The 71,200-nt window shown below is 43.3% G+C and overlaps 6 protein-coding genes across 13 annotated transcripts in view; 4 read left to right on the top strand and 2 right to left on the bottom strand.

Moving 5' to 3' along the window:
• The window catches only part of LOC133892519 (calcium-dependent protein kinase 19), a 5,289-nt gene extending 2,817 nt beyond the window's left edge, over positions 1–2,472 (top strand). Inside the window, exons 3-9 of the mRNA XM_062333357.1 lie at positions 728–871; positions 973–1,125; positions 1,208–1,323; positions 1,392–1,559; positions 1,652–1,779; positions 1,995–2,094; positions 2,180–2,472. Coding sequence (XP_062189341.1) covers positions 728–871; positions 973–1,125; positions 1,208–1,323; positions 1,392–1,559; positions 1,652–1,779; positions 1,995–2,094; positions 2,180–2,254 — 884 coding nt within the window. The 3' untranslated portion in view covers positions 2,255–2,472. The remainder of the gene's footprint in view (positions 1–727; positions 872–972; positions 1,126–1,207; positions 1,324–1,391; positions 1,560–1,651; positions 1,780–1,994; positions 2,095–2,179) is intronic.
• Positions 2,473–2,600: 128 nt separating this feature from the next.
• On the bottom strand, positions 2,601–11,280 carry LOC133892518 (tRNA wybutosine-synthesizing protein 2/3/4). 2 transcript variants are annotated; one of them, XM_062333355.1, is made up of 11 exons: positions 10,759–11,280; positions 10,026–10,216; positions 8,808–9,133; positions 7,917–8,330; positions 6,602–7,756; positions 6,396–6,525; positions 4,744–4,979; positions 4,527–4,662; positions 4,371–4,447; positions 3,069–3,175; positions 2,601–2,956 (listed from the first exon to the last, which is right to left on the bottom strand). In XM_062333355.1, exons 1-11 carry the CDS (start codon positions 11,180–11,182, stop codon positions 2,856–2,858), a joined length of 3,297 nt encoding a protein of 1,098 aa, XP_062189339.1. In that variant the 5' UTR covers positions 11,183–11,280; the 3' UTR covers positions 2,601–2,855. The 2 variants fall into 2 exon arrangements, with proteins under 2 accessions (XP_062189339.1, XP_062189340.1); XM_062333356.1 differs by having other exon boundaries at positions 8,808–9,094.
• Positions 11,281–12,939: 1,659 nt separating this feature from the next.
• On the bottom strand, positions 12,940–13,968 carry LOC133892117 (pentatricopeptide repeat-containing protein At1g05670, mitochondrial-like). Its single transcript, XM_062332853.1, has one exon. The coding sequence runs from the start codon at positions 13,966–13,968 to the stop codon at positions 12,940–12,942; it is 1,029 nt and encodes a 342-aa protein (XP_062188837.1).
• A 9,902-nt stretch (positions 13,969–23,870) lies between these two features.
• Positions 23,871–25,442, top strand: LOC133892578 (ATP synthase subunit gamma, chloroplastic). Its single transcript, XM_062333434.1, has one exon. It carries the CDS (start codon positions 24,048–24,050, stop codon positions 25,131–25,133), a length of 1,086 nt encoding a protein of 361 aa, XP_062189418.1. The 5' UTR covers positions 23,871–24,047; the 3' UTR covers positions 25,134–25,442.
• A 7,018-nt stretch (positions 25,443–32,460) lies between these two features.
• On the top strand, positions 32,461–38,900 carry LOC133892429 (protein FAR1-RELATED SEQUENCE 9-like). Of its 7 annotated transcripts, none has more exons than XM_062333189.1 (6): positions 32,461–32,840; positions 34,233–36,360; positions 36,432–36,562; positions 36,641–36,724; positions 37,759–37,835; positions 38,117–38,900. In XM_062333189.1, the coding sequence occupies exons 2-5, from the start codon at positions 34,293–34,295 to the stop codon at positions 37,822–37,824; spliced, it is 2,349 nt and encodes a 782-aa protein (XP_062189173.1). In that variant the 5' UTR covers positions 32,461–32,840; positions 34,233–34,292; the 3' UTR covers positions 37,825–37,835; positions 38,117–38,900. The 7 variants fall into 7 exon arrangements, with proteins under 7 accessions (XP_062189173.1, XP_062189178.1, XP_062189172.1 ...); XM_062333194.1 differs by having other exon boundaries at positions 32,462–32,840; positions 34,230–36,360; positions 37,762–37,835; XM_062333188.1 differs by having other exon boundaries at positions 32,462–32,840; positions 34,230–36,360.
• A 7,544-nt stretch (positions 38,901–46,444) lies between these two features.
• On the top strand, positions 46,445–50,658 carry LOC133892116 (probable protein S-acyltransferase 7). Its single transcript, XM_062332852.1, has 6 exons — positions 46,445–46,539; positions 48,636–48,774; positions 48,954–49,124; positions 49,232–49,495; positions 49,621–49,854; positions 50,425–50,658. The coding sequence occupies exons 1-6, from the start codon at positions 46,445–46,447 to the stop codon at positions 50,656–50,658; spliced, it is 1,137 nt and encodes a 378-aa protein (XP_062188836.1).
• Positions 50,659–71,200: the final 20,542 nt, after the last annotated feature.

Here is a 71,200-nt window from a genome sequence, read left to right as displayed (position 1 = left end):
TGGGAAACCACTAATGAAAGCTCAACGAACGTAAACAGTAGCACCAGCACTGTAACACCAGTGGTACTGTATCAATTCGCGCTGCTGTATCAACTCGCGTACTGTAGCAACAGGTTAGAGATAAGATTAGATGTTAGGGATCAGATTAGATTAGTTAGTTTAAATTGTTAGGGTCGGCTCCTATAAAAAAGAGGGAATATCCATTGTAATCAAGCAAGAGAAACCAATCTAGTTCCCGATCCCCTTCTTTTAAGTCTCCCCTAATATTCTGTCTCCCTAATATATGATCTAATCCTTCCCTTAGTAGCCAACATCGCCCGGCTATCCTCATGGCAGATGATTATCCTAACACAACAACTTTTATTTCTGACTGTTTTGAGAAGCTCAGTCGCTATTGATCATTTCATTGCCCTCTTAGTGGCAATACTTTTACTTGGGGAGATATATAAATATTGTTGTTGCTGATGGTAGCAATTGTAGAATGTATGACAGTTGCTTGTTGTTGGTTTTGGTGGTGGGGATGTTGACTATTCTTCTGTTTTATTTTCCTTGTACATTTTCATTGGTCATCTCCAGTATTTAAATTTTTTAATGTTTCTTAATCAAAGATAACTTGGTGTAAAAAAAACTCTAGTAAATTTTTTGGCGATTGACACCACAAGACCCTGAATTTTCAACTTTTGGATCTCTCATTATCTCTATACTAACTGCCTTTCAAACATATCAGGAAAAATGTACAAGGACATTGTTGGAAGTGCTTATTATGTTGCTCCTGAAGTCCTTAGGCGGAGCTATGGAAAAGAGATAGATGTTTGGAGTGCAGGTGTTGTCTTGTACATTCTTCTCAGTGGAGTGCCTCCATTTTGGGCTGGTACATTTACCTCTAAGAACCATTTTTACTTTGAATTCATGTACACTAATAGGCAGCAATGTTGTCTTATTTTGTTATTTATCCTCTGTTTTGCTGTGTAGAAACTGAAAAGGGAATATTTGATGCTATTCTGCATGAGGAGATTGACTTTGAAAGTCAGCCGTGGCCATCAATTTCTGAGAGTGCCAAAGACCTGGTTAGAAAGATGTTGACACGAGATCCAAAGAAAAGACTTACTTCAGCTCAAGTTCTTCGTAAGCTTCTTAGCAGTGCATTACTTCCAAATTTTAGCGACATTGGAAAAACTAATGTTTTGTGCATTAAATGCTTGATCAGAACATCCATGGCTCAGAGAAGGTGGAGACGCATCTGACAAGCCTATTGACAGTGCTGTTCTTTCTAGGATGAAGCAGTTCAGAGCAATGAATAAGCTGAAAAAGATGGCTCTGAAGGTTATTATCTTCATAGTGATGCTTCACTAGCTGATTTTTCTTCTCAGTATTAACAAATGTATATGCAGGTTATCGCTTCAAACCTTAATGAGGAAGAGATCAAGGGCCTGAAGCAAATGTTCATGAACATGGACACAGACAACAGTGGCACGATCACATACGAAGAACTCAAAGCAGGATTAGCGAAACTTGGATCAAAGCTGTCAGAAGCTGAAGTAAAACAGTTGATGGAAGCTGTATGTGACTATGTTCTAATCTAGAACTATGTTACAGTCTTTTAAAAAATCATGATCTTATTTTACATGCTTACCTTTTGACCATGTTCCAGGCTGATGTTGATGGGAATGGATCCATTGACTATGTTGAGTTCATCACTGCCACAATGCACAGACACAAGCTCGAAAGAGATGAGCATTTGTTTAAGGCATTCCAGTACTTTGATAAAGATAACAGCGGGTGAGCATTTTAAATTGGCACTTCTCAAAGGCTAACGTGATCTTCCATCAAACCCTGCTTATACTATCAATTATGTATCAGTATCAAAGGTTCACATTTATTAACACCGCTGATTTCTCAATAGTCTTGTACCACATTTTAGAAGAAATTATGGTTGTAAACCTGTGCGGAAACCAGTCATCATTGACATAGAGGGTTACCTTGATTTTATGCAGCTTCATCACGAGAGATGAACTAGAATCTGCTTTGATCGAGCATGAAATGGGCGACACGAGCACAATAAAGGAGATCATATCAGAAGTTGACACGGACAATGTAAGCTTTAAACACGCTATCGTTTTGCACCTGCACTATGTTTATTTCTCCACACTTCTTGATGCTGGTCATTTGCCTATCACAGGATGGGAGGATCAACTACGAGGAATTCTGCGCTATGATGAGAGGAGGGATGCAGCAGCCAATGAGGCTCAAGTAGCCTGTTCCCTTTGTAGAAATGGCGTACCATTAGTAACTGTACCAATGAGGCTCAAGTTATTTTCTTTTTTTCAAGGTTGCTATTTCGTTGTTGAGAGATGATTGTGTATATCTGGTTTTGCTCGTGTTTGTTTTCTAGTATTTTGAACGTCCGTCCTTTCTTTTGTAAGCTTGTTTAAGCAAGTACATCCAATAAAAAGCGCATTTTTGCCCCTCAAATTCCGCTGTTAAATTATTCGCTTTCAGTTGTTTGGCCGCATGAATTTCACCAAAATCAACGCAATACCTGGCGCTGTGCAGTGCCATCAGTCATCAGCCACTGCAAAATCTAGTAGTACAAATGTTCGGAGACCACGAAAAGTATCTTATAAGAAATAGGATACATAAAAACATTCGGTCCAAGAATACAACTTCGCTGTTGCTATGCAATTCTGAATTGGAGTTCAGAACCTGAGCATGCTTTTAAAGGTTACAACAGAACCATACTCCCTGATGACTAAGAGAGTGAAGGAACGCTTGGGCTAAAACACATCCGAACAAAAAACTGTTGTATCATTGCATCCCAGGTAGTACACAGGCATTTTCTGAAGGCGTTTGGTTCGTTACATTGGTCGGCATCTAACATCAACTACAAGGTGTCGAATATGTGGTCCGTACCATTTGACACGTTCAACATGCTCCACCGTGACGTTCCAAGATAGTCCTGGCACACAAATGACAAGAAATGGCATATGTAAGAATAGAATTTTAACGCTTGGAGAACAATATAGCAAATGCTTGGCAACAGATCAAAACATAAACGTCACAATTTTTACCACGAGCTTTGGCAATATTACTGATAGATTCAACAACATTGTCCAACCAGCGTGTCTCATCCGAGTTATTGACATTCCCATGTATATGCAATATGCCTCCATCAACCCTACATATAGTAACAGAATAGAATCTGGACATGAGATGTTCGTTGTGCATCCAGCAAATTGACAAAACAACCTAGTGAATTGTCCAGTCTTCTTTTGTTTTGGTTGTGTTTTTTTTGGCAACATTCCAATACCACATCGAAAAGTATAGACAAATTATTTCCTAGTGAGGCCACTTATTCCAATATCTCAGTGTAAACAAGAGTCAAGTACACTTCTCATTTGTGCTATATTGCCTTGCAAAAAAAATAACATCAGCTCAGCATGTTCCATGTCCGGCACAGTGAAAGCACTGCCATGCAGGCATTTTCAGTTTGCCAAAAAAAAACCAAACAGAGATGCTACTGATTATTCTTGTTACTTGTTAGCATGTAAAACTTAGCTTGTATGCATGTTTTTGGGATATGTCAGACAAGTACCTCTAAGTCGAGTTTGCTTAGAACCAGAATTGCAAAAGAACATTTTTCCTCACGTTACCAGTCATCGGCAGGATTATGGTAACCCAAGGGAACCAAGCAGTTTATAAAATCTTACAAGAATAAGCTGGCTAATGATAATTAGGATTCTGGCAAGAATTGTCTTAGTTAATATTTTGCTGGGAAACTGTTGTGGGCCCCTTTGCTGCAAAGGTTGTAGGGATAAAGGTTGTAGGGATACTGAACTGGCAGGTGTGGGCTCCATGGCAAGTAGGTGCCAAGGTTGGTGATTAGAAAAGAGTAGCAGGGGTAGAAGAGAGAAACTAGAGGGGTTTGAGAATAACAATTATTAGAAGGAGACTTCTTTTTGCTTAAAAGAGTAGCAGGGGTATGATGCTATCTTTTATAAGGACTATCTTGATTCATATGGACTCAATAATCCCTAGCCTGGTAGGCTGGTACAAACTAACCAATCCTAAAAGATTTGCACAATGCACACCACTTTCCAAAAGATAAAGGCACATCCAACTTCCCAAACTGACTCCCGAACACAACCAGACTCCTTAATAAAATGAACTAAAACAATACTAACTCTTCTTGATTCTTGAACGTTGCTGCCACTTGTGTCACAACAAAAACAATAACCTCAGCTGGTCCCACTAAAGGAGGCCAAGGCATGCTACCTAGGCCTCTACATATAAAATCTTGTTGCAATACTACAAGAAACCTAGAATGGAATAAGCATAACTGAAACAACTCAGGTGGTGTGTGGAGGGATCACCTCAAAGCTGTAACAGCAGTGGCCCAGCTACATTCACTTGAGGGTAACAATCCAAGACAAACTCGATCAGCAACACCCTAATTCAGGAAGAAAAATGATAAGAGGACATCCTACTGAAAGTATTAGCTCAAAAGATGAAATTTGTCCAGTACATACTTTGGGTGCTGTCACACGGTTATCTCCTTCGAGTACAATACATCGATCTTCTACATGGTTGTCACTGACATTGCGGCAAAGAGCCTCCAGAGCATGTGGATTCCATTCACATGCATAAACTAACTTGGCATTAGCCCTGCAAGTGCAAGAGATTAAGAACAGGATTTTTTTGTAAAATCAAACATCATTTGACCAAGGCCTGTCGCAGTGAACATACTTCACAAGAAATGGAAGAACAAAGTATCCAATTCCAGCAAACAAGTCCACCACCACCTCATCTCTACAGTTAAGCTGTCCCATGCGAAGCTTCTCCGAACGATTACCAGAAGAAAACATGCATTTTGTTGCATCAAGCGAATAACAGATGCCATTTTCATGATGGGTAACCCATCCATTATCGCCCACAAGAAGTTCCAGTGTACTATCTCTTGTACCATTTGCCATGATTTTACCCTGCCAAAAGAAGGGAGACTGAATGAATCATCTTGAAAGGGGCATCCCCAACTGTAACACCCAGGGAACCACACTAACCCGGGATGCTACAAAGCTACACCTGCAAGCAATCAGATCACAAGAAAATCCAGCAGCACCTCCCCCAGAAAAGAGGGACTACGCGGAAGCACACAACATATCATATACAAGGAGATAATAAAGCAACATAAAAGACAACACACTGACAACTTTTATCAACTTAACTTTGAATTCTCAAACCTCACTCAAGCCAACCACGATCTAGCATCATTAAAGTATAGTCCTCAACGATTGAGAGAAAGAAACAATTTAAATCCTCTAACTTTCTACATCAAAACTTGTGTAATGGTGTCATGCTGCTCTACCCTTTCCAAGCATGCTCAAAGACGACTTGGGAAAGAGAATACGGGGGAGAGATAAAATCTTAGCAAGCAAATTGTTTAACAAGTTAAATAAACTACGGTTGATTAAACATCAATTTAAACACTCATGGTACAAAGATAAAGTATCCACAATTAATTCTCGTCAACCACACTATAACATCATTCATATCCAAAACCTCAACTGCTAAACCAGCATCCACAAATATACCAGCATCCACAAATATACATTTGTGGATGCTGGTTTAATATTTGAGGTTTTGGATATGAATTATACTATAGCATGATTAACGAGAATTAAGTGTGGATACTTTATCTTTGTACCATTAGTGTTTAAATTGATATTTAATCAATCGTAGTTTATTTAACTTGTTAAACAGTTTGCTCGCTAAGATTTTATCTCACCCTTGTATTCTGTTTCTCAGATCGTCCTTGAGCATGCTTGGAAAGGGTAGAGCAGCACGGCACCATTATACAAGTTTTCATAAGTTTTGATGTAGAAAGTTAGAGAATTTAAATTGTTTCTTTCTCTCAATCGTTGAGGACTATAATGATGCTAGATCGTGGTTGGCTTTTGTGAGGTTTGAGAATTCAAAGCTAAGTTGATAAAGGATGTTATTGTGTTATCTTTTATGCTGTTTTATTATCTCCTTATATATTGTATGTTATATGCTTCCATGTAGTCCCTCTTTTCTTGGGAGGTGCTGGCGGATTTTCTTATGATCCGGCTGGTCGTAGGCGTAGCTTCGTAGCATCCTGGGGTAGTGTGGTTCCCAAGGTGTTACACCAAGATAAGAAAATGCTTTGTAGGGTAATCAAATGCATGCCACAAATCACAAATTATTAGAGAAGCACTACCTAAGGTTGAGATGCAATTAGGCATGGGACAGACCGTATGCACACACAAGGTACTGACTTTAAGCGTAGCAGCAGCACAACTAACATTATCATTCAGTTACACAAAAAAAATTGGTGTCTTTGGAACAACACAGAAACCGAGAGTCCAGCCAGTACTTACTTGGCGTGCAAGACGTTGTGCACCAAGTGACCTGGCAACTAGTGGCCAAAGTTCCTTGCTAACTGATTCCCACAATGGATCCTTAAAACATGTCTTTGGAAGTATGATGATATTGCCAAGGGTCTCCCACCTACAAATCAGAATGGAACTAAGCAAGCAACCATACTCGTAATAACGATGGATTTTTTTCATCAGAGAAAACGAACCTAGTTGGAAGCTGCTCCAGCAACTGAGGGGGCATTCCTTTTCTTTCCAGTAGAGAAGACACCAGTTCTTTCATGATGTTTTGAGGAGACTTTAAAGGTTTGTGGCTGACAGCTAGTTCATCTTTCAAAAAAGAACCATGGCAAGATGACAAAACTTCCAATGCCTTCTGAGGAGATAGGTTATCTCCGACAAGCTTCTTTTCAGTAAGAAATGCCAATGGTTCTCCAAAGGCACATGAATCATCATGTGTCATCTTGAGATGCTCATCAGCATTTAGGACATGGAAAGCTTCGCTAACAGGAAAAAGAACATGGCTGTTATCATGGCTCACTCGAACTTTTCTGGAAAGATCCAACCATCCAAACTTTTTAAGAATGTCCTTTGCTAATTTGGCATACTTCTTTTCCAGCTGAAGAACCACAGGACCAGAATCAGTAAAGTCACCAGAAGGAGCATCACCTTTTGACTTCATATCATGATCAAAGATGCCATTTTGTTCATCTCTTGGCAAATCAACAGTAGATATTGCATCACAACTTTGTGTAACCATGTCATCCTTCTTGTCATCATGTTTAAAAATTGACTCCACTGAATGCAGATCAATTGTTATCGGTTGATTGAATTTGGTCCCAAATGCATAGCATGATGCACCACCACCTATGATAACAAGATCATCTCCAATGATAACCGATGAGCTACGGACACAGAGGCATTGGCGTAACAATGGAATAGAGACACAAAACCAAACTCGATGCTTTAAGTTCAGAAATGCAACTTCTTGATTGTATTCAGTAATAGGGCAACCACCAAGGATCCCAAGATAATTATTGTAGATGAACATGCAATGTGAAAACCTAGGTGACGGAGTTTCCCCATTTGTGCTTTCCTTGTTCCATGCAAGTGTTGTTGTATCAAAACTATAGAAGTCTTTCAGTGCTCGTTGACCATCATGACCTCCATACATGAATAGCTTCGAACCATAAGACACAAGAGAATGTGAATGTCGAGCACATGGCCATTCACCAGAACCATTAAGCACACTCCATTGCATACTTTTTGTGTCCAATATATTCATACAAAAATATATACCTTCATTACTGAGTCCACCAAAGACGTATATTTTTGAAGCTGCTGCAGCGGCAGCATGTCGGTGCCTGCATGCATAAACACAGAACTTCCATGAAAAGAATAGAGACATACACACTAATGTAGCTATTTAATATTTACCACTAGTGTTTTTAATGTTGAGTTAGCAAGAGCAAATTATGTAAAGGAAATGGAGGACAGAGATAAGGAACTTCATCTAAACAGTACCTTGGACGGAAGAAACTTCCACTGCACTCCAGTCTTGACCATGTATTCTCAGTGCTTTGCAAAACCCAGACATCACCAAGGGTTTCTGAAGGACCACCTCTACCTCCAATAACGTAAATGCTATTACCAACTGCAGTAACTGTATGACCCATCCGTGGTGAAGGAGACTCTTTAAAGTTCAATTCTGTCAACAAACCAGATTTGTGATCAAGCAGAAGAGAATAATTTCTTCTTGCATGCCTTCCTGGTCCTCCAAAACCACCAAAAGTTAGGACCTGTTGCTCTACTCCAACAGTAAACGCACAAGCGGATTGGCCCCATAAGAAGAGCTTCTCAATTGATTCACCACTAACATTCAATGCAGCAGTAAAAAGATGACAATTTTTAGTTTCTGACAATTCCTCCTGTATTAATCTACAGAAAAGATAAACAAGGTTCAATCAAAAGCTCAGAGATACTGAATCATGAGTCAGAAAACTAAAGCATAATTAACAAAAATTACGGAATAACAGAAATGAGTTGGTGCCTATCTGTTCATTAAATAGTGCAGAAAAATCATGGTTTAGTAGCACAACACCATCGCTAACCTTCACCTTCTACAAGTCAAAATGAGCATGTGTAGCAAAACCTGGTGGAACTCGATTTCTTTCTCTTAGTTCAGCTCATGTTAAACAAGATAATACTGAAAACATAACATATATAAACAACATACAGAACAAAGTCAGTGGGTCCAACACACAAACCTAGCATGTACCGTAATGCACTTTTTTGAAGGAAACAAGTTATGTCAAACATCCATTTCAGGACCCAACAGACCAATAAATTTACATGTCAATCTATGAAATAGGAAAAATAAGTACAATATAAGAGAAAAGAGATAAGAGAACATGCCGTTTAGCATTACCAAAACCATGCTTGACACCCTTGCTGCATGTAGAGTCTTGATTTTCATAATATAGCGCTTCTATTGAATGCTCACCAAATTCACTATCACCTTTATCATCAGCATCACAATTATGGCTGCCATTTCTCCTTTTTGTAACCAAGTATTCATCATTTTTCTTGGCACTTTTATCTAATGGCATCTGAACTTCAGGACCCAAGGAAGTCCCATGACCAACAGACTGACCGTCACTTCCGTTAAAATGGTTTAACAACCCTGATGAACCTGCCAAACCCTGGCAGTTCGATAGGAACCAACATTTTAAAAGAAAAATCTGAGGAAGTAATAACATCAGAACAATTTAGGCCGCTATGGTACAAAATCAACTAAATTGTAATCTAAGGTAAAACAAAGAAGGTAGTCTTGATGCGTGGCTAAAATGTTTGCTTATTAACCAACCGCACAGCTAAGATGGCTTTCTAAAATTTTCATTGACCATTGATTTTTATAAACATAGCATAAAAAATACACAATAGTGTGGAGTATTTATGTATTTTAAGAAGTAAACTTTTACAACTGGTTTTCTCTGATCAAATCACCAGAGGCCAGAGTCCCACCACAAGGAACCAGCTCTAGAACTACAACCAGTCATAACACCCTGTAGCAGAAACTACAAAAGCTCCAACAGCAGGAGGGACCCACTGGCACAAACAAAGCAAAATTGTTTAGCCCAAAACTAGTGCCTGCTCAGGAACTACAACCAATCAAAAAACATGAAGCAAAAACTATTTTGAATTTTAATGAAGAACAGATTGGGCATATAGAAATATGGATAGACTTGTCTCAAAACACATTTCGGATACCTTTATTAGGGTCTACAAATATACTGTAAAAAGGGCTGGGATCAGAGTTGAATTTTGGGGACTGTGCAAATGTCCAGGATGACATTTTTTGGGTGAAGGGTGGGATTTGAATAAAGTTAGAAATTTCTACAAAACACATATCATGGATAATGGAGGAGAAATGACTTATTTGGCAATTATTTGTAAATTGAGAAGTAACTTTTGCCATCTGCTTGAAAAACTTACTCAGCTCATTAACAAACATATGTTATCATGCACACTCTAACAAACAAGTGAGCAACAATGACAGGACTTGCAGAATCGGAGGGAGAAACATTGTGTGTGTTAGCAACCAAAGTTGATGATCACAAAATAGCTCAGTACCTTAGTCTGCAAAAGATCTCGGAAACCATCCATTCGCTTTTTGTTTGCCTCCATTTTACCATTGGCAATTCTAACAAGGTATCGGACATACTCAGGAGAAACAACAAGTTCACCAGTCTGCCCCAGCGGCACTTCCATACGAATGGAGCATCTTATTGCTACCATTGCACGTTTCTGTAAACCCGTGATACCTAAAAATGGAATCAATCATTTTATCCAACTAATTTGATCTGAAATTCCTAAAAATAGGAATAATCACACCAAACCAAGTGAAAACATCATACAAATATGACACAACATGCACACCACAATTCATCTTTCATGGTGGACGAATCTTAGCGTTGGTAGTTACATTACTATTTCAGGTAAAAGCTATCACTCCCATAAGCATTCATCACTGCCAAAAACTATATTTTTCTATAGCCTGATTTGTGGAAACCTGAGCAAAATGAAGCCTAACCAATCCCAAAAGGATTCACAAATAACTCCACGTTGCAATGGATTGAAGTCATGTTGCGTAACACTGGCTATATATCCCAGGATACACCGCTAAACTGCTTGAGGAAAATCAAATCTTTAGCCAACATTTCAACAAATCACCCCGTAAGACTCCACTAAACCAAGCTATTTAAAAGGATATAAACTTAAGTAACATACGCACAGGGCAGAAGAAGACAGGCGAGCTTCAACTCTCCTGAAACGGTTAAAGCCCCAGATGCCCAAGCCCACTCACCTGATTCCCGAAAACCCGCGCTGACCGCGGCGGCCACGAGCGCCGCCGCAGAAGCAGCATCCCTGCACTCAACCGCCACGATCATCGGCTCGAACCTGAACACAAGTTCGTCCCCCGCCCCTTCCGACCCGCTCCCGCCAAACAGTAGCTCCACCACGGCATCCGGGTCGGCGGGGTCGTGCGACACGTACACCCACCCACCGCCCCGGGCTTTCTTCTTCGGCTTGGGACCCTGGCCCTCCTGCGGCTGCGCGAGGACGGAGACGCGACCGGAGCACGAGGAGGTGGTGAAGAGGTCCGGGTGGGAGTTGAGGGCGTCGAGGAGCGGGGCGATGGGGGCGTCCACGCCGCCCTTCGGGGACTTGTCCGGCGCCGGCGAGGAGAGCGCGGCCAGCGCCGTCGCCTTACGGCGAGCGAAGTCCATGGGTCGAAGGTGAGGGGGGGTTGCCTCTCGCAAGATACTAGTGCTAGGGTTTGGGTTGGGCTCTTCCGAGGTTTAGCCGTTTAGGGAGGCTGCGAGTTTTTCTTTTCTTTTAGAGGATTGAAATGAATTTTGGGCCTTTCATATTGTCTACAATAATAAGGGTAACTCCAACACGCTCCCAAAAAGTCACTACCAAAAACTTCATATAAAAAGTCTTTCTAATAATATTTTCTCTTAATATAGCTGCACTCTCAAATAAACTCATCAAATCTGACTCCATATATCTCAACGACTATATTTTTAAACGACTATAATTCAAACCACAATATTTTTAATAACTATTTTTAAACATAAAGTAATTAAGACATCTACCAAATTAAAGACAGATATTCTAACATTATCTTCAATTGTAACCCTGCTTTATATTCGCCCCTCAATCCGGGAAAGATAGCCAGCAAACTTATTTACATTTTCTTGAATATGAGACCAACGATGTATTAGGGAACTTTGATTGCGATCTAAATTAAAGTCTTTGTTGGAGTGGAAGTAATCATAAATTTACTTCCAATATGTAGACCATGATTGATCGTTGCCTTAAACAGCATCCATACTAATATTCAGTCATAACGATACCAATAATTCATCTTCCTTTTTACTAAAATTCTTAGATCTTTTCTGATTTGGTCTCACAACGGGAGTCGCTTCTTTAAATAGTGATTGTTACTGTTTAGATGGGCTAACCATTTCATGTCTTCATTCTAATCTAAGTAAATGGTTGTCACTAAGCAACAAATTAACATAGAACTCGTCCATTATTCATATGCAATATATTTAGTAAATTGCAGCATATGCATCGGTTCATTAAATTGCATTATCCAAAACTATACATTGCACATAACAAATAAATTGCAGTAGTCATAAGATTACAACAGCTAAGCAAACAATACCCCATGTACAGTTAATGTTGGCAAAACTAAGGCAACATTTCATGGACTATAGGAGAAGTGCACTGAATTATGTCGTTCCAAACTCAAATATGCAGTTGCCAATGCATCATAATTACGTAAGTGGAAAGTTGACATACGGCCTTCAATCACCACAAATAGCCTGCTATTTTACTAGTGGAAAAATTAGTATTCATGTGTTTTGATGTAATATGGTTTGTAAAGGACTACAAGATCAAGCAATTTGCAGTAACTATCATCATCACAGTCTATTTGTAACAATAAAAACAAAAAAGGTACCTTATCCGGTCTCCCAGCTCCCACCGTAGCCTTCTTCCTCAACAAAGAGAGCAAACAATATCAGATGCCTCCAGCGGGATCCCCTCGGCCACCTCCACAGAGCCGCGACCATGTGCGGCACCACCGAACGCCCGCCTCCACAAAGCCATCGCTAGCCGCCGAATTTGTCACACCGTCAAGGCCCCTCACCGGTGCTCCGATCTCACCCTCGTCTGCCCGCCACAGGGTCGCAGCCTGCCGCCCTCGCCCGGCAAGTGCCGCAACCGCCCGCTGCCAAACGATGCCCTCGTGACGCACCACCACTCGCTGAGCTGCGGGGGGCGTGCAAAGCAGCCGCCCCATCGGGGAGCGCTCCGCTGTGGGTGCGCGAAGCGCAGGACAAGCGTGGGATTGAGGATTTCGCCGACCGAGAGTCTGATTAGGGTTCACTACATATTGCGAGCTGGGAGGTGTTTTTTGGTGTAATTATTTTTTAAGAACGTTTTTTAGTTTCTGTTGGAGGAGCTTTTTGGCTCATATACCTGAGTTTTTTTGCATCTCATCAAACCATCTTCTTGCAGCCGCCAAATCCCCTTTACTGCAAAAACCGCTCAAGACCGTCGTGTACACCACCTCATCCAATATCACCTTACGCTGGACCATATCCTCCACAACCCTTAAAGCATCTGAAGCCCGCCCTTTCTTGCATAAAAATGCAACAACACTTGTATACACTGTCGCATTCGGCTCCACCCCTCTTGCCACCATTTCATCCAACAACTTCACTGCATTTTCCAGCTCACCAAGAGCACAGTCACCATGGACAAGAATCCCATACGTGACAACATCAAAGGGCGACACCATTTCATCAAATAGTTGGCGTGCATCCTTCATGCGGCCAGCACTGCACAACGCTCTTAGGAGTATATTGTAGGAGTAAACGTTCTTGTCCGAGAATTCTTGAAACAACTCGATGGCTTCATCAAGCGGGAGGCGGGAAAACACGGCGTTGCAGGTCTCCAGGGAGGGGGTGATGCTGTATTGGCGTAGGCGGCGGAAGAGGGGCGCCGAGGGGAGGCACTGGAGGAGGAGGTCGAAGGAGGCGGAATTGGAGGAGAATGCCTTGTAGGTGGAGATGAAGTGCTCGACGAAATGCCGGTGAGGGGACGGGAAGCGGACGGCGCGCACGAGGATGGTGCGCGCGACGCCGTCATCGCGGACTGCGAGGTGGGCCGCGACGCCGTCATCGCGGACTGCGAGGTGGGCCGCGACGGCGAAGCACCGAAGGAGGTGAGTGTGCGGGTGTTGCTGGGGCCAGGAGGGGACGACGAGGAGGAGCGGGAGGAGGAGGCGGGTGATGTGCGGATGGGAGGCCAAGAGAGGGAGAGCAAGGAGGAGGTGGAGGGGTCGGAGGAGGGGTAGGAAGGGGAGCGACGGGACGGCGGTAGGGTCCAGCGAGGCTAGCACGGCGGAAGAGAGGCGGCGCGCGAGGGCGTCGTCATCCGGTGAGTTAGGCCGAGGCGGGTAGTAATCCGGGAACAGGCGGGGAGCGGCAGTGGCCATGAGTTCCTCAGAGGAAGCCAGCGGCGCGCGGCGGTGGACGCAACGGCATGGGGGCAAGGAGGAGGTGGAGTGGCTACAGCTGCCGACGCCCTCGTGACGGAGGGCTCGCGCGCAGGCTAAAGAGGGGGAGCACTTCGTTGCGGCTGCGGCAGCTCGGTGGAGGAGCATACGATGGCTGCGGGTGCAACTAGAGATTCAATGGAGAATTAGACCTTCCTTAACCGAGTCCCTTCATGAACCAGAATCACTTCGCAAAAGAATTTTCACTCTTTTTAACATTCTAACGATTCCTCTTTACAGTTTTTACTACGAAGGATTTCTAAAGTCATTTTTTAGATATGATTCTCGCTCTTTTTCTTCCATAAATCCTTTAAAAGAGAAGCTGTTAAAGATGAGAGAAAATAAGAAAATGAGAATAAGGAGGAAAATAAAAAAGAGAATAAAATGAATGAAATATGATTGTGGATGATCTTGCTTGTTAGGAATGGTTCCCATCCCTATCCCCAAATAATTAAAATTTTCCGTTTACGTCCCCATCCTCACTCCTGCTCGTTGGAACCATTTTCTTCTTATCCCCATCTCCGCATGAGGAATGAAGAACTAACGAGAAACAGTCTCCGCTAACAATTGAAAAGTCAACTGTCCACATGGGCCTCTCCCGCGTCCGCCAGCCCACCTAGCCGTTGGGTCGCAACGCCCCGACCTAGGCCACCCTGCCGAGCTCCCTAGTGCACACCCACCTAGATCAAGGTAGCATACTGGCCTGACCCACACACGCTAGGCCACACGCCTGGCTCCTGCTTGGGCTGGCCGCGCACGCTTGGGCCTCTATCGCGCGAGTTGTGCTGCTGCCTAGTGGACCACGAAGCACCAGGTCGAAACGTGTCCCACGAGGAAACATGAACGAGAAATATTTCCTCGTACCCGTCCCTGATAGACCCGGCAGGGAATGCTTCTCCACTAGATGGGAATATGATTTCTACCACTTGTATTTCCGTAAGGGATAAAATATCTTTATCGTCGTTTCTTAATACAGAAATTCCCTACGAGGAATCAAGGATCGGATCACAATTGATATCCTAAATGCAACGACCCTCAGATGAATGCTTAAATAGAGAATAAATGAATCTAGAGCCTTGATAGAGTCCTAATTTTCAATGAGACCAACTGTTTATAGATGCCTAAATAGTTTAACAAAATAAGAGGTCATTTAAGCATATATGAGCCACAACGTGCACGAACATACTCCAACATTTCTTTTATTCTGGACTGGAAGCGTCGGCAGCTTGGTCAAGAATCGATTCCGTTGGCAAGCGCCCTGTTCACACGTGCTAACCTCCACCGTGTCTCAGCTAGCAACTGCTCTGAAGTGCCTAGCCAGTAGAAGGGTTCTACAGGCCCTAAGCGAAGGATACAAGAAAGCTGCTCAACCGTTAGATCGGGATCGTGTGGCTGGTGATAGAGCTCAAACGAAGAGTTGACAAAAACTTTGGTGCAGCCTACTCCCACCGATTGTTTTTAGTGATGTACCAACTTAATTTAGTAATGTTCAGTAGTTTGTGGTCTACAGTGTAAGTTAGTATTTCTCTAGAGTTGCTAACAATTTTTTGCTATCGTTGCCTTGAAGAAATCTTTCTCAATGCGGAAATAATTGAAGTGCGATAAGATCATTTCATCTCTTCTTAATTTCAGAGGCTTCGTTTAATCAATTACGAGCACATCTCCTATGCAAATTACTTCTATTATATATTTCTTGGCATTTTCTAACATACAAAAGAGCGATAAATTTCAAATTACGAACGACATTTGGTTGTGCGACACAAGTATTCGACTGTTGCATCTTCATGGGAGAAAGGAAGTTCAGGTGATCCATACCAACGTACCCATAACACATTTATTTCACATACAGAGAAAAAAATATCGAAAAACAACATACAAAACAGCACAGCTCGGGAACATTTACAGTAGCTGCGTCTACAAACCGGAAGAAACAGTTTTTTTTTCTTATTCCCATTATATTTTTGGACCCAACCAGATTTTTACAAATTTGCATTCGTGCTTATAAGTAAAGTTTGCTGCTGCTGCTGTTTCACCATGTTCCTCAGCACATAGTGAAGGATCCCACCATGTCAAAGCCAGCTCCACCTACAAATCCAACGTCTTTGTTATTTCGTTACGCAATTAAAGTTCAAAACAATACAATTTGATTATCCTTAAGCTTGCAGGTTATTTGAAAAGGCATTATTTCATCCCATATATATCATAGAATGAACTAAAATCTAAGTAGCATGCATGCTTGAAATCATGGAAAAACGCCTCTCGCCAACCCCTCACACACACACACGCATACACTCAGTTGCAGTGCACCATCACGGAATTTCCCTGGCAGTTTAAATCCAACTACACTGGGCAAGACCATGCTCATTGGCTGCGGTTCAGCAAAAAATTGCGTCAGGTAAAAGTAAAATAAATACTGGCATGCAAGTATAAATATCTCAATGTGTATGAATATCTCTGTTATCACCTGACCAAGCATTGTTGCCTCTGCTTCAATTCCCCCAGCACCCCATCCGGCAACTCCCATTCCATCTATCTGGAAATGGAAATGAACACATAAATCAAAGCCAAGTTTTGTACTATAACTTGTAATGCATGCATGATGTATCCTTGGGAATCATTAGACTGTCTATATGCACCACGTGATTGATCAGCCAAAAGAACTTACCTATCCTAGGATAATTGAGAGCAGGCAAGCTGTAGTACTTCCCATACTCTCCGCCGCCGGGATTGGGTAGGCTTGTCAAGACATGCCCGAAGCAGTTATTCGCACCATCTGCCATCAGAACACTTTTTTTTTTTAACGAAATCGGCAGCTGCCCGTTGTAGCTGCCGTCAGAACACGTACATTAACTAAATTTTAGGAGTGGTAATAAAAACACAAGTAACATAAATGAAGAATTTGAATCAACAGCGATTCAGAAATTAAATGGCACTAGGAAGTTGGAAATTACTTAATCACCAAACTCGACAGATCTAAATAACTAGTAAGTTCAAAACCTTCCTATCTATCCCAAACAAAAACCGGACACACACACCAGCTGCCTTCTTTTCAGCTTTGCTAATTTCCATTCACCTGAAAATTAACCCTCAATCACCTAGCAATGCAACCACATATCTTAAAATTGCAACAGTACTACATGAGTTGGTAGATGCCGATCTAAAAGTGATAGCACTGCCTACCAGAAACACTACAGAAATCTCGAAAAAGAGGAGAGGTGGTGGAGGCTGAGACAAAGAGGTGCAGCAGCCGCCCTATACATCGGGTTCAGAGTGGCTCGCTGTGGCGAGAGCGGTGATTGGCGACGGCGAGTGATAGGGAGGGGGAGGCAGCCGGGCGAGCTGGAGCCTGGAGGAGAATGGGAACCACGCGTGCGCTAGAAGGTTCACAGCAGGGCAGCAGAGTAGGCAAGCGCAAAAGTAAATTCTGTAGGACTCGGCCATACAAAAGATCATCTTTATTACGATGATACGTGTTCACACTCTCTCTACTCTTCAGTCTAGCTATTGGATCACATGATAAATAGTATGAATAGGATTTCACAAGGATCTTTTTAATAGTCCTACAGAATTTACTTCCGGCAAGCGCGAGGCCTGGGGGCATAGGAACCGGTGCGTTATGGGAATTATATGACTTGGTCCTATAAAAAGACATCATCTCTTTATGATGATATGTATCCACTCTTAATCTCTCATCCTTAGTTTAACAGTTGGATTAGAAAATAAATGATATGGATAGAATCTCACGGAATCTTTCTAGATAGGATCTTACACATTTTCTTCCTATGTTCTAGAGGGCGCCTCTACCCTGCTCGACGCTTTGTGAGCGCATGTCAGTGTCACGACGGCGCGCCGTGTCTCGCTTTTTTTTTTCACCTTGTCCGAGCTTGGGATCATGGTGACTGTGGCAACAAGCCCAAGGCTGAGGTGCCTGTGACGGAGCAAGATCGGTGGCATTTTAAGATCCAAGTGGCCCCATGTTTGCTGACAATGCCTCGGATGTAGCAAACATAGCTCACTCAAATGAGCTAGCCAATGCAAGCCCCAATCAAGATTCTTTCACTTCACCCATTTAAAGTTATCGTAATTTCATTTCAAACCAGAAAATATTATATAACTAATTAAAAAACTTTGAATTGGTTACGAAACCGAAAAATACTACATAGCTAATCAGAAAACATTGAACTCTTAGAGTGAAGTCACATCGTGACTTTAAAGAGGTAAAATCGAAGGATCCTGATCCCGACATTGTCAGCTTGGCTCGTGTAAAACCGGAGGACGGTAAGCTCAAACTCAGCTCGTCTGTAGATCAGGTATGCTTCATGCATCCTTCTTCCAGCGATTCAACGAACGAGATCCGACCGGCAGTAGCAGGCGGTGCCGCCGACCGGCGGCAAGAGCTACTGGTACCTGGTCGTAGCGAGCACACCATCCAAGAATTAGCTTGAGAAACACTGAAACCGGCTGATAAACAACGGTGAACTGAGAGCAGGTAACAGGGCCTGAATGCCTGATCGATGTCGTTGCAAGTACCAGCCATGAAACTACTAATTGACCTCGCCGAAACTTCGAAACCACAACCCCCCACCCGGCCACCCGCCTAATTCCACAAGACCAGATAGATGCCTTGACTGAAGATGGACGACAAAACAGCTCCTCCGGTGGCAGCTAGCCCTAGGAGCCGAACCACTGCACGCCAACGCCGTCGACCGTCAGCAGAATAGCCTGCTCCTTCGTCGGGTCGGTTCTCCACCCACCCTCAAGTTCTCGTCGAAGAAACCTTGGTTGTTCCATCGCCGCAGCCGGGAAGGGCCCCTGCACATCCCCCTGAGGATCCGCGTACGTAGTGCCGCATGGCCAGGGACTCCGTGGCCAGCCTGGGCCTGTGCGTGCCTCCCGAAGTATCATCGTCTGCTTGTGCTCCCGCGACACCTGCGTTGAGTTCATCAAGATTATATACTCTGGTTAGATAGGGAGAATATAAGGATACTATTTCTTTAAGTTTCAATATTGTAGTACAAGCTGTAGTATGAATAAAAGATGCTGCAGGCTCTGAAGTACCAATGATTGTGTTGCCACAGCATCTGCGTTCACTTCACCAAGATAGTTTTTTTGTTGGTTAGAGAACAAAGGGATACACCCACCTCCGTCCAAGAATACAATGTGTGTTTTATTATAGTCCGGTCTTCATATTAGATTTTGGCTATGATTTTATTACAAAATATATAATTTATAGCTATAAGACTACTATACTATATTTGTCTTTTTTTACTTATAGTTTAGGACATAGACACGGTCTCCAATGCGTGATTTTGACAATTTTTTTCTAAGCATTTGTTATCGAAAACTATTAAAAATATAATCTCTCTTAAAAGTATTTCATGATAAATCTACTAATATCATTTCCATGTGACAAATCTTAAACTTTTTTCTATGTTAGTGGTCAAGGTTTATCAAGTTTAACTGTATGTACCTCTAAACGATATCTATTGAGAATGGAGATAGTAGTATGAAAATATTTTAAAATATGAATATAATTATATGATTTTTATACATTAGACGTACGCAAACGCATCTGCCGCAAACGCATCAGCGGTCACAGGCGGCAACCCACACGCCACTGCGAGGTCTTTGCGAGCTCAGCAGCAACCCACACGCCCGCAGCAGAGATAGAAGCCAGAATGCCAAATCGCGTGGATTCCAGACCGCTCACTCTAGTGTTATTTTCTCAGTTCACTACTAAATAGCAAGATAGTATGCTTACAGATTTCAGGTTTTGCACCCAAAAACTGAAGATCAATTTACTAAATACACCAGCATATAGTCAGGAATCCATTAGGGAAAAACTGAAGACAAAGAGTAGTGTAGTTTAATGCTCATTTCAAAAGAACCTGTATATAAATTTGGAGCATGTTGTCAACATTATCACAGTAGCAAAAAATTGGTTGTCCCAAGGATCAGCTCAAAAGAAGAGCGGTTGCACCATTTGCTCTACATTTCACCTTCCAATTGCTCTTGTTGTCAAAAATGGCCAGGATCAGCTGTTTGTTCTCACCTAGGTGCTGCACAATTTTAACGTTGAAACATAGATAACAATAGACATGCATATCTTAAATACTCTGCACTTCAGTGGCCAATACTTTCACATTCTAGCTGTTTTCCGTATGAGCGACTGAAACTCTTGAAGTTACTTAAAAGCGGCTGTTTTCCGTATGAGCCACTGAATCTCTTGAAGTTACTTAAAAACATCGTATGACAGTCTTGAAGAGCCTTTCCAAAATCTATCTAAGTGGGATAAAAGAGGTTACTTAGAACGAAAAATTCAGAACCATTGCCTAAAGCTGCTAGGAGTAAACTGTAGGTTAAAACAATAAATTGCAGGAAATAAGATATAAAGGGGGATTGTCTGAACTTTTCAATTAAAGGACCCTAGAACCTCCAGGCTCCAGCAAATAGCTAATTACTAGAATGGCAAGTGTAACACACATGCCTTATTATAACATTTATCTACTTTCTGCAGCCCAAAAAACCAGGGTTACTTGGATACCCGTGTTCAAATTTATTTGCCGAATCAGACACCCCGAATCCGAGTAGGATTCCAATACCCGTTGTCAGATTCCGAGTTGTGTTTCGCGTGTCTAATTTTTTTTTACCGAATCGGACACCCGAGTCCGAGTCGGATTTCGACACCCGTGTCCGTGTGTTCAGGTAACACTGCAAAAAATGCTTCTCTTGACGAATCACGGATGGATCAAAACTTCAGTTCTTGATCAAGATTTGACTCAATGTGCGAGTCTTGTGCAACTCTTTTGTTTTACTAATCTAGGCTGAAGACAACATTATAATATCTTATCAAAGTGATTACACAGATGTATAATCGAAGCATTTGGTAGCTCAGAATGACAGAATTTGATATCATGTTGTTCATACTGCCTGGTAAAATAGCAGCCGATCCATCTGGGCTACTGCATCAGGGACGACGGGAGCAACTGAGGTGCTACTGATCCAGTAAATATCTCTCACCCACCCCTGCTGCTGGGCCGCCTTTACCGCCGTCGAGGCTGCCATGATGTGCGGAGGAGGGCGTGGGGACAATGGGGGTGGCGGCGGAGGACGCTCCGGTGACATGGGGTGGCAGACGAGGTGATGGTGTTGTTAGATATATGACGTACTACACACCCGCTGACACGTAGGTTGGGCCTCACGCGTAAGTGGGAGTGCAATATTCATGCAGTACGTGAGAGGATGCATGTTAGCGTATACTCTAACATGCACACTTTAATAGCCGGACCTTCTGGCGTGTAGTCCCTCGGTCTTCCCACTGTTGCAATCCTCTCTGCAACAATTGCTCCAGCGTATATACCGGTGTGTACACTACCGATCGCCGAACTTTCCGGTGTGTACCATCCTTGAGCTTCAACTCAGAAAGCTCCGGCATTTATATCTCCACATTGTCGTATCATTCAACGTGTAAAAGCACCCGGCAAGAAAACACTCCGGCGTTCACAACTCCTTTCGCTGGATTTTTCGGTGTAGTCATTTTTCCTAAGACATTTCCAATTCAACCAAATTTTGTCTCGGCTGCGATGACTTTTTAATATATTACATCCATGAGACCTACTAATATATATTCTTAACAAATATGTTAGATCATTGTCTATGTTGTCATTAATTACCAAAATCATAATCATGACCTAATATGACCTTTTTTCGCTATAGACGTGCGTCCGATGAGATGGGGTCGGTGCTGGATGTGCCTAGCGACGCGCGACAGGTGAATGACGGTGGAGGCCACGACGGCAGCTGGGTTCGTCCGCGATGGGGGCGAGACAAAGATCGATAGTGATGCGAGGCATCAAACGGGTGATAGAAAAAAAGGAATCGATGGGGACCGTGGGTTGAATTAGAGTAGTCTAACCCTAACCAAACTCTAATACAATGTTAACTTTGTAGAGATTGACAAATGTTGGATGATTACATTGAAGTATATATAGAGGTGGATTGGGAAATACTAAACTAGAAGATGACTCTTATACCCATAACACTTATACCCTCAACAGTGACAACATCCTTTTAGTATTTCTGCCTCAATATGGACCACTTACAGTTTCCTGAGTCCTGAGTCCTGACACAGCCATATTAACATACGTTTTTTTATGTACATTCCTGGTTAAATATGTACATGTTTTTAGGTCTGGGTCTCTGTTACCAATCCATTCATTTCCTTGCAGATTGTCAAGTCATACTATGGTGGTAGGGATGTGAGTTCTGAAGATCTGGAGATGGCATTACTTGTTGGTACGAGTCCCCATGAGCGAAGGCGCCTTGACAAGAAAAAGGGTTATTCATTTAGAACGCAGGCTCAAAATATTATAAGAAAGAGCAGCAACAATGCCATCTTAAAAAACAGTGGACATGATTCAGAAAGTAGTCATGCCTTGTCCGAGCAATTTCCATAAGATGGAACTGAGAGTAATGGTCAACAAGAGTTCGATGAGACAGAGTCTCAAAATCAGCTAGAGAATATAACCCTGAGCCAAGGAAGCTCGAGTTTGCCATTCAGTATGGATGATTCCACTTGCGATCATAACACGGCAACACTCGAGACAGATACTGAGCAGCAAGCAAGTGCCACATGTACTCCTGCAAACGGTCATCGCGACAGGGATCCATGCATCTATGACAATTCTAATCAAGCCATCTCCAAGAACTCTGAGAAGAACATCTCCATGTTGGGTCATGGGCATCACGGAGAACAAGTTGTGGAGCTTTTGCTTTCCAACGGTGGGGAGGAAACTATTAACCAGTTTTGCCAAAGATGGAGGCAGGTCATTGTTGAAGCTATTCACCCCGCTATTTACCTTCTGGCTGGAATATCAACCACAGGTTAAGTATCCTTTTTTTTTTTTTTTTTTTTGCGAGGATGCTTGTTTTGGGAACCCTCTTTTTTTCTGTGCACATTGGTTAATTGCATAGTTGCTTGAGTTTCTGGTACTTAGAATTTGCCAAGCTGTATGTTTAGTGTTAATCCGTGCCAATGGCCTTGGAAGATCTATCTGTGTGTCGTGATGCTTTTTGGCCCACATTTTATTTGACCATCGGATATTTACTGTTATCTGCAAACTATCTTCTGCGGTGCAGTGGACGGCGGGATTTCGGTGACTTCAGTGTCGACAAGCCACCAAAGAAAGCTCCTCAATTGGCGAGCGATTAGGCTACGGACCTCTTCAGTACCGTTGCTGTCGTTGTACCCTGAGGTTCAATTTACTTCCAGAGTTGTTTACATTCCATCAAGCCTGATCCTTCCTTGTACCCCTTAATCTGCATGCTTGTGCTGCCTTGCTTTATGTTGAAAGACCAGTTCCATCTGCTTTGTTTTATCCACTCCTCTGCCATGAACTTGGCATCAATTTTTCACCCTTTTTTGAACGGAACTTTGCATCCGTTTTGGTAAGCCATTCTTATTATACGCATGATCACCAAAGCAAACGAATTTCCCCATATAAAGAGTAAAGGCACCCCTGAACTTTATCTCAGCATTTGACACCACAGATCTAATCATGTTTGGAACATAGAAATTTGATAAGATTTTTGCAGGACTTTCATAAGAAACTATAGAAGTAGAGAAAATTCCAATGGTCTGAACGGGACATCAGAGTATCTGATATTTACAGTAGGATATCCTGAGCACGATGCCAGTAGGCCAGTATCCATTATTTGCCCAACCAAACGATTAATTTTGTTTTTCCAGATGGTTTTTTTTCCTTTGACAAGCCAAAATGAAGTGTGCACACTGGGGCAGGCGGCAGCAACGAAGGGCGGGCAGGCAGCTCGGCCGAGCCACAGGATCGTCCCCATCTCGCCGTCACTGCCCCTCCACCACTCACCCCGGCTTGAATACCCCACGGAGCTCACCTCTCCACCCAAACCCAATCCATCCAAACCCATTTCCCTCCCTCCCATCCCGCCCCTCTTCCACTTGCTCCTCCGCCGCCGGTGATCCACATCGCCGCGGAGCAGCCATGGCGTGCTCCCACCTCTCCACCGCCTGGTCCTCCTCGGCGCTCGCCAGCACCTCCACCCGCCGGCGGTCCAGCACCCCCAACCCCCGCTCCGGCGGTCTGGTGGTGCGGTGCTCCCTCCGCGAGCTCCGCGGCCGCATCGACTCGGTCCGCAACACGCAGAAGATCACGGAGGCCATGAAGCTCGTGGCCGCCGCCAAGGTCCGCCGCGCGCAGGAGGCCGTGGTCTCGTCCCGCCCCTTCTCGGAGGCCCTGGTGGAGGTGCTCTACAACATGAACCAGGAGATCCAGACGGAGGACATCGACCTGCCCCTCACCCGCACCCGCCCTGTCAAGAAGGTGGCGCTCGTCGTGCTCACGGGGGAGCGCGGCCTCTGCGGCAGCTTCAACAACAACGTGCTCAAGAAGGCGGAGACCCGCATCGACGAGCTCAAGCAGCTCGGCCTCGAGTACACCGTCGTCAGTGTCGGCAAGAAGGGCAACGCCTACTTCGTGCGCCGCCCCTACATCCCGCTGGAGCGTCAGCTGGAGGTGGCCAGCGTGCCCACCGTCAAGGACTCGCAGACCATCTGCGACCTCGTCTACTCCCTCTTCGTCTCCGAGGAGGTGGACAAGGTGGAGCTGCTCTACTCCAAGTTCGTCTCCCTCGTGCGCTCCGACCCTATCATCCAGACGCTGCTGCCCATGTCCCCCAAGGGCGAGATCTGCGACGTCAACGGCATCTGCGTCGACGCCACCGAGGATGAGCTCTTCCGCCTGACCACCAAGGAAGGGAAGCTCACCGTGGAGCGCGAGAAGGTCAAGATCGAGACGCAGCCCTTCTCCCCCGTCGTGCAGTTCGAGCAGGACCCCGTCCAGATCCTCGATGCGCTCCTCCCGCTCTACCTCAACAGCCAAATCCTGCGCGCGCTCCAGGAGTCGCTCGCCAGCGAGCTCGCAGCCCGGATGAGCGCCATGAGCAGCGCCACCGACAACGCCATCGAGCTCCGCAAGAACCTCTCCATCGCCTACAACCGCCAGCGCCAGGCAAAGATCACAGGGGAGATCCTCGAGATCGTCGCCGGAGCCGACGCCCTCACCGGCTGAGCCCTCCTCGTGCTGCTGCCTCCTACTCCTCCTTGTGTGCTTGACTGAGCCGGTGGTGGTGTTCGTGGTGCTGCACTGCTGCTATATATAATTCTTTTTTCTCCTTTTTTGGTCTGTGTCTGTAATTCCTGATAGCACAAACAAAACGGAGTTCTGTGTTCCATGCTCGTCGTGACGCCGCCCTCCCCTCGCGAGATGCACAAGAATTTCATTTCAATTCAGAGATGTCAAATGTATAATCCGAGTATTTTATCTTGAAATCTTTGCCTTGACCCGTATGATATATAATCCGAGTATTTCATCTTGAAATATTTGCCTTGTCCTGTATGCAATTTATACCGACTTCTCAAAGGTTTGAACATGCGATTTATACCGACTTCTCGAAGGTTTAGACAATGGACTAGGTGGAAAATAAGCCATCATATACTTAAAAGGTGGAAGCACCCAGTACCCCGTCAGTTTCATCTTGCGGGCGACACGAGGGGTCACCCCAAACCCTAGCCCAACCTCCTTGCCGCGCACGCCCTTCCTTACCAGCGGCGGTGATCGAGGGCTGTGCCAAAAGGCGACCATCATCTTTCTTCTCACTCCCTCCTTCCTTCACTCTTATGTTCTTCACATCACCCGTCAAGATTTGCTTCATCTGGCCCCACGCTCCACTCAGCCAGTGGGTCTGATGCGCCCCTATTACAGAACCTGTTCCTACGGCTCGTTAGCGGCTGCGCAACGTCGCACTGCTCCCGTGGTTCGTCAGCATTCATTCATATCGCCCTACTCCCATGACGCATCTGCAACCACACCGTGTGGTGTCGTCCTACTTCGCTTTGTTGTGCCATGTCGTTCGGCTTTGCGGCTGCATTCCTCAGCTCTCGTGGTCATGTAGCATCACCCTGCTCCACTTCATTGGCGGTCGCACCGCTTGCCATTGCTGGGATCCATGCGGTGGCGCCCTGATTCTGTGTTGTTCGTTCGTCGACATCTGGAATCCACACAGAGGCTGCGGGATTCATGCAGTGACAGATCAGGATTAGAGATCTAGATGGAGCGGGGTGGGAACAGATTTTGCCTCCATTCGCCCCAACCCGCATGTCCCCGACCCCGCCCCGCCCCGCCCTGACCCAACCTGAGATCGGGTGAAATTTTTTCATGTCCCGCCTAGCCTCATGGAGCCCCGACTTTTACCTGACCCATCTTGCCCCGCTCCGATTAAAATTATTAAAAACTCTAGATCAAATTTAATTAGGAGATAATAGCTACCACAATATACAAATTAATAAAAAATTGTATCTAAGATTCATGAGACCTAACATAACGTAGCAATAGTTATATATATGCATTAATTTACTAAAAAATCATTACAAAAGGATAATAACTTCTTAATAAATTTGCTAAATGTGCATATAACATATACTCCGGGGCGAAGCGGGACGGGGCATAACTTGCCCCGCCCCATCTTGTCCCGTCCTGACCAGTGCCCCACCCTGTCTTGCCCCAACTGGGGCGGGGCGGATGGTGACCCGACATGTCAGGTGGGGACTTATACCTCTAGTCGGGATCCACATGATTCGAGCGGTGGCGGCCTAGATTCACATGGATCACTCATTGGTGCCCGGGATCCACGCGAAGGCTATGGGATTTGCACGGTGATAGGCTAGGATCCACAAGATCCGAGAGGTGGTGTATCGCCCGCCAACGACCGAGATCCTCACAGCGGTGGTGGAATCCATGTGGTTCGTTGTTATGCCACGTTGTTCGGCTTTGCTTGCCATGCTCGGTTGTGGTTCTATGCTCCGGCCATTTCTCTGGTGCTCACCTTCGTGGTCATCGGCATTGCGAGGTTCTTCCTAGCCTCGTGTTGCTCGCCTCATTTAGACTGCTCGATGTCGTTTAGGCTCCTCCCCATGCCGATATGTCTTCTTTCCACCACATCCGTCTCATGAGGAGCTCAGTGGCTAGTGGTGGCCTAGTGGGTGGCACACTTGCAAGTCCACGGTGGCAACTCTATTGGCTACGTGGCTTGGGTGGTTACATCTACACGTGCACGGTTCAAATGTGCGACTGGTGGGGTGAGTGGCTATGGGTGAAAGCCTAGCCCGGTTTGCTACCAGTGCCGACGACGGTGACACCTATAGACGTTGCTCCCCTACTTGAAGGTGTTATCATGGTGCCTTCTATCATATGGGGGACTCTACGGGTGAAAATCCAGATCTAAGATTTTAGATAGGCGACAGTGGCGTCTTTGACGTCGCATCCTTCTTGGAGGTCCCTCTCTGAACTTCAGTTACTGGCTTGGGTCTGGCGTTGGACAACTTGGCGGCAATGATGACCACAACGGACCTAGTTTAGCTTGTAGCTGGTTAGATGCTACAGTATTACGAGTTTAGTTTAGCTAGGGTGTTAGCGCAAAGTTACAGGGGTTATAGTCCGGTTTTCCCTAACTAATCACGTGTTTGTATGATTTGGCCATGTTTTCCTTAATACACGAGGCACCTTCCTTTTATATGAAATGGCAGTGCCCGTGCTTCTGATTAAAAAAATGCTTTACTTGATTGGACACTTAGTTTGCCTGTACTTTCGCATAATACAAAAGGTGAGATCCGACCCAAGGTAATCGTTGGTGCTCGCGCATCACATGCTTAACAAGCGTGCTTAACTTGCTCTTCGGTCACTTACGAGCTTGCAATCACCACTAAGATCATCTCCAATCATATTCTCTTCATTTCGTTTTCTTCCCGATTCTCTTCCCCGTTCTTATTCCCTTTATTTTCTCTCATCTCCAACAGCTTCCCCTCGAGGGGAATCGCAAAGGGAAAGGAGAGAGAATCCCGTCCTGGAGGAAATGATCCGGGAATCCCGTCGTGACAGGAACCGTGAAGGGAAACCGTTGGAGCGCTGAAGGGAACGAAAATCCCGTCGTGAAGGGATTCTAGCCCCTGAAAAAAAACTGTTAGAGATGGTCTAAGAGCTTGGACAATGCAAATATGCTTAGACAGACGCTTAAAGAGATATATAATAACGAAGTGTTTGCATGAGAGCTTTAATTTCCAATAAGAACAGCTAATTTTCAGGCTAATCTCCAAGGTTTACATACATAAATTACTCCAAGCGTCGACGCCTTCACGAGCAGCGGCGCGAACAAAACCGCACACCTGAAGCTCCACGTAAGCGTGCAAAACCAGCACCCTCCCTTGAGCGGACCCGGATTCTCTGCATTAATACATAATTAATGCAGAGGATCACTGTTTACACAGTAAAATGAGTCTGGTGCTACAGTGCTGTGCATTAGTTAATCACGCATTACTGTAGCAACAGTATCTGGGTTTATATACGGGCGTTTTGGTACTGTAGCACACTACTGTAGAGCACTGTAGCATGCGAATCTGATGCATCCATCGTAAAATCAACGGCTCGGAGCAGACCTAAATGCAATTTACTGTACCTACAGTAGCCTCTCTGCAGTTGCCAGTGGCAACTGCAGAGGATCCCGATCCCCCTTGAGCACCTGGCTCTACGCATTGTACATGGCCTAATGGGGTCTTGTTATCGGCAGATTTAGCGAGCGGGATGAAAAAACGGCCTCCGACTGAGTTGCTATCGCTATAGAACTCGCTATCCGTCCGCCTCGCTCGCCACGCATAGAGAGCGTCCCAAGCCTCGTTATGCTATTGTAGATGAGAAAACAGTGATTTGTTGTTCATCTAAAAATTCTAGAATACTTTTACATATTTTATAATTCATATGCAACCTATTTTAATTGTATTCATCCAAAAAATATGTGTATAATTTAAACTAAAATTCTAAAAAAATATTACTTTTATAACATGTAACAATTGTTAGTGTGTCAAATAAATTCTCAAAACCTGGAAAAATTCACTAATATTCTTCTTATGTGATGGACTAATTTCTAAAATTATTTCTAGCCCTAGGTTATATGACGAAAAAAATAAATTCCTTTATAATACTCTATTTATATATATTTTTATCATTTTATGTGATATTCTTCTTTTAATTCAAACAAAATTCAAACATATACAAAATTCATCTAAATGCCCATGAATGCTTATGAAATGCACGTGAGTACGAAGGTGCACAATTTTAAAATTGCATATATTAACCATATAATATTAATATTGTATATATTACCATATAATATTAAAACTATATACATTACAATACAATATTAAAAAACCCCATATATACCATACAATATTAAATTACATACATTACCATATAATATTAAAACTACATACATTAACATCTATTATTAAAACACTAGACCTCTCCATAATGTTACCATAGATGCTCGATAAGATCATCTTAAAATTGGGAGTGAGTTTCCCTATTTTTGATCTTTTTATGAGTTTGAATAAACTACCACAGTTCAGGCGTATCCTCATGGGAAGGTTCCACCTTATCTCCTACTTGATCGTAATTGATGTTTTTCTACTCCTTCCTCCCGTTCATCTTCAATTATTATGTTATGCATGACGACGACTATTGTGATTTGTCGGAGTATGTCTTGATCCTAAAATCGAGTTGATCTATGAACAATGAAAAACAAGCTTGTAGAACTTCAAAGGCTCGTTCCATATCCTTTCTACATGCTTTTTGAGCTTGGAAGAAATGTTTCTTCTTATTGCCTTATGGAGATGGTATAATCTTCACAAATATGTCCCATGCAGGATATATGTCATCTGAAAGGTAATATCCTATTGTAAAATTATGACCATTAATAATATAATTCACCTTTGGAGCTTACCCTTCGACTACCTTTGCAAATAGAGGGGAACATTGAAGAACATTAATATTATTGTGAAATCCTGGTAAACCAAATAAAGCATGCCAAATTCAAAGACCTTGTGAAACAACGACTTTTAGAATGATTGTTGGCTCATACACATAGCCGGTATATACATACCTTGTCATGCTGCAAGGCAATTTTTTCACTTCCAATGTATGCAATCTATGCTCCCTAATATTATAGGAAAACCTCTTGTATCTCCAATTTGTAGGTAATCTAGATGTATCATTTTCATTTAGAGATCTCATGTACTCATCTCCAAAGACTTCAACAATAGCTTTGACAAAACTTTGAAAACTCTCTATAGCAGTACTTTCTCCAATCTGAATGTAATCATTTGTAGCATCTTCTGGTACTTCATAAGCTAGCATTCAAAATGTAGCAGCAATCTTCTGCAAAGGAGATAACCCAAGACGTCTAGATCTATCTCTCTTCTGCACAAAATAGTCATCATGGTTTTCTACAGCTCATGCTATGCGAAAAAATGGAGAATGAGCCATTCTAAATCTGCGCAAAAAAGAAGAATGGGACATAGACAAGAGGATAAACAAAAAAGTAGAATAAAAACATATGGACTAATTAGAAATCTACGCTGAAAGATAGTTGGACCGTAGGTAGGAGCATCTGAAAAATAATCTTGACATAGGCTATAATGCCTGGCTTCTCTATTGCGATGAATCACCTGATGTCTAGGCATAGAACCGTCATGTCATAGAACATTTATTAGCTTATATTGATTGTGCGCCAGGTGTAATGCCGCTAGAATGAGTTCGTCATCATCCAAGGACGATGACGACGATGAATCCAAGAGAGATCGATGACTCATTTCGCTGTGATAGAGGAGAAACAATAAGATGAATGGTTTGGAGAAACAACAAGGCGAATGGTCTTGTATATATAGACAAAAAATATAGTTATTAGAAATATAGCTCATTGCAAATATAGCCGTTAAAAATATAGATGTTGCAAATATAGCAGTTGAAAATATTTTTTTAGTTAAAGATATTAATAAAATATATGTGAGTGCAATTTAAAGAGTGAGATATAGAGAATTGGTTAGAGCGCATAGAGGAATAGAGAGGGAATCTTTTTGAAGAGGCTCACTATTAGAAGATATAGGAACGAGATTTAAGGAGTCGGTTGGAGATACTCTAAGGCCTCACCAGTCACGACCTCTCCGTCTGCTCAGCTTAGGGAGAGAGGGAGGGGGGGGAACCGTCAGAGACTGATGGGAGGTACAAGATGATCTTTTATCATTTACAAATATGTTAATTAATAACACATCATTTTATACTAATGATATTTTATTATTCTCATATTTTGTGTGTTTTTTCAATTATCCGTTTTGCCACTATATTCCTACTCCTTTTCTATGTGTTTTTCCATTCCTCCTTCTATTTTCTATTTCCCCGTTACAAATAGGCTCTTGAGAATAGCGGTGGATCCACTAAGGGGCCAGGGGGCTTGAGCCTCTACCCTCAGAGCACTTGAGAGCCCTCCAAACTCTCATATAATTTTTAGATATGGAAGAGGAAGAAGAGAAAAAAGAGAAGAAAAATAAAAAAGAGAAAAAAAAAGAAAAAAAAAGAAGGAAGAAAAAGTTAAGCTCCTAAATTTTTGCTCTGATCCGCCTATACTCGAGAGATGCTAAGGTGCAACCTTTGCAGGCGCAACAGCCGGCAAATTACGGTGGTGCATGAGAGGTGCCAGCAACATGGGGTTATCTGATGCTCCAGCTCGCTGAAGATTGTATGAAGCAGTTAAGTTTGGGAAAGAGGAGGCAAGATTGATAGAATGCTAAATAGTGCAAGTTCAGTTAGCCGTTCAGATGCTGTTGGAGGTTGTTTACAAACCGGCTAAAAAATAGAAAGGAGCATGTTGATTCTTTAAAAGCACACTATAAATTTACATGAATATCATCAAACTAGAAAGTGGAGAAATAATAATGTACTTCGGGGTTGTGAACGGCTAGTACCCTAGGTGGCTAAAGCTCTCAGTCAATATCGATACAACCTGGGCTCGAGTCTGTTGATGGGGGCTTTAGTGACGAACCCCCACCTGCCCGCGTTTGTGGATTTTATGAGCGAACATGGTGCGCACGTGTTTTTAGGGTTGTGTTCCCGTACTGACAAGGTTGGTTCTAATTTTTTTTACGTGGCTGAGCCCATGCGTACCCATATGATATGCGGCCCTCTGAGAACTAAGTATACAATTGGGTGATTAGTGAAGGTAGTTTACTCTCTAATTAATAGGAATCAAATATCATGTTGGCTCTTGATGTGTTTTATTAAGACAAAAAAAATAGTGGTAGGCGATATTTTCATCAGATATATATGATGATTTTGTTAATCTTGAATCTTCAGCATATGTTATGTAAGTATATGTATATATAGTGATGTAAATATGTGTTTACGTTTACTAGTTGTATAGTGTTTTAAAAAATAATAATGCGTCCCTTCTACGCAGCGAGCGACCGTGATGGAAGTGCTCGAGCACCGGGTGCAGGCAATGTGTGGCTTGGCTCCCCCGATTTCCTTTGGACCGGTTCCACCATCTCGGGCGTAGACCGCCGCTAGACCCCCACCCTCCCCTCGTCGGTCTCCCTCCCCACCCCCCACCCCCATCGCCCGCCGAGACCGGCGTGGTCCCCGCTCCCGCGGTCGAAACAGGCGGCGCGGCAGCGGCAGCGGCGAAGGAGGACAGATGGACTAGGGCCGCGTGCGCGCGCGGCGATCGACGAGGGCAGCGGGTTCTTTCCAAGGGCGCACGGCACGCGGTTGGCCCAGGGCGGGGGAGGCGCGGGCGCCCAGGCCAGGGGGGCCTCTGCGGCTAGCCGAGCCGAGTGCTGCGGCGGAAGTGGGCGGGCCGCGGCAGCCGGCTCCTCAGGCGTTAATTATTTTCCCCCGGTGAGCACTGTGTACTTGTGCAGCTGTGATGTCTGCCCCCTGTGGAAAAATTGTGTCTTGCTCAGATCGTGATACATGGCGACATTTTGGTCCTGTTCGTGGATTTGCAAGCATGGAACCACGTTGCGACGGTTGAGGGAGGCCTAACGTTGATGAAAACTTTGCTCAGCTGCTAATGTTAGCCAAGTGATCTCAGTTCAAGTTTCATCTATTGTTCTTTTCATGCTAAAAAAAGGTTCAGTTTTTAGCTCGATTTCCTTGGACATAGTTTGTTCACTTCTGTTAATGTTAGTGATGGTCTGATGGACCTGGAGGTCGAGGGTTTTGGTTTAGCAATCGCTTTCTTTTGGTGATGAAAGTGCAACTCCGGAATTCAGGTGTCGTGTCGTGCATGTTGTCACTGTGGCAGCACACGGCCAATGCGTGGCCACCGCCTACTAGCACCAGCTAGATTTTATTCATGCGTGCACGACTGACGTCCATTGATTCTTTTATAAGGCGCCCGTGCATTTTGAGATTTACACTTTTTTTTACCAACGGTTGGTCCGGTGATATGCAGATTTTTGATACAATTGATACTGTTGGATTCTTAGTTGAAAGTATTTTCACAGGACAATGATTATGCATGCAAGGACTATATATTATAAAAGATTTTCACTTTCAAAGTTCAGTTTTTGGGGTCGCACCAAGTCTAACCATTCACTAAATATCAACAGAGGGAGTATAATCTAATTTTCCAAATCGGGTGCTAGATTTTTCATGATTGCCTGTACACATTACTTTGAAAAGTAAACACAGCATGAAACAACCAAAAGTGCCACGTTAAAGTTTAGACCTCGCTGATAGAAGTTATCATGCAAATAAGCGAGCCAAAAAAAATCGCATATATTGGTAATTTCTGCTTCCCTAAGTGAGGTAGTGTTGTTTGACCGTCAGAATTGATCACATTTACCATATATTCACAGTTCGGACCTACACCTGGTAGATTTTCAGTGTGCTGAGAAAAACACATGCAAATACCCATTTTTGGTATTTTCTTATATATGTGGAAGGACTTATTTTCATCATTTTGTTAGGAATGAACCATATCTCACATGTGCACTTAAGTCCTTTTGCTTGACTAGCTACAAACACCAACAAACAGGTGGAAATCATCATGGGATATGGGACAGGTTGCTTTTAGTTTTAGTTAAGTGAACCGTCAGACCATGACTATTACAGATTCCCCAGTACAGTAGCCTCAGATTGACTATTGATGCATTTAGCATCCTGTGTAGAATAGTGAATTTATTGCAGTTTCATGTGTAAAATTCCCACCCTTCTATTAGATTAAATGTTCCCCCTCTAATTTATGCATCTTACAAGAAATATATGAATGTTAATTTGCAGCAGTTGAGTGGAACCACTTCTGATGCTGTCTCTGTAAATATTGATGGAGCTAGCTGGGTAGAAATGGACAGCATTCAAGATTCTCAAGAAGAAAGGCTTCAAAGAAGGGAGAATGGTGAAGACAAAGAAAAGGTGGTTGATTACGGAAATGCTTTGACTCGCAAGGAGGCAACAGAAGAGCTTCTTGGTTGTGTAGTCCATAGTGAGGAAGAGGCATACAAACTGTACTGTGATTATGGGCATCGAATTGGTTTTAGTGTGCGGAAGGGCAAACAGTCTTACTTTATTGGTACCAAGAATATTCGAACAAAGGATTACTACTGCTCAAAGGAAGGGCTTAAATATGATGAGCCTGTTACAGAAGCAAATTTTAATCGACCAGACACAAGAACTAATTGCAAAGCAATGATCCGCTTTAGAGTTGATGAGAAGGGACGATGGACAGTTATACGCTTTGTTCCTGAGCATAATCACCAGTTGGCGAAACCTGGGGAAAGGCACATGCTGAGATCGGCCAAGTCGCTTGCTGTTGGCAAATCAGGTGCTGTAGATCCATCAGCATCTACAGAGTCACATCCAATAAATGGTTTCTCTGATACCATTGAAGGTAATATAGCTGAGAATCCAGGGTATACTATAAGGGATTGCTACAATCAAGTGAGCATGCAGGTTATAACGATAATTGAGGCAGGAGACAGCCAAAGTCTTGTCAGCTATTTCAAACGTAGAACCAACGAGGAAGGCATGTTTTATTGGGATGTCCAAGTTGATCAAGAAGGGCGCATGACTAACTTCTTCTACAGGGATGGTAAAAGTAGAAATGATTATGACTGCTTTGGAGATGCTGTTATATTTGACACAACCTACCGCACAAATAAATATAACTTGATATGTGCCCCATTTGTTGGTGTTGACCACCATTGGCAGAATGCTGTTTTCGGCTGTGCATTCTTGTTAGATGAGTCTGTAGCTTCCTACGCCTGGGTATTTAAATCATTCTTGGAGTCAATGGGAGGTCGATCACCAAAATCAATTTTCACTGATCAGGATGAAGCTATTATGCAGGCAATCGAGCAAGTTTTTCCTAACACACAACATTGCTTTTCCTACTGGCATATTCTGAAGAATGCACAATCTCATTTAGGTGCACTAAATACTTCTCAAGCATTTCAAAATATGTTTATGAAGTGTATGCAAGGATCTGACTCGGAACAGGACTTTGAAGGATCCTGGACTGCAATGCTCCATGAATACAAACTACAGGATAATAGCTGGCTGATTGACCTTTATAGGTTCCGTCATAAATGGTGCTCAGTATTTAACAAAGATACCTTTGATGGTGGGATTAATTCATCTCAGTGGGGGGAGGTTTCAAACAATATTCTCAATGGAATTTCTGATGAATCTACCTCTCTTACACGTTTTGCCCTTTTGCTAGAAAAGGTTGTCAAGGCTCTACGCAGAAATGAATCTGAAGAGGATTTTCGCTGTAGCCAAACTGCTCCAGTTCGTGCAGTTAAGCATAGTACAGTTCTGAAGCAGGCTGCAGAATCATATACTCATAGGATCTACAAATTATTTGAGGCAGAATTTCTGGATGGATGTGGAGCAACTTCATGCCACGAAACTTCTTCTGTTGGAAATTTATTGAGGTATGAAATTACGATGCAGGGGAGGGGTTCAAAAGTATGGGCTGCTCTTGACACTTCCACCATGGAGATCACTTGTGGTTGCAGAAAATTTGAAAGGATGGGTCTTCTTTGTTCACATGCTCTCAAAGCCTTCAGCCTGCAGAATGTGGACACAATTCCAGAAAAGTATATTTTGAAACGCTGGACAAAAGATGCCAGGAGAAGCATGTATAAACTTACTCAAGATGATTATTCAACCCAACAGGAATGCACTGAGGCTGAACTTGCATATCGCAATCGGGCAATGCAGTATGCATATAACCTGATTATGAAGAGTCAGGAACTGGAAGAATCAAGAAAAATATTTTGGGACTCCCTTGAAACTGGAGAGAAGGCACTGGAAGTATTCTTTGAAATGAGAAAGTTGCGCACTCAAGCTGCAAAAGATGCTAGTAAAAGGGAGAAAAAGAAGAAAAAACCATCAAAAGGACCAAACTCAAGTAAGTAACAATTTTAAACTCCCTTCTCCATATAGGGTGTCATTTATTCAAATTTATACCGTATTATGCAGAAAAAGCAAAACAAGTCCCAACAACTTCCTCTACTGGTTGGGAGCTAATTGTCCAAACTAATGAGCATCAGTTGCAATCTTCACAAGATGCTCAGGGTAATGCAACAAATGGAAGACCAATTTACTACCAGGTACACAGAAATATGTAGTTCGATTTCCTTTTCATTCTGGCATTTAACAGATCTTGTACTTACATGCTTCATGTTCAGCAGGCTTTTCCAACTGCCCCTATGCAACCAAACCAGATCTACATGCATCCGAATATGCATACAATGCCTCTTTGCACGCCACAGGTATTCTAATTGACAGATTGACGTGAACAAATTCTCTCATCTGTAAAGAACAATACAAGGCCATGTCACGCTGTGAAGGGGGGAGACTTTAGGAGAGATTTTAGCAGGGATGGGGGCTTCTTTATTATTTCAGCTTCCTTCTTGCTTCAGAATATTGATTACAATAGTCCAATTTTATAGAGGCTCTCAAAACTAATATAGATACGATTCCCAAAAGAAGATTCTGATCTGTGAAACTAACATAATCTGACAGCCAGACAATCAAATAGTTGCCACCATATGTGACGCCAACCGTGTGGGGCACTGCCTGTGCTACGATGACCATGTGAACAGTCCTTGTCCTGCCGCACATGGCACCTTCTCCCTCCTAACGAGCTGTGATGGTGTTCATGGTTGAAGCCCTTGATGCTTGGATGACAGCTCTAAAGTGCGCTGTGTTGCGTGAGAGAAGAACAGCAGGCAGCAAGGGCAATCTCAACAGCAGGCAGCAACAAAACCCTTCACACCATGGAACACAATGGTGGTGGGAGAGATGCAACAACGTAGCAGCCCCCCACATTGCAGCCACTGTGCTCTGCGCTGCTGAAGCTAGTTGGTGCCTTATTAATATTCCCACATGGCATTCTGGTATTAACAAATGAAAAAAGTTTACAGTGTTGCTGAAAAGCTGAAGTACCATGAATAACACAATCTCAGTTATTTGACTTTTGAGCTTATAATAACACAACCTCTTAAACTCCAAGAAAATAATAAACTCCTGGCTCATGCAAAACTCCAAAGATGGGTTTGGGGGCTTTTAAAAAAAAAAGTTTTTTAGGTCCATTAGGACCTGGGCTATGGATTTCATTGGTGGAAAATTTAATAGATGACCCATTGTTTGCAAGACCTTGAGAGACAACAGAAGTACACAGATACCCAGACATGACCTGCAGCACAGAGAGTTTAGCTAGGCATTATGGATGTCGACCTGTCGATGCAATAAAAAGGTTATTTTTTCTCTATGAACTCATTTGCCCTGTTTTACTTGTGCCCAGCAGGATTTGTCTGCATATGCTGCAATACGTCCTGATTCAAATTTCAGTGGTGCCAAGAACATCTGAAGGATATTAAGGTATGCAATGTCCTCACAATCTTTTGTATGCTGTGCAACCATGTAGAACTTTTCTTTGTCTTATTGCTCTTGCTGCCGCATCTGGCATGAGGATGCATATTTCTGCAGAAGTAGGACGGTGCATTTTCCTTGTATTTTCTGAAATGTTGAACATCAGAGATGGATATCAGTCCTGTCCTGGACTGGTATGAGTGTTTATAGGGCAATAGCCAGTTACACCAAGTTTCTATGCATGATATCAACCCATGCTGCAGTCACACTTACATACTTCTAATTTGCAGGATCCTCTGGACGTCGCTGGACAATCTTATTTGAGGATCGCTGCTACCAACTTCAGCTTGAACTTTGTCGGCCTTTATGTAGGCCGCGTGGTGCTTCTTCATGTTGGTTCATGAGTCCTTTTTACTGATCTTTAGGGAAGTGCCTGTTCTGGCTATTACTATATGCAACCTCTTCTGCATAGAGCAATAGAGCAGTAGCCAGTAGCTTGCTATTAATCTCAGGCAGGCAATTTTAGGCTTGTAAATTGCAAGTTATGAGAGATTGAGCAGTGGTCATTGCGTAACCATACTGATGTAGGGATTCTCTTGCGTGAAAAGCCGTCTCAGGTCAAATATAAACCGGTCAGATGACACCTACTTACCTCCTGGCATGTGGCGGCAGTTGTTGTGAACAGACGGAGATCTCCATCCGCTTCGTGTACGGTTTTTCTACTGATCTTTGAAGGCGGCTTCTTGCGTGAGTTGAACTTGAGCAGCAGAATCGCTGTACGAAGAAGGGAGCAGGAAGAGAAGAGCTGCCGGCGCCGGGGAGCTCGTCAGCCCTGTATAGGTGTCGATCCGAACTGACATTGATCTCTGTAGTTTTGGGAGTGGCTTGTCTTAATTTATAGTGTACCTGGCTGCCAGTTCATGTAATCTAATCTGATCTAACCTTCGCCCCTGGTCAATGAGATGACAAACAGACTAATGCTAGGAAAGGCGCATTTGTATTGGTATTAGGAAGCCATCTATCTATTTATTGAGTAACGCTACACTTAAGGGAAATCCTACAAAATTCTACTTATGTGCTGACTTCAGCTACAAAAATTCTGCAAAATTCTGCTTTGAGAAGCGATTCGTAGGCGGAAGGCAGATTGTTTGAGAAGCGGCAATGTGGTACTCATGGTACCTGCTTTCTGAGACTAACTGCAGACTGGATCAACCGAGAACATGCAGTGATCCGAAATAGTATTTTGTGAGCTGAGTTACAATGGATAACAGACGGATAATGTACCAACGGTCCTACCAATTTCACTGTGTTTTGCAGTCGGATATTGCACTAAATCTTGTCCATTCGTTTGTTACGAGTGAAGTCACTAGTCCATTTACGATCTAATGGCTCGTAGCGAAGTGAAATCACTAGTTCATTCATTTATGATCTGACGGCTCACATTAAAGTTATGGATCGTAGAGATACAAATCTTTTATATATTTTAGGTTATTGGATTGACCCAAGATAAATTTTTTTTAAAGATTCACTCTGCATCTCTATGGGCAGTGAGGATGAGAAGAACATCAAGACGAGGGACGGGAAGGTGGTGCAGGGGAGGCAGAGCTCGAACGAGACGGTGGACTTGCGCACATCGCATATCCACTGCGCACAGGGCGTGTCCATGGACGACCGCTGGGGTGCGACCGAACTGCTTACGCATATCAAGCAGCACTCCTCGCCGAGGGGAGACGCCGATCAAAGGTTGGCGCATTGTTTCGCCGAGGGACTGGAGGCACGGCTGGCAGGGATGGGGAGCCAGCTGGTGTGCAAGAAGTCGCCCATGGGCCATGGCAAAGCGCAGCTCGCTCATGGATTTCCTCAAAGCCTATCAGCTGTACCTAATAGCTCGCCGCTTCAAAATGATGGCGTACAAGTCCTCCAACGTGACAATTGGCAATGTCATCGCCGGGAGGAAAAAGGTGCACATTGTGGATTACGGCGTGCGTCACGGGCTCCGGTGGCCAAGCCTACTGGCCTGGTTGGCTACTGATGTTGGGCTTCATGTTTGACTTGCTAGATGCTACGGTTCCGTAGGACAATGACCAACACGTCCTGGTTGAGCGGGACCTCTTGGGACGGAGTGCTCTGAATGCCATTGCCTGCGAGGGCTCAGACAGGGTGGAACGCCCCGAGACATATAGAGTGTGTTTAGTTATTCAAATCTTCTCTGACTTAGGTTGGTAGAGGTGTATAATCTCAGAGCGTGTTTGGTTTGATCGTATTTATTATTTTAATATGGTCTAGTACATGCAAATATATATTCTCATCTTGGCCCTTGTTGACACTAAAACGTATAACCGAGAGGTCTGACCGGATTACAATTTGGAGAATCCGAACAACTACCAGAACCTAGAGTATTTGGATAAAACACTTAGGCCCTAACAGACCACCGTACTCGAAGCTAAACCCAGAAACTCTGGTCAACTCGGAGTATCCGGGTCAGCCCAAAATGTCTGAGTTCAGTACAGCTGACTCTTTGAAAATGGTGATAACTTTTGATTTCGACGATTTTAGACTCTACGAAAAGCTTATTCAGAGGGCTACACATCTCAACTGAATTCATGATCCCAAATACATTTAATCGAACTAGGAACACTCTGAAACTTAATTCAGACACTTCCACACTTTTCACACTGAATTTTAAAGCGAACTCTCACTTTGGGTTGATTAGAAACTCTCGAGCACTGAGATACGAGAAATAATTCGATGTTGCATCCATCTTAATAGTGCGGTATACCTATACTCAATTTCAAAGATGAAACACGTTTGAATCACATTGAGCCTTTGAACACCTTCAAGTATCGCTCCTTTGCTTCAAAGTTAGAGGGTTGCCAATTTTTATATCATTGTCACTCCATTTCTTCTCCATCTTCATGTGATTGATGCAAATCACCCCCAGCTTCACATGGCCTCTCACGGTATTGGCGCAAAACCTTCACTCTCTCCTCACCACCACCTTGATCCTTCGAAGCCAAGCCATTTGCTTGCCCTTCATCACGAATGTTCCATTAGAGCCGAATTTTGCTTGCCTTGCACCATCTTATCATATAAAAATCATTTTGTATTCGACATCTTCAAGAAATTCAATTTATCATATATGGAGTCCACTCTTGTTTTTCATTCTTAGCATATATGATTTCAATTCAACTTATGCCTTCTTATGGATCCTAACCCTAACTAAGTCTCAAGTACAAAGCATATGTGTTAGTTCATAAAACTCTATTGATAATAACATACCTGTAGTTACTTGATCTCCACAAGTAACTTAGAACTCACGCTTATCGCTAATCTTCTATGAGTTTTTCTTTCCTCTTATGAGCATTACTAAGATATCAATAACTTTGATACAATTCTTTGAACTCATGGTAATTCTCAACGAATCCATGTTTCATCATTTATGCATCTCCTGAGCAACACTTAGAGCTCATTTATCTTGATTCATATGTCTCAACTACATGACATTCCATAAAGAATCCATGCTCGATCTTCCATGCATCACCTATCGAACAACCTACTAACAATTCTCAACAATATTATTAATCCATAGATCTTGTCATTAATTATTAAAACTACACAAGGGCTAGATACACTTTTAGTGACACACGGCAACCACAGACCCCCGCGGTGAACTACTCAGCCCACTATATTCATGAGAGAGCTTGGGGGCTACTGTCAGTGTAATGGGTAATGGGATACCCACGTGGAACTAAGCTATGGCAACTATTATTGCCTTATTGGACATGACACTAAACTGGTTATAAGGAACAATATAGTGATACTGGGTTTTAAGATAATTTAAGATGAAACATGGATAAATATTACAATATTGATGTGGTGGAGCATATAATTTCAGAGTCGAAGTGTTCGGATTCCTACAAGCACCTGTTGTGGAATGCAACTAAGCTATGGTTGCTTGGCATTTTGACAAGCATCTCATGTGCAACCACGGAGCTAGCATGCCCTACTTGAGATGTTCCTAATGCCCAACCCAGCAGAGAGACGGAAGCACTTACCAGCAGCAACGGTGGATATGCCTATGCAGCCAGCAAGCATGGCGAGCTGCTACCCCAGATCGGGATACATGACCGCCTGAGCTTTTGCAGTGGTGGGCTCGACGTCACACCGCTCGTCTGGCCTCCCACGTGAGGAGACGCGTGATGCACCAAGCCCCACCAACTTCACGTTGGCTGACATCACCCGTCTTCCATAGCTCAGCTGCTCGCCCGCACCATCATGCTACCACCGCCTGCTTCGTCAGGCCATTCCTCCGCTCTACATCAACGTGGGGAAGAGGAGTAGTGGCGCTGCAGCGGTGCAGGAAGGCAGCCGGAGTGGGGAGGTGGTGGGGCTCCTGGTCGTGGCAGCGTTGGGGGGGAGGAGGCTGGCGGAGCAGAAGGCGGAGGGGTGGTAGAGGACAATGCATTCGACCGGGTCCAATAATATCTCATTGAACTGATCATCGATCGTTATAATGATCACTGTAAATATCAAATCTTATCATCAATACCTAATGATTCAAAGTGACCTCAACTACTGCAGTAGCTATCTGTTAGGAGTCACCAGAGTGATACCCTCCATAAAACAACAAAAAAAACACAGGAGATGCACTCATCTGATTTGGTGAAATAATGCTAACTACGTCGTAGCAACGTGCATGATCGACCGTATCGTCTCGTCGAACCAACCGGCCAAGAGAGTGCATGCCTAGTATCGGCTCCGCGCGTGCATCTCGTTCTGCTTCTGCAGTGTCACTTGTTCAGCACCGGGGGAGACCCCCCAGCGCCTTCAGCCCTTTTCTTGCTCGGGCGCGAGGGGGGCGCGGCGGTCGACGCGCCAGACGCGCGGGCGGCGTGTTTACGATGATCTGGTCTGCGGTGACGAGTTGCCCTGGCTAGTTGTACATGGCAGTGCCTTCCATGACAAACAAACGCAGGATCAGAAGACACGGCCACCGTGATCACGATGCGCTCCTATTCCCCTACAGCTAACTTTTTTTCTAGACCTGCATATCTTTCTATTAGGAAGATTAGAACGGTACAAGGGCCGATACAACACGATGCGCTTTAAGGCGATTGCAGAATAATCACATTACAAACACAGACTTATACGGCAGACTAACACAACATAGACAGATAGCCAACACTCCTAAGTCCTTAAACAGCAAGGTGCTTAGCACCCGACGCACTCCACATGGCCGCCTCTTCTTTGATCGAGCTGGGCAACCGTGGATTCCAAGTTCCGGAACACGCGTGCATGGCGGTCTAATCCCTACAGCTACCAGTAGTCCACGATAGCCTTGGAGCTGCTCTGCATCTCATTCTCCAGCTTCTTCAGCAAGGGCAGCTTCTTTCCCGCGATGTTGGGCCGTAGAGCGGCCTTATGCTGTGACGGTTGCGCAGGGCAGTCGGTGGTGATGACGGTGGAAGAGCCGGCGGACGCGGCGGTGCAGAGGGCGTCGGCGGCCGGCGGCATGCTCTTGACATCACTCTTGGCGACGCGCACGTTGCCGGACGGCTCGCCTCGCGGGAACTTGCCGTTGTTGTACGTGACGCGGAGGTAGCCGTCCTCATCCGTGGCAGACACGACGACCGCACTGAGCCAGAGCACGAGGCGCTGCCCCGTGCGCAGCGTCCCCACCGGCGTGCGCACGCGCACCTGCGCGCCCTTTCCGACGGACGAGTTCTTGAGGTCTGCCTGATCTGCCGGTTCGGCGGGCGCTGCGGCGTGTCGTCGCGGGCAGGAGGCAGCGGGCGACGACCGCGCGTGGTCCGCTAGGGCGGTGTCACCGTCGGCGCGACGTGAAGCGGACGGTGTCGGCGCAGAGCAGCGCAGCGGCGGGGAAGAGAGCTGCGGCGGTGGTAAGGCCTTCTTGACGACCCCTCCTGTCGGCGCTAGGGCCGCCATCCTCCTTCTGTTCTCGAGCTCGCGGCGCAGCCTGCGCATGGCGGCGGACTGCACGGTCATAGTGGGCATGGTGACCAAGAATCAGGAAGAGTAGCGCGCGAGTGATTAGGGCTCAAGGACACGTTCGAAGGGCACGGCACGACAGAGAGAGAGGAGAGCAGGGCTCAAGGACACGTTTGAAGGTCATCCAAGTTCGCGTCGGAGTCGAAGATATCGACCTCGGATTCGGATTCCGAAATCCCCGGGGTCCACATCGGCCTGGCCCACCTAACTAATCACTGGGTGAGGATCCTCGCTGGGCTGGCCCGGGTAGACTGTCAAGCGGCAAAACAAATCCAACTGAACCTGTTTCCTCTCAAAAAAACAAATCCAACAAGTTCATGACTTCGTTCATTCGATCGCGGCAGGTTCTCTCAGCGTTGTGTCTCGCCTTGCTCCTCCGCATGGGGCAGATGAGAGGGTAGTCAGGTAGACCCAGACTACTCTAAATTTTGGCTTAAAAAATAATAAATATGTAGGACACCTAAGTCCATTACAAGCAAAAAGATTTCAAGTCCAACTCCAACTGTCCACGTCAGCCCATTAGACATTGCAATCGAGTGATGCCTAACTCTCATCCCTCGATGGCTCAACCCTCTGGCGGGGGCGACCGACGAGCACGCGCGTGCACGACGGACGATGGTAGGCACTGTGGCGGTCGGGTATGGCGGTGTGCAGCACTATGGCGGCTACAGCCTAGCGATCTCGTCTGCGGACTGTTTACCTGTTGCGATCGGCAATTCTGGTAAGCATATTTATTTCTTTCTACATTATTTATTTGTGATGCACTGATATTGTATCTGGTTCAGTTATTCAGCAGTAAGCGAGTAACTAAACCTGCTTATTAAGAGGTAACTTAAAATAATTTCTATGGACTTTGGGTATAGGGACTTATTTATCTGTATATAAACATAAATCATCTGGTGGGATTTAAAAGATCTCAATGATCCTCAATTAGAAAAATTAGAAAGTGTGTTCCCTGGCACACCTTCCGTTCAGCTGTGACTCTTGCACTTGTAAGATCACTTGCTTGCCTTTATGCTTGAGTTTCAGCATTCCTACGTCTTTGGTAGAATGGAATCCTCTACCCTGTGTTAAGTATATAGCTAGCGGAAGAAGCGTAGTTTTATTGAATCCAGAAGTCTTTCACAGTATTATTGAAGTGCACTTTTCGCAATAGCCGAGTTCACCGAAGGAGCAAAGTTAAAACTTATTTATTGGATTTACGATGTTAAGAACTTTTAATATCTTTACATTGTAATTTTAATAAATTTTATACTTGTATATGTGATATAAAAATTTTCACGGTAACACCCAACAATCAAATCCTGGCTCTGCCACTGCTCCCTCATCTTGCCTGCCTACTCTTGTCTCCACAGCATCCCAATGGCTAGATTTGCTTCCACCGCCCATTATCGTACTACCCAACTGTCGATTTTGCTCTTCTGTCTAGATCCTTCCCATAAGACGTTCTCTGCCACCTATGGCAGGCACCGCCACTACCGCCTCACCACCCCGTCCACCGCTTGTCGCCTCTGTCGGCCATCTTGCCACCCAAGGTTTTCCCTCCCCTCACCTGAACACTAAACCTCGCCGGAGACGATGGATGCGGCGGTGCATGCATTGACTGAAAAAAAAAATCATGTTTTTAGTCGACTAACCGCTAGCAAATACGAAAAGATAATTAAACTCGGATGAAAGAGAAAAGTGCATGCCATGTCAAACAAAAGTGCTAGATGTAGCTCCCCAAACCATTTAGCTAGTGGGTGTGCTCGCGCTCATCGATCAAGAACATCATATTCAAGCGGGCAGCTACCAGCGTAGCTAGCACTAAGACTCAAATTAAAGTGCGATTACTGCAGTAGCTATCTGGTAGTATTCACCTGATGCTCTCCATACGGTAGTTTTAGATTAATACATAGTTAATTTTTCTTAACTTAATTAGGTGAGAGTGAATTTTTAATTTATTTATTTTTTAATTTTGATTGATCTAATGATAAAAAATATAAAACTTATATCTTAGCCCTCCATAAAACAACAAAAAACCGCAGGAGGTGCACTCATCTGATTTGGTGAAATAAAGCTAACTACATCGCAGCAACGTGCATGATCAACTGCGTCATCATGTCGAACCAACCGGACAAGAGAGGGCCTAGTATTGGCTCCGCGCGTGCATCTCGTGCTGCTTCTGCAGCGTCACTTGTTCAGCACCAAGGGAGACCCCCCAGTGCCTACATCTTTTTTCTTGCTCGGATGCAAGGGGTGCGCGGCGGTCGACGCGCCAGACGCCATGGTGGTGGTGACCGCGGGCGGCGTGTTTACGCCGAGGGGTCGTTGGGTGGCAACCTGCCGTCGTAGACGACCTCGAGGTAGCCATCCTTGTCTGTGAACAACACGACCTCGGCACTGATCAGGAACATGAGGAGGCACCCCGAAGGCACACTCACCGGCGTGCAGACGAGCACAAGCGTGGCGATCCTCACTGCAGCAGCGTTTCCCTTGGGGGCGGAGCATGGACCGCCCCAGGTGCAACTGGCGCGGTGGCGCATGATGCGCCCCTAGCCACGGGTGTTGCCATCGTCTCCAGGGGAACATCAACAACGCCCACGCGCTGGTGCGCGATCGGTGAGGACATGGCAGCTGAGACAGCCAGCTTCAACCTACGCATGGCGGTGGACGGCACCGTCATAGTGGGTATGGAGCCTGCAAAGGCCAGCAGAATAGAATGGTTCGATAGCGCAGATGCATAATAGCATGGTGCACTCGCAGGAGTCCAAAAATGGGAGGGGCGCATGCGGTGTTGGGGGCACTCTCCGAAATGCAAGTGCTCAACAACAAAACGAAAGAAATTTGAGTGCCGTACACACTGGGATTGGGTCTTCTAAAACCATGCGGGCCGGGGTATAGCTTTATGTTGAACCGAGTCTCATCGTAGATGAACTTATGGTGGAATTTTTACTTTGGGCCTTTTTTGAAAATGTATTTCATAAATAGACCTTTTAGAAAACATTGTTTAGAAATAGACCCTTCGTACAATGCTATAATCATTGGCATCATTGGACCATTATACAACGTCACCTAATTTGGCATCGTGCACTTGACACGCAGAATGTGCACTGTAATCCCTCGCTGACATGTTATATCACGTCGTCAAGGCCTTTGGGGCTATAGTTCCATGGCATGGCGCCATGACCTTTGTCATGTTGTTTGAGGTATAGAAGCGGGCCTACTTTTTTTCCTGCCTCTCTCCTCTCTTTCCTCCCCTTCTTCAAATCCATCAAATCCGTATAGATTGAAGTCTTTATTTTTTGTTGAATAGGATTTGCAAGGTAATCCTCCTCCTTTCTCTTAATTTTTTTCTATAAAAACTCTCTTTGTGGTGAGATTGGGAGGGAGACATAGAATCTAGTGTTTGTTGCAATGTTGGATTGATGGCTCATTTTTTTTAATTTGCACTTTGAATTGGATGACTTAGAATCAGATTAGCACTTTGATGTATGCAATGTATGTAGTAGAATCATGTGTGGCATGTTTGGAGTGATATATGGCATGTTGTTAGGAGTATGTGAATCCATGTGTGGCTTGTTTTAAGTGATGCTCCATCCCATTTTCCATACTTCCCTAGTAGACTAGTACCCTCCTGAAACCTTATCATGATTTGTGCTTTTAATGCCTAATTTTCTAATTTTATAAGGTAGGTAGAATTCATTTTCTCTCCTGTATATTTGACCATCTTCTATTCGGTTATAGTTTTGATATATGATGATATTCTGCTCTTTTTACTCTAATGTCAGTATGGGTGCAGGATGAATGGGATGTGTGGAACTTTGAAGAGTTCATATATAGGCCGAAGTTATACTGGTAGGAGGAGGATGAATAGGCAGAATACAAGTCATATGACAAGAAGATGCCTTGTGACGAGAACCTATTAATAATATACCAACGTGGGATCCTGGCTCGGGAGGGTGTGGTGACATCAGAGCTCGGACATGGATACTTTTATAGTAACACGATTGGTGATGACTGGGTGAATAAGCGAGTTGTGGTAGCAATGTTGTCGGTTTTTTAAAATTCTCACTTGTAGATACTATGTTGCAGGAGACACAGAGGTGCAATTAGGAGCGTTTCAATAGTCAACATTAACTGCTTGAAGATAAATGACAGCTCACACCCTTAGACAAGAAGAGAAAAAATCAAGATATTAAGAACTAGATGAGGAGTAGGTATAGTGTGCCATCTCCTTTGTGCAATATTTTGGGCTAAAATATGAAAGGGATGAAAGTAGATATGGAAGAGGCAATAATGTGGTGGAGAGGAAAGTAGCAAGTAGCATGTTGCCCTTTCAACAGGCGATAGGAGTATAGTTTTGCAAAATTTTAAAACGTACGCATATATTTTGCAATTTTTGAATTTAAAAATATAAAAAATCGATCATAGGCAGGATTGGGTGCATGCAAACAAGGCCTAAATGGTCTCTTTGGGCTGTGTATCTAGCTCTGTTGGGCTGAATTTGGCGTCCACAAGGCACCCGTGGGACCTCGACAGAAGAACATACCTGGGCCAAGCCAATTCATAACCGCTCTCTCACGCGCCCTCGCGGTAGCCCTTGCCCCCCTAACTTCCAACGCCAAAGCCCTCAAAAAAAAAAAAAAAAAAATCCAACTTCAACCGCTTACCATACTCAGATCAAGAACTGACTGACCATGCAGTATTCCACAGATCAAGAGCAACAGATTCAAGAACGTCACCAGCAAGGCCACAAGAGGAGCACTGAAACTGAAGCGCCTAACGGTTCTTCCTCCTCTGCAACGTGAATCCGATCAGGGGTGCTGTTGTCAACCTTGATCTGGGAAAAGTTTGCGGCAAGGTTAGATTCATGATGCCATTCTGCTTCAGCAGTAGCCCGCTTTCACCGCAGCCGCCGTCGCCCCCAAGGGTGTACCAAGTCTGGCCTGCGAAAAATGTAAGCGCCATCGTCTGACTAGAGTCCTTTCTACCTCCTTGTATTTGCTGAGAATTGAAACTGCAGCATGTTACATGTATGCTGAGCAGTCACATATAACTTCAGCATAGCAGTTTCAGTACGTTGTAAATGGCAACGCTTAATTTCGGCTTCAGTAATGTCAATGCTTAATATTGCAGGTGTTTTTCTTGGATGGCCGTGTGATCTGCGGACCTGATCCACGAGGGCTCATCCTGACAGCAACGGCAATTCTTCTCTCAGAATGGATTTTCTTGGCCCGCATCGTCGATCCATCGTCGACGATGCATCCGATTCTGATCTCTGCGTCCTCCATGATCCTAGCAGCAACTGTCAGTAACCACAATCTCATCATAGTTCATGATTTGTTAGTTACCATGCCACAGATGATTACTTGGAGTCACAAACTAAGACTACCATGCCATGTTTGTTCATGTAGGTGACTGCTAGTTTGCTACTGACTGCGACAAGAGACCCCGGAATCATACCAAGAAACCCGGTCTCGCCATCAGAAGATGGAATAACTACTGCCAGAATGGCTCCGGATCGGTTTATCATCGTCAACGGTATCGAAACGAGGCTCGAGTTTTGCCGGATCTGCAAGATCTTCCGCCCTCCGAGAAGCTCTCACTGCGCCGTCTGCGACAACTGCGTCGACAAGTTTGATCACCACTGTCTCTGGATAAGCCAGTGCATTGGACGGGTATGGCATGCTGTGTTTGAACTTTGAACAACAACACATCACCTTGCTTGCACACTTAAAGAAAGATAAACATGAAGAAAGTAATGCACGTTGTTAATTTTTTTTTGTAATTCTTGCTTCTGCAGAGAAACTACAGGTTTTACTTACTGTTAATGTGCTTGGCGTTGGCGTTCTACTCGTTCATATTCACATTCTCAGTGATAAGAATTAGAGCCAAGATTGGTGCTACTAGTGCGGGACTTTTCAGTTTGCTCAGAACTTTGCCTGAAACCTTTGTTCTTGCAGCATTCAGCTTCATGGCTATCTGCTTCCTGGCATTCCTTCTAGCCTTCCATGCTTTCCTTGTAGCTAAGAACAAGGTACATCCGTATATATTCAACAATCTGTGTCTTCTCACAGTTACATTATCCATCATGTTATTGGCATTTCTCAAATCCATGAATTGGATTTGAGGCACTACATTGTAGAGCATGTACAATAGAATGCTTAGAGGAGGTGCTTATAAGAAAAAACCGATTTTTTTTTCTTAACTGTAGTAGCACAGTGCTTAAACGGTGAACAATGTTCTTACTTAAGCATCGCTGCTTATATTAGTGTTAACAAGATAGTTAATCATATTTAAGCAACTATAATCATTTTTAGTATTAGAAATTACAATTTTTATATACATAGTTAACACTCTTTTTCCTTAAAACATCTAGTTATAAGCATCTAGCATTGTTCATGTCCTTAGAGAACTAAAGGTTAAGAGAAAATCACATCTCGCATCCATTGGATCAACATCTACTCAAACTACACATCAATCTGCATAAAATTCCAATTAGTGGCTATATATAGTGAGTTTCTCTTAAGAGAAAAAAAATACCGGATGAGCTATAAATAGAAAAACTGTTGATATTTCTTAATGAGTTACACTAAACTTTGTGCAGACCAGCAATGAGAGGCACAAAGGACAGTATCGCAGCTCGCCCAATCCTTACGACAAAGGAGCCCTGAAAAACATCAAGGAGTGCCTGTTCGAGAAGCTGCCGCCTCAAGGAGTCGATTTCAGAGCCGCAGCCGAACCAAACTTGGGCTTGGCAGCGAGAACCGCAACGAGCTTTCCGTCTCCTTCCTCAGATGATGCCGGTCAAGTGTTGCAACTCCAGGACGCTAGAAGCTAATGATGAAGACTACTGTTACATGTGATAAAACTGGTAAAAACTAGTTTGAGAGACAACAATGAACCTGAGACTTTTTATATATGACAAAAGACTAAAGTGGCGACTCGACCATTTTCCTTCTATTAAACCTGCTGAATTTCGACATGACACGATATGACTACAATATTTGCAGAGCTCTCCCATATATGCAGGAACGGGAACACTCAAAACCCGAGCCAAGCTTGTACTGGAAAGTACGTAGCAGTACACAGAATTTTTTAAAATAATATTCTTTTATTGGGAAATTATAAAAATATAATTAAAAATAAGAAAATTACAGATATAGGTGTCAGTCGACACTCTTATTGCCGAGAAGAGAGTTATCAGCAGTCTGAGTACCGACTAGTCCCTTGTCGGCATTTAGATAGACTACCGGCTTTCTATTTGCCGACAAGTGGTGGGGCAAGAGGCCACGTCTGCGCCACGCAGGCTGTTGGTTGTGCACGGAGACCTCTCGGCACTCGGAGTGCCTAGACGTGGCCACGCAGGACCTCTCGGCACTCGAAGTGATAAGATATCTTTATTCTCTTATCAAGTTGCTGCCGCTTCTCTCTCTCCCGTTCACACTACCTCTAAATGGGTTATTACAGATGAATTTTAAACCCTATCACAGACAGTTATAGGTTCTATCTCTACAAAAGTGTCTGTGATATCGACCTTCATTACTATGGAATAGGGCTTCACTACAGGTATTTACATATAACACATCAACACATTGTTCAGAATATTGATCACATTGTTCATAACTTCAACACAGGTATTTACATATCACATAGATTAAGAACACCACACGTTGTTCAGAACGCATAAATCTAGTTATACATATTTTGCTTCCAGAAGGACGAGATGATTGACATCATTGGTCGACATCGTCTTCCAAAAGGACGAAATGATTGACATCATCTTAGCCGCCTGCACTTCAGCACAATGTCAACCCAAGCATCATTTTCAGTGGTCATCTCGCTATCATCCGGATCAGGCTCCATCCTGACTAACTCAATCATGTGCCAGAATCAAACTGTATTGCTGCCAAACCACCAGCCATGGTTAAGCAATAAATGCATATTCAAACCAGCCTTGCAGTTCATAAAAATATCTCCATTGTAGAACGTGATTCACAATAAAAATAGGGTCTACAAAGGGGCCCTTCACAGCAGTGAAGAACACGAAGTCCCCACGACTGAAATCGACGCCAAGCATCCACACCATGGAACAGGTACATGGAAAACCCCATCCTACCAATGCCTGATAGAAGTGAAGAGAGATATTGTAGATCTACGATGGAAACACCATATTGCCCTCAGTTACATAGATCAAAGCAAACTCTAACAAAACCGCAATGAAAACTTTATGATACTCATCTCAGTGCAAGGAAGGGGATTTGATGCCTAGATCTCGCTCCTCAACGTGGCAAAAAGCCTACCTAACCATCACAGAATGAGCTCTCAAATGGAAATGAGTAGAGCGAGGGAGATGAACACTCCTCGTCGCTTTTATATTGAGTGAGTGAGGGGAGATGAGCGGTTGTGTATGTAGGAAGCTAAAGGGCCAGGGGAGACGAGCGGGCTATGTGTGTGGGAAGCCAAAAGAGTCAGAGGAGACGAGTGATCAAATTTAAATATTACCTGGGTCTTCAAGTATAGACGGGTTTTCAGAAAATCTGTTTGTGTCCATCATATAAGCACAGATGGATCTTACAACAAACTGTTTGTGATAATATCATAGACAAGTTTTTTTTTCTAAATGTCATATGTGTCTGTATGATAGTAACAGATGAATTTGTGAAAATCATCCTTAAGTTCAAGCACACCCAGATGGTGATCTTATTACAAACACGTCTGAGGGTATTTTGTCTGTGACGAGTCCTAAGAGATCGTTTGTGACACTTTGTCTTCTTTCACTGATTATGTGGTAGTGTCACTTCATTTCGGTACAGAAGAGGGACCACAACGGAGCTCTGGCAGTGGGGAGAGAGAGGCTAAGGAGAGGGAGAGAGAGGTCAAGGAGTGACCAACGACCATGAGGGCTGTGAGGTATACTTTTCGTTGTTGTATGTAGTGTTTTTATTTTCGAATTAGAGTAGTATTATGGTATATTTAGAGTAGGTAATTTAGGAATATAATGCATATTAGTGTGTATTTAGGGTTAGATTTAGGGTTTGCTTTAGGATAATTTACGAATAGAATGCATTAGGTAGAATGTATATTAGTGTATATTTAGGGATAGATTTAGGTTTAGTTGTACGACTAGTTTTAGGGTTTTTTTTAGGTTTGTTTTAGGGATATTTTTAGGCATATTTTTAGATTTATTTCTAGGGGTATTTCAGGGTTAGTTTTAGGGTTATTTAAAGTTAGTGTTATGGTTAGTTTTAGTATAGTTCTTAGGGTTTAAGGTTGGATTTAGTGTAGTATGTAAGGTGTAAGGTATAGGAACTGTGAACAATTTTTGTATGTTTTTATTAGATTTTGTAAGTGTCTTATATCATGTCATTAGTTTTAATTTAGCTAACGCAAATTATTATGGTTGTTAGATCAGGGATGTCGACAGTAATGAATTTTAGAGTATTTTATAGTCATGGATATATCATGCATTGTGACAGAGTAATTTTTAGTATGTGGACACAAACCCGAGTAGTCTGAAAGAGATGAAACATGCCAAAGTGTTTGGGTGGCTGCATAATATTTTGCAAGTTAGTTCATTACATCAGTGGTTTACAGTAAAGATTTTGATTCCTAGGCATCGTGAAACCGGGTGGCAATAAGAGCTTTGGGAGGTCAAAAGTTCAAAACAATGGTAACAATTTGTGAAAATAAGATTGATGCGGGGTTTTTCTCATATCATCCTTGTAGAAGCGAGTGTTGTTGTGTCAATGATTGGTGAACCGCCGATCTAACAAACTTGTTGAAGAAATAGGGGATGCTTGAAGTAGACGAATTATAAGGGAACCCACATGAGTTTTTAGGTAGGTTAGGGCCCCCCTCAGGATAATAACCCTACGTCATTTTTGTCTTGTATTAATTTGAGCCTCTTACAAAGGGGGTATAGCTAGCCTAGATGAATCCAAACCTAGTCGGTGATTTCCTCCTTGGCTTTTGTTGGCTTTGTGTTGCTTTTCTTGACTTGTTTGGGCTTGTACTCCACAGAGCCCCATGGCTCCGTGTATATATAAGGGTGGCGTACGTCCTCCAGACTCCTTCTTTCTATTCTTGAAGATAAACCTTCCTGATTTTGGGACGTCTTAGGTATTTATGTGTGGTTTCCTTTCTTCTAGGAATCCCCTTTGCAGAGATAAAGATATGTCCGAGAATTACAGGAAACCCTAGGGATGCCAGGATATCGTAACTATCCATTATTCATTGTCATGTTGGTTTGACAGAAGTTGGGCCTAGTACCTCTAAGGTGGTTGGTGAAAAAGTTATCATTGCAAAGGAGAATGTGGTTGCTCAAGCTTTTGTGAGGACAATTTTTTTAAAAGAGGATGAGGTTGCAAGAGAAGATTATAACGATGAAGATACTTAGGTGTAACACCCTAATTTTTTCATTTTTAAAAATTCTCAAAATTTGCTAAGTTCAAAATGAGTTTACATAATTTAAAAGAGAGAAAACCCTATTTTATATGAAAGAAGGTATAAATGACATAGGATATAAGTGATTATTTTTCATTCATGCTGAATTAGGAAAATAGGATTTTTATTTGATTTTTGATGAAATTTATTTGAAGAGTTTTTGCCTGGATTTTGAATTTGAATTTGGACTTGAATTTAGAGAAAAAAGAAAAAGGATTCATATCTTCGCGGGCTAAGTTTTCTTTTTCCGGCCCGGCTCCTTTTCGGCCTCGGTCCAGCAGCCGCCCCGGCCTCCTCTCCCACCCGGGCCGCCTCCCTGCCTCAGCCCACTTCCGCACGCCAGCCCACGCGCCGAGCCGCCTCACCTGAGCCGCCGACATACGGGTCCCGCATGTCAGGCCTTTCTCCTTCCTTCGGTCGGACTCCGACTTGGTCACGAGTACGCGCCGGCCCCTGCCTCCCGTTCAAATCCGAGCCCATCCCAAACCCGAGAGCTTCTAGAAAGCTGCCAAATCGGATCCCCAGGATCTCCTCTATCTCTAACCGGCCCTATCCCTAAGGATTTCTCGGTTAAACGAAGAAATCGAACTCGGATTTAGCTCTCCGCTGCCGTGTCCAAGTCGATCACGCTGTGCCGACGCCCTGGATGTCCCAAGCTACCTATATAAGTAGAGCTCCCCTCCCCGAACTCATCTCATCCAGAAATTGCCAAAACCCAAGCCTTAGTCGTCGAGTTTGGAGCTTGCCGAGCCGCCATTGCCGCCTCTTCAACCGAGCTCGCCATCGCGTCGTTCCAGAGCATCATAGTGCATCCCGAGCCCACCATCGCGAGCGCCTTCCCCCACAGAAGCTTTCCCCGTCGTCGCCTTGGTCCCTGCACCGCCGGAGAGCTCTTCCCGACAAGATCCCGAGGCAACTGCCTTCCCGTGCCGCGCCGCTTTCGGTAAGCCCCAAAACGAGTTCGCCGTCTCCTTCTCGTTGTAATCCGCTGCTCGTCATCTTGCTCCGAGGTCAGCGACGAGGTTAGTGCCTGTCTCTGGCGAAAGCGCCCCCGCTACCCTTCGGTCGCCGCCGTCCCGCTCTTCTCCGGCTGCCAGATCCTTCCCGAGTCGTCGGATCCGAAGCCCACAGCTGAGATTAGATCCATATATACCCTTTCGCTGACCAACCCGAGACTGCCATGTGTTGCCACTTAACCCAGTCAGCAGCCATGCCATGTCATCCAGCCACCTCAGCCACCACCTAACCCTCTCTGTTGATGTGTCGCCCCTGTCACCATGCCATGTCAGCCAAAGTAGCCTAGTCAGTAATTCAAGCCTTTTTCAATATAAAAATAAATTTGATAATTCCTTTAATTGGTAATTTTGCAATTTAGCCCCTGAACTTTTCTGAAATAAAAAAGAGCCCTATCTTTTTGCAGTTAGGTCCCTATACTTTTTCATAATTACATTTAGGTCCCTCTATTTTTACAGAAAGGTCCCTGAACTTTCTGTTTAATTCAATATAAGCCCTTTCCTTTTTCCAAATTTAACCCTAGACTTGTTTTAGCCCTAACTTTTTCATCGTAGCTCCGATTTAAGCGATTCTTGCGTCGATGGATTCGTTTTTCAGTTCTCTTTCTTTTAACCAGTTTTTATCTCGTTGTTCTTTTGTCTTGTGCTCTATTCTTAGTGTATCTTGTTTGTTTTTTTGCCGATTATTGTGCGATTAGCCGACAACGTCCCGGATCAATTTGAGGAATATCAAGACCAGGAGCAAGAATACACTGAGCAGCAACAAGGAGGAGGCAAGTGTCATTGATCATATTGAACCTATATTTTTAAATGCTTTGTTTTATAAAATTGCATGCAATGTCTGTCAACATGATGGGTAGTCACCTATGTTAGAGTTTTTTCTAGATTTTCCCTTATCATCCCTTGGAACCTAGATGATTTATTGGTTAGGAGTCTTTTATGGGTAGATAGCTTAGCCTTGCTTTTGGGATTGGGAAGTGTCATAATTTTGACTAATGAACATATGCAATGATGGTTAATATGTTGATGGTCTAGAAACATGGAACCTTAGGTCTTGAGCATAGGGATGTTGGTGATGGTGGTCATGGTTATGATGTTGGTTTAGTGTTTGCTCAAGTAACATAAGTAAGGATCGGTTCGTGGAGCGACAACCCAAGAAGTAACGTATCAACCACGAGGCTGATATGGGTAAGGCGTGATATACTGATTAGAGTTTGTCCAGTGTGCGTTGGGTCAGCACAAAAGGGTCTTCTGGGTAGGAGCTTTGCTTGCGTAAAGCCTGGCAGTGAAACCTAGTGGGCAGACACACATTGGATTAGTCTCTGGTTAGTGGAAAGTGTCATACAGTGATTCTTGGTGGCACACCACTAGCGTGTGTTAAGTGTCTTGCAAACACGGCAACATGGAATTCACTGACTCATGGGGAAAGTTGGACAACATCTGCAGAGTGTAAAACTGTTATAACAGCCGTGCTCACGGATATGAGAGACTTGGATCCTCACATGATTAGAGGGTGGATGGTTTTGGTTCTGGTACAGGGAGTACTAGATGGTGTGGTTTTGGTCTTAGTACAGGGAGTACTGGACGGTTGTGGTATGCAGGGTGGGGAACCTTGTATGCTAGATGATGGATTGTTGGGTTACATTCATTTTAATACTTGTCTAATGCTTTTGGGTCCAAATGTGTTTTCATTACTCGTATTTACGCAAATATTACCTTGTGTCAGCCTATTCTTGATATAAGCCTACATGTCATTATTTTCCCACACTTGCGGAGTACTTTATGTGCACACCCTTGCTTTCTCCTACAAAAACTTATGCTGCTCAGTGGAAGACTTTGAGGATTTCCAAGATGACGACCTCGTGTTCTAAGGAGCGCGTCTTTCAGTCGGTGCCTGTGGAGTATTGGTCGCCAATGTTTTCGTCCCGCTGCCGTCGTTTAGATGCTGTCGTTTAGGTTAATTTTGAGGTTGCTTAGGTGAAGTCTTTAATTGTAAGAAGTGAACATTTTATAAAGTATTACTTTTGTTACTTCACCTATGACGTCCTTATGTGTGTTAAACTTCCTGGGCACACATAAGTCGCACTTGGTTTTGGCCATTAAAACCGGGTGTAACATTAGGTTGTGATGATTGCTGATCAGGAGGAGCGGGATGAGGCACTTGTTGAACTAATGGAGGCAGATGGCGATAAGTACCGCACCGTTATGGATTCCACTACTGGAATGAAATAGGGCATGGAAAGTGGTATCCGAGAGGAATGGATGAATTTTGCAATGGAGAATCTAGCAGTTAACGATGGACACCAGTCCTCCTAGGAGTATGATGGGATTGTGGTGAGTAAAGAGTTAATGTTTCATGACAAGGTGCATTTGCAGCATGCAGTAAAGAGATGGTGTTTCTCAGAGAAGAGGGAGTTCAAGGTGGTTATTTCTATTCCGAATACATACGATGTGAAGTGCATAGCTCTAGGTTATACATGGAAAGTGCATGGTTATTTGCTGAGGTGCGAGATTGTATGGGATGTGTCAATTGTTGAGCAGCATTCTTGCAATTTAGAGAGACCTCTTGTCTCCCACAGGAACATGACTGCAGATTTTGTGGCTAAGGAGATGTACACTAAGGTTATGAAGAGGACTGGTATGCCCCTGTTCTCAATTATGCTTGCTATTGACAATAGATTTAGGTACAAAATTTTGTATGATATGACTTGGAGAGCAACGTAGAATGTGTTAAACAAGAGGTTTGGTACATATAAGGACTCGTACCACAACATGACGTAACTACTAGAGGTTATTCAATGGAGAAACCTGGCCATGTGCATTGCAACCCATGATTTCATTAATGAAGATGGAAATATGGTCCTTCGACGTGCTTTCTGGTCATTTGGTTGTATGATCGAAACATTTAGATATTGTCGGCTAATGATGTGTGTGGATGGGACATTCCTGATAGGCAAGTGTAACAACCCAAATTCTTAAAACCAAGAAATATTAAAAACTTTTACAAAGAAGATAAAAGAGTTTTGTAAAACTAATAAAAAACCCTAAGTGTGTAAATGTGCTTTTATGCATATACGCATATTTGTGAGTGTGTGTTAGATATATAAACATATTTATACGTGGAGGGCTATTTTCTGATAAAAGAATATATATATATATATGTGTGTGTGTGTGTGTGTGTGTGTGTGTGTGTAGGTATATTTTTGATTGATTGTTGTTTGATTGAGTTTGGTGAGCTAATATAATATATGTATGTGGTATATACACTATATGTATAAATATACATGTGTATATACATGACAAATGTAGGAAAGGAAATAGAAAAAACAATAAGAAATAAAAAAGAAGTCTTGGATCAAAACTTCTCAAACCAGTCAACCCATATCCCTCTCATATTCCCCCTTCTCTCTGTTTCGGCCCAGCCCAAGCCATCCCTCTCTCCTCTCCTCTCTTCTATTTCTCTAGGTCGCAGCCCAACTCGCTTCTCTAGCTGCTCTGTCATCCCCTTGCCTCCAGCCCCTTCTCATCTACTCAGCTCGGCCAAAGGCGCAGCCGACTGTCGTATCTGAGTCCAACAAGGGAACATGAAGGCAAGACGAGTTCGCGCAAGCTTCTCGAAGCCTTCGTCCGAATCAAAACCACTAGAGCTTGAGCCATTCACGAGTTAGCTCTAGGAATTGCGTCACTGTCTGCATCGCCATCTTCAAAATTGGAAGATTTAGAGAAAGAGGTTGAATCGGAGACCTAAAACATAGGTCCATAAAGTCCTATACTAGCTTTTGCCCATCTTGTCTCTAGCAGAGCTCAACTAAAATGCGTGATCACCTTCAATTTGAGCCGCCACAGCCGCCTTTGAACCCGAGCCCCAATCCAATTAAATTACGGCTTCTAGTCCACCCCGGATATAAATAGAGGGCCATATGTTCAATTCAGAGTTCGCCACATCTTTTTCCCAACAAATCTATGAGTTTTCGATCTCGGGGAGACCTCTCCAACGAGATCCACAAGCTGCTGATGTCCTTAGTTACTGCCAGCCCTCCACAACCATCATCGATGACGATGTGCCCTACAACCGAGTTTGTGGTGAGCCCCTAGTGCTGTGCTGCTGCTTGCCATCAACCATAGGACACCGTAACACCTTCTCTGCCTTATCATCAATGACGTCACTATGTGTTGGGATTGATTTTTAGACTCAATACATAGATGAGATTGGTTTGTTTTTAAGATCAATCTCGACAGCAAGTATAGAGGATAGATACTCAGAGCGATCGAGGTAGATGGCGACAACCAGGCTGTGTCTTTGGCTATGGCATTCGTGGAACACAAGTGCACTGATAGTTAGTTGTGGTTTCTGCAATGGGGAAAGAGAGGTGTTGTTGGTAAAAGGCCCAACATGTTCGTCCTCCATGATTGCCATGCGGGCTTGTTATCATTGCATACTAGTGTAGATGGGGTATTTTTATGGCCAGATTTGCATAGTCTAGGGATGGTAATGGGTACAGTACCCGTTGGTAGAAGCTATACAAACCTGTACCACGAGTTAATTCTCAAACATGGGCCTGCACCCATTACCCGCCACGGGTAAAAATTGGCATCTGTTCCCACCTCCCGAGGGTATCACATACCCGTGGGTGTGTCCGTATGCTCGCCAATATAGTAAACATTTATTGAACATAAGAGCAAGTATGTAACAATAATATCATCAATTTGAACGTGCACCTCAACTAAGATAATGAACACGCATCTCACAGATATATAGCATGCATATCACATTAGTACATTACCACATAGTTCACACATTCAACAAATTATTTCACAATTCAATAGTGCTTAGTGTAACATAAACGAACATTGTTCAACAAGACAACAAGCCTGGAGAGGGTACATGGGCGAAGCGGGCAAGGGTAAGACTATTTCATACCCGTCTCTCTGTACATGTTGGGTTTAATTTCAAACCCGCACTCATACCCACGGGTAAAAGTTGCATCCCAAACCCATGTCTATTAGGGATTTTACCCACGGTCACTCAGGTAAAATGTGCACATTGCATCCATAGCATAGTTGTAACATCCCGAGTTTAGCATATTAATCAATTATGAATTCACTCCAAACTAAAACTTTTTGTGATTAATTAGGCTAACTAAAATGAAGAAAATATGTATCTGAATGTATATATACCAGTATGTATACATTCATATATATTAAGTGTATGAAGTTGAATAGGTGTTCCAAAATGCACTAGGGTTGTTTCCAAAATAGTCCCTAAATCAAATTGGTTCATGTGTATTGGTTTATGGTTTTTATGATTCTTTGTGTGGAGATTTGAAATTGAATGTTTCTCTCAATTTAAAATCTACTCTTATTTTTCCCTCGGCTCACATCAAATTGGATTCAAATCCTCTCCCGAAGATTTAGATCCAAGTCCAAATCAAAGCTCAAATGTGTCTATTTGATTTGATCCTAATCCAAAGTCGAATCCAAATTCAAATATCTCATTTGAATTTAAAACCAAAACCCTTCTCATTTGAATTTAAAACCAAAACTTGCCCTAGGCCCCTTTTTCATGCAGGGAGCACGTGAGTAGACTAGGGGAGATGTTGCCCGAATTTCATGCACTGCCGCCCTCTCCTCTGGTCACCATCTGGTACTGTTTCCGCCACCGACCACCATCGATGAAATCCCAACCAAATCCGCCGTATCGTGTAGAAGCCCATTGCCCTTTCGTCTTCATGAAACTTCGGCAAAAACCCTACTCTGACGAGCTCCCCTATGACGCCGTCGCAAATCGCTCGCCACCGCCCGTTTTTCCCCTAGTCACAAGTTGTGGGTTGGCCTAACCGAGTGGGTCATGGCTCGGCCCGTGCATCGCTGGCTTACCACGCCAGCCCAGACCGCAATAGGCCACGCCCTAATGGGCTGGCCCAGCTCTATAGTCCGCTAGGCCACTAGCCCAAACACGAGCAGGCTGGCACTATGTAGCCTAGTAGTGTGGTGCCTAAGCCCGGCCTGGCCCATCCAGGCCCAATCCCAGCCCATCTCAGCCCAGATGGTACTGTTCATGTGGGTCCCATCGAGTCACTATTCATGTGGGCCACAGTTACTGTTCGGTGGGTCCCCCCTAGGTCCCACCTATGAATAGTGTAATTTCATATTTTCTCGATTGAGTTTTAGATTAGATCTTCCAAGAGTCGTAACTTCTCCGTTCTGGCTCCCATTTTGGTGATTCTTTCGCCAAAAGTCATCTAAATCTATGATTTGTCTATCTATCGTAGTGTGATATCCATTAGGGCTCATTAGCTTTATATTTGGTGTTAATTTGACTCTTCTCTCATATAGCTCATTATTGATCGTAGTCGTAATTATAGAACCACTAGAATTCTACGAGTGCTGCGCAGAAAGCATCAGGAGCGAGGAAGATCCTGACTACAACCAAGACTTTGAAAAAAACCTCGGAGGAGGTAAGTCATATCTCCATGATCATATTGAACCTATGATTTCAACTAATCTACATTATCAACTAAAACTGGACTTATATCGTATGTGCTATGTATTGCGCTTTTACAAATTGCTTGTATTAGTTAATCCTATTAAATACTTATCATGCCATAAATGTTATTATCCAAAACACATATCACCCTAGGATTATCTGTTGTTATCTATATTAATGACAGACGACGCCTTGATATCTAGCATGCTTTGGACTGAATATGTCTCCTCAGATACGTCGCTTTTAAAAAACCTCTCTTCGGAGACAAGATTTATAGTTATCAATGATAACTCATATACCATGAATCCTTGATGGTTGTTAATTCCGTGATAATTGTGAAATCCTTGATGACGTGCAGGATATGGTGGGTGATATGTAAAAATGGGTGAAAACTATTTGGCGGTGGTAGGCGGAGTAGTAATCTCGATGAGGATGCTCTCAAGGGATTGAGTCATCTCTGTGGTGTTCATTACCAGAAGATACCTGCTCCAGTCATTTAAGAACCGAGTCATTGCGTCGTCATGCTTAATCACCCCCATGCAATCATGCGTCCTGAATAGGCAGGACTTGACTTCTCCTTCACTAGACTGAGTTAGACATCATACTAGGAGGCTGAGAGCAACGAGCAACCAAGTAACTATGTGGCGTTCTATTTGAGAGTGCAAAGACCAGCATATGCTTAAAAAGGGAATCTAGCATTCAGTACAAGACCACTAGTACTTGGGGTAATCTTATAGAAAAGCTTGGCAGGAAAGGTAATTGGAGTGCCTTGGTATGATTCACTCTTCCCTTTGCAACTGTTGGAGGATGAGCATATCGTGTAGGTACAGTGTACAACCTCTGCAGAGTGTAAACCTATTCAAATAGCCGTGTCCACGGTTGTGGATATGCGACAGTAGTAACCATTTTGACTAGACTCCGGGTGCATGTATCTTAATGAGTGAGTGTGTGGACTAGATGTTTGTGGGATGAGGTTTCTGATTCGATCCACTAGAAGTTGTGTGGTACTAGAGATACACCAGATGTGATGATAGGGACTACGGAGTGAGATCTAGCCCCTCCTAGGACAAAAAACCTCTAGATATAGCTTGTTACCTTATTTTGAACCACTTTAAACAGTTTTAAAGTCAATAGTAGATGTTCCAATTGAATACTTGAGTAAACTGCTTTACGCTTAAAACTAAACCATAAAGACTTATCCTATAGTTAACCCCTTTATGCATCTATCACACACTTGAAGTAGTATAGGGCTTGCTCAGTACCTTCCATACTCACTCTTGCTGTCATTCAAATGAGGAAGTTGATGCTGGCTTTGCCGAACATGAAGCCAAGGGGGAAGAGTGGTCTTAAAAGTCACGTTCACACCCTAAGCTGCTTATGGCTTATGCTTTTGCTTTCCACTGTATTTTGTTGGCATCTCGGCCAGGTTTGTAATATACAGTATGATTTGTAATATTTTATGCTCTGAACCTTAGTACTTATGTACGAAGTTTGACTATAATACTATAATTGTTATATTGTGCGTATCAGCTACTTGATCTAGGGATTGATACGGACAGCACAGGAGATCCCGAGTTTAGGGGGGTCTTACAATAGTCATTGGTGCATGTGACATCTGGGGGAAAACTTCGGCAAGCAATTCAAGAGCAAGAGGTTAATGGACCTTTTTAAGAAGTTGCACAAACAAAATCAAAGGAGAAAGTTTGACGCATTATGGCAAGAGTTGGATAGCCTTACTGATAGGCACTTGGAAGAAGTCTTGAAAAAGCCAGTTATGCTAAGGGAGGAGGAGCCCTAGGGCATGGATCCTTTACTACAGTAGCGATGAGTGTAACAACGAATAGGAAGGGTGGAAGGAAGGTTAAGTGCTTTTCGGACTGGATCAGACATGTGCCATTAAAGAAATGGGTACTGATTCTGGATACTGATGACTCGCGTTATGGGAGTACGACAACTAACATTAGAGGTTTATAATTGGATAATTAAGGGGAATAGGTCTCTATCATTAGTAGAAATTGTGGAGGGTTTTACTCAAGGAACGTAGAGGTACCTTCAAGAACATTATTCCAAGGCCTCTCTACACTTGGGCTTATTCGTAGATGGTATACATAGAAAACATTACGTGTTATATGGAAGAAAAGAGTGCGAAGGGTCAAATGCACAACGTTCTTCCAGGTGGTAATCGTTAACACATGTTCGAGGTCTTGTTGCGTGACAAGGGTCGACTTGGTAATAGATGATCTGAAATACCTATGAAAAGTTACTTATGACCAGCATACAAGAAGTGTCAATGCACCTGCAACAAGCCTTCCCTTCTATATTTACCTTGCTCTCATGTCCTTGCCTATTGCGCAAAGGGTGTCATAGATTTGACACCTTTTGTGGCGTTGTACTACCACAAGGAAGCAGCAAAAGCTACATGGCGTGGTGAGCTGCTTGGGTGGTGTACAATCATGGAATTCACCAAGCTTCTTATCAATAGTGCAACTTGGACTCCAAACCCATACAAAATGGTTGATACAAAGAGATGACGCAAGACTCATCAAATTTGGAATGACATGGATGCTTCTGAGGGAACATGAGGCCGCAAGGAGTGTCTAATATGCGGCAGACCACATTCAAGGGCCTAGTGCAACAAGTACCCAGTAGAACAACTATTGTCAGGTAAGCAAATAAGATGTGTGTCAGTCCGGAACCGAAGAAGAAGGATGACATTGGAAACTAGCGTTAGATTGGTAGTTTGAGAAATATGTTTCCCTATATTGTATTATTGAGATTTGTGTGTGGTCAGGTATTTTTTAGGCTATGTTTTGTACTGTTGTAATATTTGAGCTGTATGATGAGGTTGTATTATTGTTGAGACTCTGTGAGGTATTTTTGTAATATTTAGACTCTGTGGTAAGCTTGTAATATTGTTTTAATATTCAGACTGTATGCTAAGATTGTTATATTGCTGCATTGTGGGAGGAGGATGCTATTCCAACTCCTCTTGAGGAGGACGAGCCAGTCATACACATCGATGATCCTATCATATGTCTTGTTCCCTGAAGTCCCTGCCTATGCCATGAAACACCTGCTCCTCCTCCTACTCCACCACCAGCAATTCCTGCCTACATAAGGAGGAACCCCAACAATAAAGATGGTACTCTCAAACCACCATGGCTCTTTCAACTTCCACTGCACTAATAATCACTATATTTTTCAGTTCCCCAACAAAAGAAATCATGGCAGGTGGTTGTGCCCCAAGGGATGAAGGTTCTGATGTGCTTATGCATCTCCATTTGCAAGTTAAAGTGGTCTCAAGATTTCTCAGACACCTTTTATAGGAGGTATTTTATGTGCACAAACTACAAATCTGACTCACCAAAGGGGAACATGAACAACAGTTACTTGCCAATAAAACACATAGAAATCTCCACTTTGTTATTTTATGCTTATTTTTTGGATACTAACTCTTTGTGCACGTAGTCTCTCTCACCTCTCTATGAGTTTTTGCAGTGGAAAGACATTGAACAGTCACCCTAAGATGAGACCCAACTCCGTTTTTGAGATGCATTTGGAGAGACAACACTTTGAGCAGTTTGAGGAGGAACAAAAGTAGGAGGAGGAGCTCAAGTAGAGGTAGTAAGAGAAACGCAAGCGCATAGCTGAGGAGGCACATCGTGTAAGGGAGGCACATGAAGCTGATAAGGAGAGGAAGCATGAGAGGGCTTGTCGCGCCAAGGAAACTGGACCGAATGCTCTGAGGAGGGGAAATAACCTCGTTGCACTCAGTAGATCCTACACTATCCCTAGCAATTTACAATCCCTAAGGCATGTTAGGTTTACCTTCGGTACACGATTAGGTCACTCATTATGTGTATCGTACATACCATTGTTAGCTTGTTTAGGGTTAGGGTATATGATTAATGAATGCGCACTAGATCTTTACCTACAAGTGATGTATTTTCCCAATGTATCAATGTCAATGTCAGGCTACAAATTACTATCACTAGAGGAGCACATTGGATTACTTGGGTCTGTCACACTCTTATATGTTGCACCACACTGCTATGCTATTTTGAATGAAATGACACCACACTGGAGCACAAAAATGACAACACTTGGAATAACAACACACTGTTGCACTTAGTACATGTCATCACTATCCTGCCAACTTTATTGCGTAGCTATTTCCGTACAGCAATGCACACACATTGCACATATACTCTACAAAAAGGACCCCCCCCCTCACTTCAATCAAAATATTAATTCTAGCAAACACAACTTATCTCACTCTTATGCTTCCTAGAGGAACAACCCTCATAGAGTTCCATAGTGGCATTAATGTCTGTTATGCTCTTGTGATCACCGAGCCAAGATTGTGATGTCCGTCAAAGTGGCCACCTATGGTAGGAGGTATTTCATGTGCCCGGACTTAGACCTTGATTTCATGGCAAGTTTCATATTTCCCTTATTTCCAAACATCAAAATTCATACTACCAACAACACTTGTATCAGCTACAGCCTTACTACTTCAAGCAATTGATCGACACGGTGAGCCCCCAGAACGACTGTGATGGCATCACAGAGGCCGAAATGAAAGAGGAGTACATCCTGAGGATGAAGGAAGCACATCGTGCGAGGTGTGAAGAACATCATCAGCACAAACAAGAATGCAAGTGACAAGAAGAGGACCTTCCATGCGGGACATGGAATGCCAGCACCATGAGGCTAAACTTAAGAAGCAAGAGGATGATTTACAAAGACGAGAGGAGCTACTACATAGATGTTAGGCTATCCTTTGTCACCAAGAAGAGGTTGAGCGTGAAACGGAGCATGCAAGAAGAGGTAAATATCCCCGCTCGACTCAGTAGACCCTTTGTTCTATTCTCAAAACTATAAAGCCATGAATGTGTTTGGTGTTGAGCACCCCATCCAACACCTCCAGATCGAATCCAACACCTCCTTGCGCGTTCTCCCTGATCTATGTCCTATCTTCATGCTTGCTCGCGTATGGAATAATTATTGCATAACATTACTGCTTGATTACTTTCCTTACATTTTTTATTGAGACATTTTAGGGAAGCTAATAAATAGAATATTAAGTGATTTTATCCTCTTTCCGTATATCTTCTTTTTCCAAACACACTAGGCCACTGAAGGTGCAACCTTTCATTCAATCTCCACAGACCCCATATCGCGTACAAATATATTTTTTCTTTTTCTGTTTCTATTTCCATCCAATGTTGAGATATTTGAGGAAAGCTAAAAAATTATTAATATTGAACGATTTTATCATCTTTCCGTATATTTTTCTCTTTCCATACACACTAGGACACTGAAGGTGCAACCTTTTATTTAATCTCCATGGACCCTATATCGCGTTTAAATAAATATATGTACAAAGTTTTTAATTTGTAGCACATCCTGCAAGTTGTTCATACTAAATTATATGGAGTACTGGACAGAAGATATGCTATCTGATAGTGTAACTTGGGTATTTCATGCATGATAACAAAATTTATTTTCATGTTTATTTATACAATTTAAACTTTAATTTTTATTACTACTGTGCAACATGATATGACCAATTTTAGAGAAAAAATTAGCTACAGTTCTGTTGGACTCAAAACTAAACACAAGGAAATGATATCCAAATTTAAAATGTTACAATGAATAAAAAGAAGGTTTAGATGATGTTGTCATTTTAGAATGTCCTGTCAAGCGAGACAAATGGTCAAATGTATCAAATCAAACTAAAGACCAATCATTACCGTCTGTTCTTTCCACTGCCATCATGCAAAGAAACAGAAATGATTTAGTAGGCGAGCTATGCAAATATATCTTGTCTACTGAGCATGCCGAGACTTTGTAGTATGTCTCTCTTTTTCCATATATTATCCTTATTTCTGCATATTATTATTGTGTGTTGTTATACCTAACACAAGATTTTTTTATTTAGAGTAAAAAATAGGTGCAAAGCTCTAAACCACACCCCATTAGTTTAAGCCTCATAAAATTCTAGGAAACACTTGATGTTTATAAGCCAGTGGACTACGATTATTTCAACATGGGTGTACAGATGCTCGCTTACGACAAGATCCATCTATTGAGTGACACCCATATTCACTACATAGACCTACAATTTTGTGCAAGTCTTACATTCACATATTAACTATTTGGTTCATGTTTCTAACTTCCTATTTATTATCCCATACGTCCTCTGATTTCTATCGATTCCCATCGTTCCGTGGAAATCTCAAAGTTCAACGCTTGGCGAAAACATTTCATAGCTGGCGTGGGATAGACTACCATATCTTTATGTGCAAGTTAGTAAGATTGTATCGCATGTCAGATAGTGTCGTTGTTTACGCTTTTCTAACAGATACCTTGTGTAGATTTTATTGCCACATGCTCTCCTTGGTGGCTATATTCTATTCACACTGGACATAGATAATAGAACTATATTTGTACTAGACCCACTTCTTATGCCAGCTTGATTCAAAGTTCCATTTTATGTATACTATAAGCCCAAATATGAAAAGATTACTAAGAACTTTCGGCTTGCCATGGAAGTAGTAAACCCTGGTATGAAATATGATATCTTGAGATGGCCTCTTAAGCTACCTTGTGGTGTTTCTCGGTTTCATAATTTGTAACCTTCTTCTAACCTCACTATAATTGATTCATTTGTGAAGTGCAAATGTAACAATTAATTATTCTGTAGGAACACTTCTGGTTTCTTCGTTACCGAGTTCATACGCGCATAGAATGGAGAAAGACTAGAACCAGGACTAGAACCAGTTATTCATAGAGTAAGTCTTCTATATGCACAACGGTGTACAATTCGCACTTATCCATGTCCAATTACGTTTCTTTTTATTGACATGCAATGCACATCCAGGATGACTATCAACTGAGGAAACATCTTTTGGTAGACCTAGTGAAGTATAACAGGAACGAATATGAAGACGACGTCTCTCCCGTGTATGGAAAATTGTTGAGTGCATTAGGCATTATATGTTTTAAAAGATAAATTAGTTGTGATATTATATTTGCACGAGACTATCTATTTAACCATATATTACTTGTTGCATCATTTATTTTTATTCTTGATGCCCTAAAACCATATCAGAAATCGTGATGTACAAAAATTATGCGAGTGTGTCGCAAGTGCAAGGTTACTGGTCACAATAAACTAATCATGATCCTCTATTATTTAGCCATGTTGTATGTTGCAAAAAAAATCACATTATGCCAAAAAAAACCTTAAAAAGAGACATGTCGGAAATCGAAGTGCCGACAGTCCTCTCAGCTTTGCAATGACAACCCTGTTAGCCTGCAGGGAGGGATCTGGTCCCACCTCCATGTGTGTAACAAATAGGATGTCGGTACTCCGATCGGCTATAGGTGTCTAGTCGACAATTTGAGTGCTAATTGGCATCTATATCTGCAATTTACCTATTTTGAATTATATTTTTGCATTTTTTTGATAAAATAATATTATTAAAAAATCGCAGTACACGTGTAGCATGTACTCCAGATAAGATCTCAAATCAACTTGCTTCTGGCTTCAATATCCTTTCACCTGCTAGACCTCACATCGGTCACGTAGATGGGTGGCTCGTAGCGCTAGCTTCTCCCTCAGTTCTCAAAAGAATACAGACTGGGGAGAGGGCTATCACATTTCTCCCGGCATGCTGGCTTCCTGCAGACAGGCATCTGGTCTGAGGCATGGCAGGGGAATCTGAACCTGTACTCCTGCCTCGAGCAGCCTCCCGCCCAATCACCGGCCTCCGCCTCCCCCGTCTTGTCATCTTATCCATCCATCCACCCACCATTTCGCTCTCCCTGCATTTGCTTTGCTGATGATGCTGCTTCACAGTTCACACCCTGCATGCAAATGGAAAATGCATGGATGCATCTGATTTGGTGGGTTTCGAATGGAGCAATACTTCCCGTACTACTTCTAGTATGGAATAGCTGCCGATTTATCTTCAAGAAAGGCAATATGTTGGTGTTGTTGGCAAAATGAATAAAAGCTGGCTTTTCTAGAGCCGAAAATGAACTATCAGTGAGAAGCTCGCGCATATGTGAGATTTTTGGGAACCTTTAGATACACAAGTCAAAACGTAGAAGCTGCAATCTGGTAGGGTCAACATCCTGAATGTTAGTCTCATCTTCTGTAGCTTGAATTCTAGACATCTAGCTCTGATATTATATAGCATCCAATCAGCGACGGATCCACTAAGCCCCTGCCCCTGGGCGCACTTAAGATAAAGAGAAGAAAAGGAGAAGAAGGAAGACGACAATGATTGAGAGCCCCTAGTTCATAGCTCTAGATCCACCATTGCATCCGATTAACCTTAAAAGACTAAGATCCTATTTGTTTGGGCTTCGACAAGCTATGTGTCGGTGTAATAGGCAAAAGGGTGCCCCATCAGGTGGGCGCCCCACTGCTAAATGTCAGGCAACAGTAGATATTTTCAAGACCACGACCTCACCTCGCGACCAGGGCAAGACTCAGTGACCAACATATGTTTGTCATAGGGCAAATACTTACCTAACTAGTCAAATCACATTTAATGCCGTTCACTCAAGTGTTTTTCCTTTCTTAGGCATTCTCTTTCGGCGAGCCAAGTTGTGGGTGGGCGTGGTGATGCAGTGACCCATCCTGTAGCATTTAATGCTACGAGATTGCTTCGTAGGACGACCAGAGCAGGTCGGACGTGCCTATCCTCCGTCATGATGAGTTAGGAGTAGTTGGCTTCATCAGGAGTATATCTGCTACAAAGTTTGGCACGTTCATTTATATATACTCCTTTTCCCCTATTATATAAAGAGGGAAAGACCCGACTTGTAAAAAGAAGGTGTTGAATATCTAACTATGGCGTATATGCGTATAAGGAGTACATCATATACAGACATGGTATATATGACGCATATTCGGTAACTTCAGATATCACGGAACCGAATCAGCGGTACCTGATACACCCGGAGCCAAGGAAGTACATACCAGGAAGGTTTAGATTGGTTATCCAACCCGATACGACCAGTATTCAAAACAGATCTATCTACTTGGACATCAAAGAAGATAACTCCCTATCGACTACATCTGGATAGGAGTCGGTACCTCACCCCTAGATAAGGTGAAAAGGCTGGGGGAGAACAACACAAACAAGACAGGAACACGAAAGACACGACGAAACACACGAGAGAACAAGAGAGAGAGGCAAGCATCAATAGAGGAGTTACTCGACAACTTTGGCCCTATGATAAATTAGATCCAATCAACTCCTTGTAATGGTCTTCGCCACCTTGCTTGTACTCGAGATCATCAATACACGATAGTAACACCCCCACATGACGTAGGGTATTACTCCATCAGAGGCTCGAATATGTATACACCATTTGTCTCGCCTCGTGAATAATCCCTACACTCGAAGTTACCCAGT

Source organism: Phragmites australis, chromosome 15 (genome assembly GCF_958298935.1).
Source record: "Phragmites australis chromosome 15, lpPhrAust1.1, whole genome shotgun sequence".
Taxonomy (NCBI): domain Eukaryota; kingdom Viridiplantae; phylum Streptophyta; class Magnoliopsida; order Poales; family Poaceae; genus Phragmites; species Phragmites australis.
The sequence above is the reverse complement of the archived record's forward strand: the minus strand, read 5'-3'. Positions and strand labels throughout refer to the sequence as shown.

Excerpts from the sequence above, each read along its gene's own strand:
- LOC133892518 (XM_062333355.1), bottom strand. The coding sequence starts at position 11,182 with ATGGACTTCGCTCGCCGTAAGGCGACGGCGCTGGCCGCGCTCTCCTCG. Across the intron at positions 10,217-10,758 it reads CGCGGGTTTTCGGGAATCAG|GTATCACGGGTTTACAGAAA; the intron begins GTGAGTGGGCTT and ends TTCCATTTTTAG. Across the intron at positions 6,526-6,601 it reads CTGGAGCAGCTTCCAACTAG|GTGGGAGACCCTTGGCAATA; the intron begins GTTCGTTTTCTC and ends TCTGATTTGTAG.
- LOC133892117 (XM_062332853.1), bottom strand. The coding sequence starts at position 13,968 with ATGGCCACTGCCGCTCCCCGCCTGTTCCCGGATTACTACCCGCCTCGG.
- LOC133892578 (XM_062333434.1), top strand. The coding sequence starts at position 24,048 with ATGGCGTGCTCCCACCTCTCCACCGCCTGGTCCTCCTCGGCGCTCGCC.
- LOC133892429 (XM_062333189.1), top strand. The coding sequence starts at position 34,293 with ATGGACAGCATTCAAGATTCTCAAGAAGAAAGGCTTCAAAGAAGGGAG. Across the intron at positions 36,361-36,431 it reads ATCAAAAGGACCAAACTCAA|AAAAAGCAAAACAAGTCCCA; the intron begins GTAAGTAACAAT and ends CGTATTATGCAG. Across the intron at positions 36,563-36,640 it reads GAAGACCAATTTACTACCAG|CAGGCTTTTCCAACTGCCCC; the intron begins GTACACAGAAAT and ends CTTCATGTTCAG.
- LOC133892116 (XM_062332852.1), top strand. The coding sequence starts at position 46,445 with ATGGCAGCTGAGACAGCCAGCTTCAACCTACGCATGGCGGTGGACGGC. Across the intron at positions 46,540-48,635 it reads AAGGCCAGCAGAATAGAATG|GGGTGCTGTTGTCAACCTTG; the intron begins GTTCGATAGCGC and ends GAATCCGATCAG. Across the intron at positions 49,855-50,424 it reads TCCTTGTAGCTAAGAACAAG|ACCAGCAATGAGAGGCACAA; the intron begins GTACATCCGTAT and ends AACTTTGTGCAG.